The sequence below is a fragment of the Felis catus genome, chromosome D2 (assembly GCF_018350175.1).
Source record: "Felis catus isolate Fca126 chromosome D2, F.catus_Fca126_mat1.0, whole genome shotgun sequence".
Classification (NCBI taxonomy): domain Eukaryota; kingdom Metazoa; phylum Chordata; class Mammalia; order Carnivora; family Felidae; genus Felis; species Felis catus.
In genome coordinates this window covers 30,597,333-30,668,438 of record NC_058378.1, presented here as the reverse complement: position 1 = coordinate 30,668,438, position 71,106 = coordinate 30,597,333, and the positions used below count along the sequence as shown (strand labels likewise).

The 71,106-nt window shown below is 48.0% G+C and overlaps 2 protein-coding genes across 3 annotated transcripts; one reads left to right on the top strand and one right to left on the bottom strand.

Annotated features, from left to right (window-relative positions):
• Positions 1–5,349: 5,349 nt before the first annotated feature.
• FAM241B (family with sequence similarity 241 member B) lies at positions 5,350–8,405 on the bottom strand. 2 transcript variants are annotated; one of them, XM_011287360.3, is made up of 3 exons: positions 8,283–8,405; positions 6,840–6,979; positions 5,350–6,153 (listed from the first exon to the last, which is right to left on the bottom strand). In XM_011287360.3, the coding sequence occupies exons 2-3, from the start codon at positions 6,930–6,932 to the stop codon at positions 5,884–5,886; spliced, it is 363 nt and encodes a 120-aa protein (XP_011285662.1). In that variant the 5' UTR covers positions 6,933–6,979; positions 8,283–8,405; the 3' UTR covers positions 5,350–5,883. The 2 variants fall into 2 exon arrangements, with proteins under 2 accessions (XP_011285662.1, XP_006937898.1); XM_006937836.5 differs by lacking the exon at positions 8,283–8,405 and adding an exon at positions 7,880–8,079.
• A 40,558-nt stretch (positions 8,406–48,963) lies between these two features.
• NEUROG3 (neurogenin 3) lies at positions 48,964–50,419 on the top strand. Its single transcript, XM_004001305.2, has one exon. It carries the CDS (start codon positions 48,964–48,966, stop codon positions 49,609–49,611), a length of 648 nt encoding a protein of 215 aa, XP_004001354.1. The 3' UTR covers positions 49,612–50,419.
• The last annotated feature ends 20,687 nt before the right edge of the window (positions 50,420–71,106 follow it).

Genomic DNA, 71,106 nt, shown 5'->3' with positions numbered 1-71,106 from the left:
GAAGGAAGGAAGGAAGGAAGGAAGGAAGGAAGAGGAAGGAAGGAAGGATGGATGGTTGGAAGGGAGGAAAGTTGGAAGGAGAATGGGTGGATGGATAAATGGATGGATGGATGGAGGGAAGGAAAGATGGATAGAAGGAAGGAAGGAACGAACAAACAAAGGAACAAAGGAATGAAGGACTGATGGATGGACGGGGACAGGAGAGGGAGTTGAGACTTTCTTCTGTGTGCATGTCTACATCGCTTGATCTTTAAACTTGCAGATGTATTACCTTTCAAAGACTAACCTTTAAAAATAGCTTGCTCAAGATCATATAGTATTTCCCACAGTCATGGGATGCCTTTACCTGGCATGTGTGAAGTGATCTGGGGGGACTATGCAAGATGACAAAACAATTCACAAACACAGCACCAAATCGTAAAATGAGAAAGCCCTTTCCTCTTCATGTCTCTTCAGTCTTCTGACTCCATCAAGGAGAATGTCTCAGTGAGATGCTAATAGGTCTTTAACACTCTCTAAATCCTGGTAAATTGCCTTTTCAACAAGGAAAGCAGGCATCCGGCTCAGAGCCTTGGCCACAAGCAGCGGCTAGCTAAAATGGAATCATGTTATTGTCTCTACACTGAACTTACTTGTTTATAGTAGATATTTCTACTATGAATGGCAGGTAACGCTCACTCTCCATTTACAGTAGTCAGATGAGGCTTCCTTTTCAAAGAGATTTGAATAAAATGCAAGTTGTTCTCAACAAAAATGTTAAGTAAACCCTAATGCTGTTGTTTTGTGCTAACCTTGTGCCAGAATCTGCTAAGTGCTTGCCACGAATTAATACTTAATCCTCCTGCCCCTGTGAGGCGCACAGGACAGAGGGGCAGAGAGCATGTGGACTGTGTCCAAGGTCACCGGTTAACTGGGATGGAGCCGACAATGTGAACTTAGGCATTCAGCCTCCCGCGGGGACCCCCCACACCGGAGGGACCAAGGTTGGTGGTCCAGTGAATGCAGACCAGCCCTCTTGCCTCCAGCCCAGAGCCCAGCCCACCCAGCCCTTGACGAAATTGCCCTAAAGGCTCAGGCTTCACTCTGGACAGTTTCATCTTCCTCTTCCAAACTCTGGGTCCCAAAAGCCAAATGGTTTCAGCTCTTGCCCCACCCCCAAGCCTGAGGGTCTGGCTGTCTCTCTCTCCCTCTTCCTCTGTGACGCGCGCGCACACACACACACACACACACACACACACACACGCACACACGCACTGCAGTTCCACTGAAGTGCTCAATCTGCTTCTTGAACTTTCTCTTGCTGCTCTTTTGGGCCCTGGGCACAAGGAAGGGTAAGCTTTGCCTCTTCTCTCTCCATCACATTTTGGCAGCAAAGCCCTCTGCGCTCCCTCCCCCACCCTCACCACCCCTGCACAGCCCTTCAGGGACCCTGTGCGAGGTAATTGGATTTCTCCCCTTGTCAGTTTGCAATGAAAATGTCATGCGTTCAGGAATGCAGGGAAGAGGGCTACACCCCTATTCAGCGGCTGCAGCCCAGAGCTGGAATGCTACGGAGGCCACCCAGCTGGGCAGCTGCGGCCAACATCCTCGCACCCACCCTGCGTCCTCTGCCCTCGAAGAGCTGATCTGATGGCCACAGTGGGTCCCAGCAGGTAGTGAGGCCTGCCCCTGTCGGGTCTCCCTCCTCTCTGAGCAGGCGGAGGTGCCTCCCCCCCTCTCCCTGGGCCTCTGCACAGTCAGGGGTTCTACTGCCTCTCTCCTCCCAACCTTTGCATCAAAATCGCCCCCCTTTGAAAGAGGCAGGCTCTGGGCCGCATCCCTCAGCATGTCTGAGAAGGTCTGCGGTGAGGTCTGGGAATCTGCCTCTGTAACAAGTCCACGGGTGATTCTGACATCCGGCCAAAGGTGAAATCAAGGAATGGTTAAGAATGTGGCCTCAGTTGGATCCTCGCTCCACCCCCTGGCTCACGAGGGGTCCCAGGGCAACTTATAAGTGCTCCAGGATGTGCTCAGCAGGGAAATAAAAAGGACAGTAGTAGAGCGTGAGTCATAAAGCTGGGGGTGGGGGGCGATGTAAGTGAATGACGTTGAGTGCTCAGCACAGGTCAGGCACACAGCACACGGCAAATTCGTCCCGTCCTCATAGGAGATCTACAGCAAGCCCCTCAGGGTCCCGGCCCACACAGGAGCAGCTGTGGAGGGGGCAACACTAGTCTTCGAAGCCCAGCACTACCCCAGCTGGGGGTCCCAGGCGCCTGCTACCTTGTGGCCACCTTGGGCCAAAGCCCACAGCACGGGAGCTGGGGTCCAAGGCGCAGCGTCTGTGGAGGAGGTTTGGGGGTGGCCGCGGCCCCTCCTTTTTATGCCCCTCTCTCTCATCCACCATGCAAGGGTGAGCCTGAGGCTCCGAGAGGCAGGAGGGACCCTGATCATCATCCCTCTCCTTAGAGGTAAGGAACAAGGCTGTCGAGAGGCCAAGTGAACTGTCCAAGGTCACGGACCCACAAAGTAGAGCAGGGCCTGCAAACAGACAGGTCTCCTCCGGGGCCAGGTGGCCTGGGTGGGGGTAGCCTTCGCTGCCCGCAAGGTCAGGCACCCGAGGGCAGAGGCTCTGACCACCACACCAAGGCTTCTTCCTCAACTCAGAGCCAGAGCCCCCAGTCAGGGACCTTGGCCAAAGGGCCGGGTTCTGGTCCCAGTCCCAGAGGGCCGGGAGCCAACGGAGGGCTCCCTGGGGAAGCTGGCAAAACAGGAGGTGCCATTTGGCCCCATCTCAAGTTTGGTATCTCTTGTGGGAAGGCAGAAACATGGCCTCCACCTGTCGGCTAGCTAGACGGTGGGGAGAGGTAGGGTTTGGAAAATGAAGGCCTTGGAACTTACAGAAGGAGGACCCAGGCACCCGGGGAGTCTGGGAGATGGAGTGGGGACAGGCCGTCAGACCCCGCAGCTCCACTCATCAGGTAACCCCAACCAAGGAGTCAAAATAACTCCACAGGGGGAGGGGGAGCTCCCCTTTTCACAAAGGCAGCAAAGGCCTGCTGAGATCCAAGCTGCGGCTCATGTGGTGTGGGGGGCAGCTCTCGCCAAGGCAGCCAAGCCGAAAATCCAACCTGACACAGAGACACAGGGCTTCAAGGATTAGCCCTGGAGATTAGCAGAAACCTTCCCTGAAAACCTGCCCTCCAAGCAGCCCGGTCCGGGGGGTCCTGTCACACAGCAGGCAAGGCAGGGGGTGGGCAGAGGAAGAAAGCCCCTCCCTCCTCCTCAGACAGGAGGTCTAGGAACAAGATGCCCGCTAGGCGAGACGGCCTTCGGCCTCACCCCAAGCCTCATCAGGACCTGCATCCGGCCCCCGGGAGGAACAAGCCTCTGCCAGCTGAGAACCTGCTGGTACCACGCTTTCTCAGCGTGCGCAGGCGAGAGCCTCCCCGAAGGCCATTCTGAGGACGGGCAGGGAAAAGGCCCCGGATGCTACTGCTACACAGGTCGCGCAACCCTAGGGGGCACTCTGCCTCTGCCCACGGGCCACGCCGGCCCGGCCTACCTTCAGACCCCGGGGCTTTGAGAAGGGAAACAGCGCAATGGTTAGCAAACTGCCCAGGGCCCAAGGGGCACAGGGAAGGTGAGTTGAAATAAGAAGGGTCAAGAGGCAGGTTCCTGATCCCACCAGAGCAATTCTGTCAGGTCCGGGTTGTGCGTATTGGATGAGAAAACAGAACTTTTTTCTCAAACAACTCACCTCAGGCCCCCAACCCCTTCCCTTAGGCTCACAAGTCGCTGGAGGGGCCTTGGCCCCAGGGTAGGTGTGGCCACCGATGTCCGGGCTCCTCCTGCACCCCAGGGCCTGCCTGGACACGAGGACAGACCCCATGCCCAGCCCCCCCCCAGGCTCTTTCTAGTCAGGAGCGGGGAGGAAACCCCTGGGCTCCCCTGCCTTCCCTAAAGGACCTTCGCTTCTCCTCAGAAGGCTCGGGCCTTGGGAACCGACACCAAATTCTAGACAAGAAGACCGTTCTCAGACCTGAATTTGTGGACTCAGATTCATACCCCTTAAAGGGACTTTATATATTGGGGGTTCACTTAAGATTTCTTTTCTTCAGAGTCCCACAGCTTTGCAAAGCAAAAAGAAGGGGAAAGCCCGGCCCCAGAGGGTCATGCTGAGGGGGGAGTATGAGGGAGGGGGATGCTGTGCACGGTCATCCCTTCCCTGTGGCTGTGAGGCCACGGCCACATAAGCTTGGGGGCTGGCAGAAGATGCCATGGGGGACAGCAGGGACACCAGCCAGACCTGGGCACCACCTCCCCTTGCCCAGGCCCCACAGGAGCGGCTGGAGGCCAGGCCCTCCGTTCCCTCTCTGCAATGCCCCCAAGGGCCCAGCGCCCTCCCCTCCATCACAAAGGGAAACCGTGTGCCAACAGCTGCCCCCAAATAAAGACGCAGGAAACACTGAGAAAGGAGTCCTGTTCCAACACCACAAAGCTCCTTCGGGAATGTCTGTGATAAAGGCCACCAGCCCCCTCAAGGGCAGCAGTGGGCACAGGGGTGTTTTGGGGGGCAAGGTCCCGTTCCTAGGCAGCACAGCAGGCTCTCAGGAGGAGGGACAGAATTAATCTCAGTCTCAAACTGCCCCCCAACCATCCCACATACACCCCATGATGGTTTGTTCCACTAGCCCTGGCCTTCAAGAAGCACCTCCCCAGCCTGCCTTCCTCCCCCGGCCCCAGAAGAATCCTAAGAGGAGGTGAAAACTCTGGTCTCCAGGCAAGGGACGCCCTCAGGCTCACCCAGCCTCCCTCGGACCACCCGTGGGAGCTCGGTCGTCTGGTGTTACCCCCTCCCCGCCCGCAGGACCTCCACACAGACCCAGGGCTTACGGGCCCAAACTCAAGGCCTCCACTCAAGGAAAGCAGGGCACCCTTAGCCCACACGCACTGAGCAGTCGGCACCAAGACCTCCTGCTTTTTAAGGAGAGTGAGCCACAGGAGAGAAGCCGACCCCCTGGGCACGGAAGCCTCGCACCCCAGCAGTCCCATCGCCACAGCCTCATCGCCATTCTGGCCTCAGGACTCCACCCCCCACAAGGCCGACATCTCAGAGTCAGCCAGAAATCGTCCAAGCATCAGACAAGGGGCCCGGGTCTGCGCTTCACCTGGACCCCCACCCCGCCCCCCTGCCAGGCTCCCAGAGCCTATCAAGAAAAGCTTAGAAACCCCGGACCCCACCCCCCACCCCGGGGTCAAATGCCCACCTCCGCCCTGTTCCCAATCCCAGTCACTCCCAACCACCCTCCTCGTGTCTTCCAGATTTACAGGCAGCTGTACAATCATTTATGAATGTCATTACATGGATTCCATTTTAAATCTCTTTATTGAAAATGCCACCACACTAAGTAGATGCCAGCGAGACTTGTCAGAAACAAAAGTAGCCAATTAAAAATATACCATTAAAACCAAACAGGGCTATAAAAGTCTGGAAACTTTTCCCATCTGCCTTAAGCCCGAGGCCTCCTCGCTCGTAACAGGGGGAGTCACGCGTGAGTTCCAGAGGCGTGAGAACACGCTGGCACCAAGTTCAGGCTTTCTTCTTGGCGTGAAAGGATTGGAAGAGAACGGGAAAGGGAATCCCTTTCTTGCTCTGACTTTGTGCTTCACGCGGGCCCAATACTACCTAAAACCATCTCAAGGGACTGAGGGGATCCACCCAATCCTTTGGGAAGGCAGGACCGGAGGCTTCCTCTGCCTCCCGCCTCCCGCGGCCGGGAACGCGTGTTCTCTGAGCGCACCTTCAGGGCACCCTGAGACCCCTGCCCCTGCTGCGCCTGTTCTCACCCCCAGGCCCCAAAACTCCCTCTCCTCCACGCCTGCCCCACTAGCCGCCAGAGGTCACCGCTGACTCAGGTGGGACACCAGGTAGACGAGGCCCACGAGCAGGAGTCCACGCACGCCAAGCATCATGAGCAGAAAGAGAAGGAGGATGGAGGTCACCGGCTCCACGGCATGGTTGCCGAGATGCCACTGGGGGAAGCCCATGTTCACCAGCTGCCGGTTGAGGTCATTGAACGGGGACTGAGCAGCGCCCAGCCTAGCACCCGCCTGCTGCTGGCGAGGGCCGGAGCCCCCCAGGGGGGCACCATGGCCCCTGTTGAGAAAGCTCTGGAAGGTGAAGACAGAGAGACGAATGAATCTGGAGAAAGCTTCCCTGGCGCGAAGGACTAGGCAACAAGGGAATCTTCTGGGCTGGGCTCTGCCCTCCCCTCCAGCCCCCGGGGGCCACACCTTCCTTCCTCAGCGATCTCCAGATGCCACCCCCGGGGATGCCAATCACAGAGTCATAAGCTCTCAGAGCACAGAAAATGCCACTCTACTTTCCCCAAGTCCTGCCAGGGAGAAGGTGCCCAGGCCAGAGAAAAGAGAAGGGGTGAAGGAGGGCGCAGCTCCCGAGCAGGCCTTCATATCATCGCTCCTTCCTTTAACACCATCATGGTGTGGCCGTGGGCCCATCTTTGCCACCTTCCCCGGGTTCTCTGTCGGCCGGCAGGCTCTTAAACAAAGATGCCAGCTCCAGCAGGGTTAACCAAGTTAAGGGAGAGACAGCTGTTGGATTCAAAGTCTGAGAAGGCTTCCAGAAGAGCAAGAACTGGGGAGGAAGGGGCCTGGCTGGGATTAAATCTGCATTTTCCCCCCAGTCTTGACCCTGTGTTCCCCAGCCCGATGCTCTGCAAACAGGGCTTCAGGCTACAGAAGGTTAATGACTAGCAAGAGAGCTTCGGGGAGCTAAGGACTCACTGGCACAGAGGACAGGAGGCCAGCTGCTCCTGCCACGGGCGCTGGGCACCTACCTGTCGAGGGGTGCTGCCGCGCGAAGGGATAGTGTTCCTGACGCGAGGGTCGTCGTCCTGCACGATTTCCCCGTTAGCCAAGATCCGCACCATCCTCCCAGGAGCTATGGGTCCCTGCTGGGCTGCACCCTTCCCCAGACCTGAAAGAAATGATTTATCAGAGGTAAAGAGACGCTTGCCTTCGTGGGAAAAGCTGCGATTCACACCCGTCACCCGTGCCCGGCTGGCACTGCGTCTGATTAATTACAAGGAGAGAAATCAATGCAAGTTATTTGACAGACAAAAATCTTTCAGACATGGGAGTCCACTGGGAAAACTACCAAAACGATCCTTGGAGATGGATGTTCTAAGAACCACTTCCAGCAACCCCAGGGATGAGAGCCCACGCTGTGGCCCAGGGCCTTGTGGGAAGTCCACTGAGGCCCCCCCGCACTTACACCTCCCCACACGCTCCGGAGCAGGTACAGCTAGAGGTCCAGAGAGGTCTAACCGGCCTGCCCAGGACCACTCACGTAGAGGCAACAGAGAAAGAAGGGGAAGCCACAGGAACGCTGGCCCCAGGTCCTTCTCTCGGCTCTAAATATGGAGTCCAGGGCACCGAGATCCCCCGTGTCCCCATTTCCCATTCGTTACAAAATGGCCCGTTGGGAGTAAATGCCAAGGACCCGGGCCTGCTCCCCACAGAAGCTCTGGGCCCACTTTGGAGCCACTTCAGGTTCACTGCCTGGCAGCAGACCATACTGCTGGCCACAGGGCCGCCAGCGCTGGGGGAGGAGCAGACCTTTCCCGCAGAGGGCACGCCCTCACCTGGCCCTCACCTCTCGGATAACACCAGTCCCCCCCCCCCAACCCCTGCTCACGGGGGCGGCGCCAGCCTTCGCAAACTAGGGGACGGGGGATGCGGCTGGGGCTCTGGGCCGGGCCGCTTCGCAGACCCCCAAGGGTGTCCGTGGGCTGGAGGTGGGGGTGGGGTCCTTCCATGGCGCTCCCCGAGTCTGTGTAAAGGCCATTCTTTTCTAAGGAGATGAGCCAGTTTTCACCTAAATTCTGAAAAGCACTTGTGACACGCGCCCCAAAGGGGGTGAGGAGCCCCTGTTCTGTTGCCCTTGGCCCAGAGCGTGGGACAGGCGGGTCCCCCTTCCGAAGCCCGTCGGTTCCTGGAGAAGGCCAAGCGGGTCACGGAGCTCCGCAGTCCCTCGGCGCTTGGCCACGCCGAGCCCGCTGGGTGGGCGGAGGCCTCGGTGGGCCCTCGGGGCACCTGACTCGGGAGCTGGGGGGCGGGGGGAGCTCGGGGGGGGGGCGGGGGCGGCTGCCGCGGGGCGGGGGAGGGGACAGGGGGACGCGGGCTGCGGGGAGGGGGCGCCGCCCAGGCTGCCGAGCCCGGGCTCGGGGGAGGGGAGGGATGCGCGCCCGCTCGCCCGCGCCCCGGGCCCGGACACCCACCTTCGGGCGCGGCTCCCGGGCCTCGGCTGCGTCCACTCCCCGCGGCTCCCAGGCCGCTTCCTCCCACCTGACCTCACAGGAAGCTCGAGCCGCAGCGGCACGGCCAGCGGGCGGCGCCGCAGCCCCCTCTTTAGGCCGCCGGGGGCACTGCAGCTGCCGGGCCCGGGAGCGGCGCTGGGCAGGGAGGAGGGAGAGAAACTGGGAGCCACCGGGAAGAAGGAGGGAGAAAAGAGGGTGGGGAGGAAAGAGCGGAGGAAGTAGGAGAAGGAGGAGGGAGAAGAAGAGGAGGAAGAAAGGGAAGTGGAGCCCGTGGAGGAAAAGCCCAGAGGGTGGGAGACCCTCTGCCCTGGGAGAGGCACAGGCTCAACCCACCAGTAAGAGCTTGCTGAGCGGGCTCAGGGGAATGCCTCTTGAGTGGGACCCAGCCCGACCCTCAAGGAGCTCCAGCTTCCAGTGGGGAAGACGAGGCATGAACCACAAGGCAGGAGGTGCAAGTAACTGCAGCTTGTAGGAAGGCAGGCTTCCTGGAGGAGGCGATCTTTGAGGCGGGGCCAGAAGTGTAGGTAGGATAAATAGGGACGGGCACTCCTAGCAAAGGGTACCACCTGTCAAAGGAGTGAACAATCAACAATCAGTCTCTGCCTCTTTCCTGATGTCTTCATACCCGCCCCCCACCTACTTTCATAAGCTGTTCTCTGTGGACCCTTTCACCAGTGGGAGAGAATGAACCCTGCGGTCCCACAATTTGGGTTTCAGCCTCCAACACGGGGCCGGTCAGTCTCCTCATTTGCAACATGGAGGTAATCGTATCAGTTACTTCACAGGATTGTGGCAAAGATTACAAATGACAGTTCCTGGCACACGGCAACTGTCGATAAACATTGGTTATGATGATCAGTCAGTAGATGTTTCTGGGAGAAGGCAGATAGGTGTTTGTTGAGATGTAGCCAGGGGCCCACTGGCCCCTAGTGGGGGACAGGAACAAGAGTGAGATTCAGGCCTTGCCTTAAGGACTCAGCATCTGCCATCATGGTTTAATTACTTGATTATGAGATTTATCAGTAAGAAACGTTGAGCAGGTCCCCCTGGTATCTGTGTCTTATTTGTGTATCATTTGTTTGTGGATAAAAGGTGGCTGCCCGAGCCAACCTGGTTGGAATCCTGACATGGCTGCTTTCTAGCGGTGTGATGGGTCAGTTACTCAGCCCTTCCGGTGTGAGTTCCTTCATATGTCAAATGAGGATAATAACAGTACCTTTGCCGTCAGGTGTTCGTGGAGCACTATGCACGATCTGTACAATGTTCTCTTAGATGAGAGCCTGGCCCCAGCAAGTTCTCGGGCTGCTAACGGTTATTGTCATTACCACTGCTCCACTGCAGGAAGTCATTTGTAAAACATGGACTCTAAACAAGAAAAAGGTGTCAGATAGATGTAAAATTGAAGTCCCGATGCTTTCTTCCTGACCTCCGATGCAGGGCGTGGTGTGCCCCTGTGGAAGAGGTGATCCCAAGGCGGGATTCCTGGTTGTCAGAGATGGTCGGTGGATCACAAAACTGGCCGCATATTGGAGTTATCTGGAATGTTTAAACACAATGCCAGTGCCTGAGTCCTACCCCAGAGGCGACAATGCCATTGATCTGGATGCAACCTACGTGTGGAGACGTTTTATAAAACAAATTCTAGGCGATTCTAATGAACAGCCCGAGCAGAGGACCACTGCCTTCCATGAACAGAGCCCCACAGATCAGACTCACAACCTAAGATCCCCAAGGAGGGAGAGACCTCAGTGGGCTGGGGAAGCTGGGGAGGAAATGAGGGATGCTTCTAGGAAGTCTTGAGCTGCTACAACAGCTGCCAAAGAGGTACACAGTCCAGCCAGAGATAACCATGAGGGCCCAGAGGGGGACGTCTCTCTAGAAGGGTCAAGAACAGCTTTAGGAGGTAGGAATGTTTGACTAGATTTGGAAAAGACCTATCATTACCAACTAAAACAGCCTCAGGAGGCTGTGACTCACTTTTCCTCCCTCTCCCCTTCTTTCAGGTAGTTCCCCTGCTCAAGAACCTGCAATGGCTCCCTCCTGTCTGCTTCAACAAGATCCAACTCATTGGCAATCTCTGACAACCCTCTAAATCTGGCCCCAGCGCACTCTTACCACCCCCTTCCCTCAGGTCCAACCACCTGGTCTCCTTCACTGTCCCTGAAGGACATCACCCAAAGTGCTGCTTGGCTTGGGTCTATCTATCTGCCCGAAGGTCCTCTCCACCCAATCTAACCACCCTCCCCCAAACTTTTACGCCAACAGCACAAACTTTGATTCTGAGTAATAGTAACCCCTCTGTGTGCGGAGTCCTTACCATGCTTTTCCAGAGACCACATCATTCTTTTTTGGATTGCGACATAGGAAGGGTAGGTGTTATTGTTCCCTTTGGCTGATAAGACACGGAGACTCAGAGAGATGCTAGATGGCCAGCTCAAGGTCTGTGGCGGATTCAAATGCTTCACAGATTCCCCCTCCCCCTCGGGCTTGTCTCCTCTCTGCTGCCTCTCTACTTTGTGCCTCCCACACCCGATGCCATTAGCATGAGACTGGACCCCTGGCCGTGCCTTATTCCCAGCAGGTGCCCAGTAAAAATGTGCTTGCACAGTTACTCTTACACACGCTGAAGTTTGAGAAGCACTGCTTTAGACCCGTGCCTTTGCAAACAGTACCTTGAAAGCAGTACGTTTTACATCACAACCTAGGAGCCTCACGCATGTGAAACGCAAGTTTCAAAACAGTGCTTATCCTTTCTACATTAGATACACTGTGATATTTTCTGTGTTTTAAGGGAGGAAAAAGTGCGAATCAAGACCTCACTTTATTTCACTACCCATAATATAGGGTTTCACTAACCTAATTTGCACTGATCTAATATAGGGTTCTCACCCTGGTTCCACGTTAGACTCCCCAAAGGGGGATCGGTGCCCAAACCAATTGGATCAGAACCTCTAGGAGGGGAAGCCTGGACATCTCCTACGAACAAGGTTGCAGACACTAATATGCAGTTTTTAAAACATTGCAGTCGATGCTCCTCTGGGCCAGACGGCTGCCCCTGAACGTAGAGTCCTTCAGATACAAAGCAGCAAGCTCCATTTGCCAACAAAGATATAAGCTTGTGTCGCAAATTCCAAGCCCCAGACAGGAAACACTGCCCAGGGTACATCGTCACAATTACAGTCGCTTGCCTCCTTTGTATATCCGAACACCAGCAGCAAAGACCAACACTGAGCCTCCAATATGACACCAATCCTCAAGGAAACCCTCTGACCACTTGGCGGCAAGTTGACTTCATTGGGTCCCTTCCACCCTAGAAGGGCCAGAAATTCATTTGAGCAGAAAGAGACACACATTCCCGGGTGTATGCTTGCCTTTCCTGCCTGAAGGGCCTCACTTAGCACCACACATCTTACAAAGTGTTTAATTTACTGGTCCAGGATCCCACATAACATTGCATTAGACCCACGGTCCTCCTTTATAGCAAAGCAGGTGCAGGAGTGTGCCCATAACCATAGGATTCACTGGTTACGTCGCATACTAACTATACCAGCAAGAAGCTACTGGCCTAATAGAACATTAGAATGACCCACTGAAGGCACAGCCAGGGGCCCACTCAGAGACAACGCTCAGCAAGATTGGTGTCCCATCCTCAAGGATGCGTTGTACACCTTGAATCAAAGACCTGTGCAAGCTGTTGGGTCTCCGGTTGGAAAATATTTGGACCCCGGAAGAAGCAGCAGTGGCCTCACTTACCATCACACCCAATGACCCTCTTGGGGAATGTGTGCCTTCCATCCCCACAACTCTGGGCTCTGCAAAGTTAGAAGTCCTGCACCCCAAAGGGGAACACCAGTGCCAGAGACTATAGCAAGGGTGCCATTGAACTATGAGCTGAGGGTGCAGTCTGAGTACTTTGGGTCCGCATTTCTGGAAATTAGCAGGCAAGAAGAGGAGGCTTCGTCTTGGCAGAAGTAACTGGTCCTTGTCACTGAGAGGAGGTAGGGCTGCTCTTACATCATGGGGACAGGGCAACCATATTTGGCACCCACGTGGTCCACTTGGATGCCTCTTGATTGTCCTTTACCCGAGTGTAGTGGTAAAGGGCAATGCAGCAATTCTGTCCTGAGAAGGGCTGGAGACCAGAAGCTCGGAGCCCTCAGGAACGACGGTCTGGGTCACGCTTCCGGGTAAGTCACGGAAACCAATGGAGGTGCCAGCTGAGGCATAGCGGAGGAGGGAGATGATGATCGTTTGCAGCCACAGCGGTGGGGACTTTAGTTTGTCCCACTAATATTTCCCAGGAAGAGTGACCCACCAGAATCCTGAGATAGTGGATCTGAACCACGTGAAGGGTGGGCTGTAGGAAACATGAGGATGTGCGGGGCAGACGCCCTCCAGGGAAGGACTCGCTGCTCTAACCTCCGGGAGAACATCCATGAAGCCTTCAGCTATCAGCCCCTTCACAGATTGCTCGGCTGCAGAAAGACACTTCACCCAAAGTCAAGCCCTTCCAGAGGCTGCCCACATTCAACGACGGATGGCCACAGGAGACTTGCACGGGGCTGTTTCAGCTCCAGAGATCCTCTCGAGCTTGACGGAGTGTCAGGTTTTCATCATGAGTTTCCCCTCTGCCCAACCCCGTTTCCTCTGCCTCCCTAATAAATATACTGAACTCTAAATTCTGAGTTTGCTTCCTGGAGAACCCAAAATGGAACAGGACCCCATTGTGCTGGAGTAGGAGAAAATCAATGTCGTTTACTGTGAGATAGCCCCTTCCCCTGACATAGCAGGCACAACCAAATGTCCTTTAGATTCATAGGCCCCTTTGCCTTTTTTTTTTTAATGTTTACTTTTGAGAGAGAGAGAGAGATAGAGAGAGCAAATGGGGGAAGGGGAGGGGGGACAGAGGATCCGCGTTGACAGCAGAGAGCCCCATGCAGAGCTCCAGCTCACAAAGCGTGAGATCATGATCTGAACCCAAGTCAGATGCTTAACCAACTGAGCCACACCGGTGCCCCACCCTCTTTTGGCTTTTAATTACTGAGCCCTCCCCTCCACCAAGGTTTGACAGGTAACTAGACACCCACCATATGATTAGGTAGCTAGAAAATCCAAAATAAATGATCAGAATCAATAAGTCATTTTAGTAAGATTATTATCTGTAAATCAGTTGTCTTCCTAAATACAAGCAGCAAGGAGTTAGAAAATTAGATTATGAAAATAATACCAAATGAGATGAAACTTTAAAGAAATATGCAAAGCACCTAGGATTAATCTAACAAAAGATGTGCATAGGGTCCTCTATTCTGTTCCATTAATCTATGTGTTTATCCTTCTGCTAATAACACACAGTCTGGATTATGTAGTTATATTATAATTCTTGAAATCGGGTAGAATGATTCTTTCCCTTTTATTCTTCTTTCTCAAGATTGTTTTAATTTTTACAGTTCCTTCATCTTTCCATGTAAAATTTAGAACAAGCTTGTTTATATCTATGAAAAATCTTACTGGGATTTTGGTAAGAATTGTGTTCAACCTGTGTATCAACTTGGGGGAAATTGACATCTTTTTACTATGTGGAATCTCCCAATCTGTAACATAGTTTGTCCTTCTGCTTATTTACATCTTTTTCTGTTTCTTCCATCAGCATTGTGTAGTTTTCAGCACATAAGGGCTACACGTTTCATTAAACTCACACCTAAGTATTTCATTTTTAAATGATTGCAAGTGATATTATATTTTAGTTTTTACTGTCCGTATGTTAATTGCTAGTGTATAAAAATGCAATTAATTATTGTACATTTGTACAATATATATTGTATATTATTGTATATTAATTATTGTATTATTGTATATCTCCATGACCTAGCTGAACTCACTTACTAGTACTAGGTGTTTTTGTAGATTTATTGGAATTTTCTATGTAAACAATCATGTCATCTGCAAATACAGACCATTTTATTTCTTCCTTTCCAATCTTTATGTCTTTCCTTTCCTTTTCTTGCCTTAATACACTGGCTAGAACTTCCAATACTATGTTGAATAAGAAGGGTGAAAGCAGGGGCACTTGGATGGTTCAGTTAGTTAAGTGTCCGACTCCAGCTCAGACCACAATATCACAGTCCATGAGTTCAAGCCCCACATCAGGATCTGTGCTAACAGCTCAGAGCCTGGAGCCTGCTTCCGATTCTGTGTCTCCCTCTCTCTCTGCCCCTCCCCCACTCATGCTTTGTCTCTCTCTCTCCCTCAAAATATAAATAAACATAAAAAATTTTTTTAAAGAATGGTGAAAGTAAACATTCTTGCTTGTTGCAATCTTAAGGGAAAAATCAGTTTTCAACATGAAATACAATGTTAGCTGTAGGCCAATATTAGCTGTAGCTATATATATATAAATATATATATATATAAATATATATATATATATATATATATATATATATATAATTCTGTCAAATGCTTCTCCTGTATTGATTGATATGATCATGTCATTTGCCTTCTTTAACATCTCGATGTGGCAAATTATATTGAGTGATTTTCAAATATTTTCAAATATCTCCTGTATTGATTGATATGATCATGTCATTTGCCTTCTTTAACATCTCAATGTGGCAAATTATATTGAGTGATTTTCAAATATTGAATCAGACTTGCATGCTTAGAAGAGTCATGGTGTATAATTCTTTTTATAAATTGCTGAATTGTATTTGCCAATATTTTCTTTAGGATTTTTACATTCATTTCCATGAAGGATATTGGGGTTTTTGTTTGTTCATTTGTTTCTTTTGGTACTATCTCTGTCTAATCTTGTTATCAGGGTAATACCAGCTTTGTAAAATGAATTAGTAAGTGTCCCCTCCTATTTTCTGAAATAGGTTATACAGAATTAGTGTTAATTCTTTAAATGTTTGGTAGAATTCACCAGTGAAACCATCTGGGCATGAAGATTTATTTGAGTAGTTTTAAAATTCTGAATTCGATTTCTTTAATGGTTATAGAGCTGTTCAAATGATCTATTTCCTATTGAGTGAGTTGTAGTAGTGTGGTTTCTGAGGAATTGGTCTGTTTGTCTAAATTGTCAAATATACATTTGTAGAATTGTTTGTGATATTCCTGTATTATCTTTTTCATATCTGCAGGGTCGGCAGTGATATGCCATATTTCATTCCTGATATTGGTATTTGTGTCTTTGTTTTTCCTTTCACTCTTGCTAGAGATTTGTCTATTTTATTGTTCTTTTTTTTTTTTTAATTTTTTTTTTCAACGTTTATTTATTTTTGGGACAGAGAGAGACAGAGCATGAACGGGGGAGGGGCAGAGAGAGAGGGAGACACAGAATCGGAAACAGGCTCCAGGCTCTGAGCCATCAGCCCAGAGCCCAACGCAGGGCTCGAGCTCACGGACCGCGAGATCGTGACCTGGCTGAAGTCGGACGCTTAACCGACTGCGCCACCCAGGCGCCCCTATTGTTCTTTTTTTAAAAGTATTTTATTATTTTGGGGCGAGCACGAGTGGGGCACGGGCAGAGAGAGGGGGACAGAGGATCCTAACTGGCTCCTTGCTGACATTAGACAGTGAGCCTGATGTGGGGCTTGAATTCATGAACTGCGAGATGGTGACGTGAGCCGAAGTCTGACACTCAATTGACTGAGCCACCCAGGCACCCCCATTTTATTGTTCTTTTCAAAGAAACTGCTTTTATTTCGTTGATTCCTCTATGGGTTTTTTTGTTTTCAATTTCACTAATTTCTGCGCTTTGTTATTTTCTTCCTTCTGCTTGCTTTGGATGTATTTTGTTCTTCCTTTTCTAAGTTCTTAAGGTAAGAGCTTAGATGATTTGTTCAAGATTTTTCCTGTTTTCTAATGTAAACATTTGCTGGTATAAATTTCCCTCTCAGCTTTAGCTGTGCCCTATACATTTTGATATGTTGCATTTTCATTTTCATGTAGTTCAATGAAGTTTTAAATTCCTTTGTTATTTTCCCCTTGACCCGTGGATTATCCAAATAGAGTGTTTTTAATCTTCAGGTGTTTGGAAATTTTCCTTTTATCTTTCTGTTATTGATTTTTAGTTTAATTCCACTGTGGTCAGAGAACACTCTCTGTATGAGTTCAGTTCTTCACAATTTGTTGAGGTTTGTTTTATGGTCCAAAATAAATCTTTTTTTTTTCCCACCACTATTGTGGTTAGAAGTTGGCAGCATGAGAAAGGGGAGGACCAGGTAGAGATTTGGGGTGTCATTAAAAAATACATACCCCTAAAACTGGGGTGCCTGGGGAGAACTAGAACTGCCTCAATCCAAGAGGAATCAGAAGATCAAAAGTGGTTTGGGAAGACTAGAACTGTCAGGGATGGAGGAAAGAGGAAGGTTCGGGGGTGAAAGGGATGTTTAACCACTAGAGTGAAGAGATTGCTCTCTCCTTGCTGGGATCCCCGTTAGCCTTTCTGGTCTGGCAGGAAGGGGGAAGGCCAAAACTCCCATGGGCAGGTCTGGGGCTGTCAGATGGTTTAGGTAGGGGGTAAAGGGGGTTCACAAAGGCTTGCCCTCCAGGGAGATGATGATGCTCATCCCCAGCTTTTCTGCCAGAGAAGCTATCTTGGTGGATATTCCATAGGTGATTGAAAAGAATGTGTGTTCTGCTGCTCTCAGGTCTATCAGTCACTGAGAGAGAGGTGTTGAAGTTCCTAACTATAATTGTGGATTTGTCTACTTCTCCCTTCAGTTCTACCAGTTTTTGTTTCACGTATTTAGAAGCTCTGTTATTTGGTGCACACATTTTTAGGTGTGCTATATTTTTTTGGTAGATTGACTATTTTGTCATATATAAGGTCATTCTGGTAATATTCCTTGCTCTGACATCTACTTTATCCTGCTTTGTTTTCATTAATGTTTACATAATACATCTCTTTTACATAATTTGACTTTCAGCTTGCCCATATTGTTATATTTGAAGTGAGTTTCTTATAGATGGCATAATTTTAAACCTACTCTCCTGATCTTTTATATGGTATATTTAGACCACTTACATTTAATGTAATAATATGTTAGGGCTGCTGCCTGACAATTTTATTTTGTTTTCTGTTTGTTTTCTCTGTTTTTCATTTCTCCGTTTTTGTTTTCCTGCCTTCCTATAGGTTACTTGCACCTTGTTTAGAATTCCATTTTTATTTATTTATACTACTTTTTCTTATATCTCTTTATATAACTTACCTAGTGGTTACTGTAAGTATTACATTACACATACATAATTTATCACAGCCTACTATACTTATACTTCACTCACAGTTTTACTAATTTGAGTGGAGTATAAGAACCTACTTCCCTTCATGTTCCTTTAATCTCCCAATTGTGGTGTAATTGTCTTAAATATTCCCTCTACATATATTTAGAACCACATCAGACAACGTTATTATTTTAGTTTCAACTGTCAAACATAATTTAGAAAACTCAAGGGAAGAAGAAAAGTCTATTTTATTTACCCATATTTTTTCTTGCCATGTTATTTCTTCCTCTTGGTATTTCAAGTTTCTTTTACTTTTTCCTTTCTCTTTGGAGAACTTATAGTCATTCTTTTAGAGTCAGTTTCCTGGTGACAATTTATTTTAGTTTTCTTTCCAGAGAGTGTCTTTGTATCCTTTTGCTTCCTGAAGGAGATAGGATTCTGGGTTGACAGGTCTTTCTTTCAATGCTTAAAAAAAATATTGTGCCATTTCTTCCTGGCCTTACGGTTTTCTGGCAAGAAATCTGCTGTATTAGAGCTGTTGTGCTCTCAACTGTTGGCTGAGGTATTGTTTTACTTCTGGCTGCATTCAAGATTTTTTTTGCTTTATCTTTAGTTTTCAGAAGTTTAATTATGATGTGCCTTAGATGGACTTCTTTGGATTTATCTTCTTTGGAACTCATCTGCTTCTTTAATCTTTAGATTTACATCTCTTGCCAAATTTGGGGAATTTTCAGCCATTTTTTCTTCAAGTACTTTTGCAGCCCCACTTTCTTTCTTTTCTCCTTCTGGGACTTCATTGATATGTATAATATATCTTTTATTATAATTCCCAGAGTCCCTGAGGTTCTATTCTTTCCTCCCCCCCCCTCCCCCCCCCCCTCCATAGTTTCTCTCTATTGTTCAGATTGGGTAATTTCTATTTCTCTGCCTTCCAGGTTACTGATTCCATTCTTCTGTTAAACCCATCTAAATGTCTTTTCTTTCAGTTATTGTTTTCCTCGAGTCTAAAGTTTCCATTTGATTTTTCTTTACGTGTTCTATTTCTTTGTTGAGGCTTTCTATGTCGTCATTTGTCACAAGTGTGTTCATTATTTGCTCGCGGATGCGTTTTTTTCATGGTTGAGTTAAAAATTTTGTCAGGTAATTCTAGCATCTCTGACATCGCAGTGTTGGATTCTGTTAATAATCTTTTTGTTTTCATTCTTTGATCCCTTCCTGGTTTGGGGTTTTAATGAGTGATGTTCAAACGAAATCTGGACATTTTCCTATTATGCTAGGAGACTCTGCCTCTTATTTAAACCTTCTGTTTTAGCTGGCATTTTCTGACACTCCTTCAGTAAGGGATGGAAGGAAACTGCCTCATCAATGACAGGTGGGAAGTGGAAAGTGCCGGCTTCCCACTCATCCTCCAGTGGCACCCAAGGAGGGGCCTGAGGGTGGAAGAGAGACATTCTTCGTTACTGTTGAGTGGGGATGGGAGTTTCTATTCCCCAGTGGTCTCCACTGATATGATGGGTGGGAGCTAGGGAGACTCATTACGAGCTAGGGAGGATGAAAGTGATTCCCTACTTGGATTTCTCTTTTTTACAGCATCATGAGGGCAGAAGTCTAAGCTCCTTGCTTGGCCCTTGCAGGTATGGATGAGACCACAGTTTTTTTCTGTGGTGTTTGGCTAGAATAGTGCAGTTTTTGTCTAGAAGTTTCCTGTCTTGCTAGGTACCTTTCCTAGTACTTTGTTAGAGAGAGCAGGCTTCTTCAAGGCTTTTATGGTCTGTACCCTTGGCCGTTTCCAGCGTCTTCAGTTCCTAATCTGGGATACACAAGACTAATGAGAAATTCAGGGAATTTACTTCTGTGTTGTGTCATTCCTCAGATCCCCCAATCCCCAACGAGTCTGCCTGCTCGTCTCCACCTTTCAAAGTCTCCTTATGTTGATTTTATACATAAGAACCAAGGTCATTAGTTGTACTTAATAGGAGAATAGGGGGAAAACATATTTACCCCATAATCCCAATAGCAGGCATCCAAGACCGATTTTAAAGTTCTGGAAATGAAGACATTGTGATCTAGGTATAAGCGTAATAAAGTGACCAATGGATAAACAGAATCTAGGGACAAATCCATAAATTGGGATTTGTGGTAACATAGGGATTTGTGGTAACATTACTGCAGAACAGTAAGGAAAAGATAATCTTTTTAGTAAGTGATGGTGTGGTAATTGGGTATCCATAGCAGAATAAAATGAAATTGGACCCTTACCTCACATATTTATACATGTGCCACAAATAAATTCTAGGTGTATTATAGATCTAATTATGAAAGGTAAAACAATAAAGAATTAAGAATGTAAACCACGTTTTATATATATATATATATAGAGAGAGAGAGAGAGAGAGAGAGAGAGAGAGAGAGAGAGAGAGATCTAGATCTCAGTAGGGGAAATTTTCTTATTGTGTCATTAAAAGTAACAACAATGGGGGCGCCTGGGTGGCGCAGTCGGTTAAGCGTCCGACTTCAGCCAGGTCACGATCTCGCGGTCCGTGAGTTCGAGCCCCGCGTCGGGCTCTGGGCTGATGGCTCAGAGCCTGGAGCCTGTTTCCGATTCTGTGTCTCCCTCTCTCTCTGCCCCTCCCCCGTTCATGCTCTGTCTCTCTCTGTCCCAAAAAATAAATAAAACGTTGAAAAAAAAATTTAAAAAAAAAAAAAAAAAAAAAAAAGTAACAACAATAAAGGAAGTGATTGATAAATTTTACTACATTAGATTTGCATTAAAAGTAAGAACTCCTATTCCTCAAGATACTATTTAAAAAAAAAATAAATGTCAAGGGGGAGCCTGGGTGGCTCAGTCAGTTAAGTGTCTGACTCTTGATTTCAGTTCAGGTCATGATCTCATGGTTCTCGAGTTCAAGCCCTGTGTTGGGCTCTGTGCTGACAGCATGGAGCCTGCTTGGGATTCTCTCTCTCTCCCTCTATCTCTGTCCCTCCACCCACTCCCTCTCTCTCTCTCTTTCTCTCTCTCAAAAATAAACTTAAAAAACAAAATAAAACGTCAAGTATGCCAGAAAAGCTGTCTGCAATACATAGAGCCAACAAAGGACTCACTTCCAGAATATATAAAGAGCCTTTACAAATGAATAATAAGATAATCAATAAAAATGTGGGCCAAGGACTTGATTGACCGAATTACAAAAGAAGAAATCCAAATGGCCTATAAACTTTTGCAAGAGTTCTCAGTATCCTTAATACTCAGGGAAATATAAATGAAAACCATCAGGAGACGCTACCACAAACTCATCAAATAAACTGTGGTTGAAAAGTCTGACAAGTGTTGGTGATGATGCACAGCAGTGAAAGTTCCCACGCACGGTTTGGGATTTGCAAGGTGGTATAGCCACTTTGGGAAAACCACTTGGAGTTGCCTCGGAAAGGTGAATGTTTGTGTTCTTTATGATCCAGGGCACAAAATGCAAGCTCATACGCACCAGGACATGTGTACGAGCATCTTTCATGGTAGGACCTGGAAATCGTTCAAATGTCTACCAAACTAAAATGGATAAGTTAATTGTAATAGAGTCATGCAGTGGAATACAATGCAGTGGAATTAAATCTTAAAAATACCATACTGAAGCGGCGCCTGGGTGGATCGATCAGTTGAGCATCCAACTCTTGATTTCAGCTCAGGTCATGATCGCAGGGTCGCGGGATGGAGCCCGCACATCGGGCTCTGTACTGACGGCTGGGAGAGCCTGGAGCCTGCTTCCGATTCTGTGTCTCCCTCTCTCTGCCCCTCCACCCCACCCCCCCCCACTCTCTCTCTCTCAAACATAAATAAACATGACAAAAATAATACTACTACTGAACAAAAGAAGCCAGAGCAAAATAAATCTGACTGCCTAGTCCATTTCTATACAGATCAAAAGAAGGTAAAGTTGAATTATATTATTTAGAGATACCTACTTGTGTGGCAAAAATGTCAAGAGACACAAGGAAATTATTGCCGAAAGGTAGGGCTTAGCTCTAACAGAGAGCAAGGAATTGGGTCTGGCAGGGAGGAAGGCACGCAGTAGGCAGCAGAGGCTACGAGGTCCTGAATATATTCTATTTCTTGACGTGGTAGGTGGTTTCATGGAGGCTCACTTTATGATGATTTGTTAACCTGCACAGGGAAGAGGGAGAAGCAGAACAGAAGGAGTTTGCTTCTCCGGGCGGTGGTCAAATGGGTCTCTCCTTTCATTAGAGGCAGCCCAGGGGGATTACGTGTATGGCCTCTGGGGCCAGTCGCCTTTGATTTGAATTCTCTGGCCCTGCTACCTACTTGCTGTGTGACCTCGTGCAATTTACTTAACCTTTCTGTGCCTCGATGGTCTCATCTGTGAAGTAGATAATACTACCTAATGTGAATGAAGATTAATCGCTCCTAGGCATACAGTAAATGGTACGCGAGCTTTGTGCAATACGTGAAAACTCATAGATTCATTCAACACAAAAATTCTCCGAGGACCTGTACTGTGTCCGGTCCTTCGATATGCCTTCACAAGCCGGTGGACTCGGGTCCAAGGTGAACTACAGAGCTCTCAGAACCGGGGGTCCCCCTTAGGGTCAAAGCAGTCACCTCCCACTAAAATCCTGGCTGGGCTGCAAGCCTAGGCTAGGCTGAGCCCACAGGTGAACCAGGGGGACCCCCCCCCCAACCTTGCTGCAGCCCTGGGGGGACCAGAAGCCACGCAGGCTCTTGCTGGTCGCCTGCTTCTACAGCCGGACACGGGGCCTTCGGGCAGTTTGGTACCAGAACCGGGGCAGCCTCTTCTCCTCCAGGGCTCAGGAGAGTAGAGGGAGGTCAGATGATGAGAAAAGGGGAGCGGGAGAGAGCAGGAGCCACCGGCCTGGGACGCTTTTCATCCCTTCCACAGAGGGAGCAGCAGAAATGAGTGTGGGGGCGGGGTGAGCGGAAAAAGGAACCAAAAGCAGAGAATGGGGCCTGCCCCGCCGCGCTTTTTGTGGGGTCTTAATTAAGCCTGGAGGTCCTATTGTTCCTTTCATGGTGAAACATATGTTCAGGGCCTGGCTGAGGTTTGGGGATGAAATTTCAATGGTGCTGGGCCCTATGGCCTGCCGGGGAGGGAGTCTAGGAGAGGCAGCAGGGTTGGGGGTGGGGGGCGGTGCGGAACTGTCCCTAAGCCCTGCCAGAACTGATACCATCTCCCAGAGTCACCTTCCACCGGAGCAGGAGCTAAAACAACCAGAAAGCATAGGAGAGCCTCCCCGCAGCCCCACCAGCAGCTCTAGTGTAGGGAAATGCCCGCGGGGTGGGTCAGAGTTATCTTCACGTTAGCAGGCCGTGTGACTTTCGGTGAGCCTCAGTTTCCCTGACGTGTGCCATTCAGACGAGGCTAGCCAGGGCGGTGACTACCAGCATCTGCCGCTGCCGTGAGCAGGAGGAGCTCCCCAGCGGCCAGACAGCCCCGTGGTGAAGGACTTGAGCAGACGGCCTATCAAACTTCCATTTGAAGGCTCACTTTGTTGCTCACCAACTGGGTCCTCTCGGCCAAGTGACTCATCTCTGTCTCTGAAGCTATTCCTCTGGGAAACTGGGGTGATAACGCACATTCTCCATGTTTGCAACGGGAATTAACAAGGGTGATCTGCGTCCAGCCCTTAGCACATAGTGCCTGGCGGGTGCTTACTGTTTTCGACAGCCCGTCATCGGGCTGGTGAACCTTCCCCTCTCGGAGTCCTGACACAAGCCCATGAGCATGCTCAGTAGAGTGAAGAAACAGAGCGTGGCCGTACGGTCACAGAGGTGACCGTAACAGAGTCCACCCAGGCCGCAGGAGCTCAAGATGAAGAGTGAACTCTGTAGATGGGAGGGCTGAAGGTCTCGTAAAAACGCAGCAGGTAGAGGGCCGGGTGGCCTTGAGCAGGAGTGTGGCATTGCACAGGGGTCTGAGCACCTTGTTTAAGGACTGAGCAGGTTGACCTGGCTGGTTGGAGATCCTGTCGGGGAGTGGTGGGACAGAACGTTTTGAGTGCTGTTTGGGTCAGGATGTAAAACACAAGCCTGAAGACAAGCCAGGACTCGGGGCATCTCTACAACCTTATAATTAAGTCTCAGTCCATGAGTGGGCCTCAGTCCCAAGGGAACCCGTCAAGAGAAGGAAAGTAGAATGCGTACACACGAAGGGTCCGTGAGTTTCGCAGGGTCAGATGTAGCGCCTGAAAGAGGAAGCCAGGCTGAGTCACCTTAAGAGTGTGGAGAGACTAGGGGACTCCCTAGAAACTGAGGGGCAGGGAAGGAACTTACACAGAAACAGCAAAAGGAGACAACCTCTGTGCCAAGGTTAAGATAGGTGAGAAATCCTTAAGGATAGGGAGGGTGTCACAGAACCCATGAAGCTATTCTTAGAGAAGGATGATCTTTTGGAAAGAGCCACGCCCAGGAAGCATCAGCACCCAGTTACCACTACCGCAGTCAAGCCAGAACTACTCTGATTCTCCCCACCCGGGGATCCAAACTGACAGCGAGGCAGGTGGGCAGGAGAAGGGAAAGAAGAGAGAAGCTGATCATACCTCCCACAAGCCCACTTGTCCCATGGAGGGCTCCCGAGACTCAGGGGTCTGAGCTGCAGGAAGGGAGACACGCTAAACAAAGTTGGAGTCTTTATATTCCACTGGAAAAGGACGCGCTATTCCTTAGCTGTCAGTGATTGGGAAAGCCCCGAGAATGGCCAGAGATTTCACCCCGGGGAAATGGAGAATACGATGGGAGAGCCCGTGTGAAGGGGCAGTGGGGGAAAATGATACAGCTACATTCCGGTTGCATCGTAACACATGCAGCTCATTCAAAATCCGGTTACAGGGGCGCCTGGGTGGCTCAGTCAGCTAGGTGTCTGATTTCAGCTCAGGTCACGATCTCGTGGTTCGTGAGTTCAAGCCCCGCGTCAGGCTCTGTACTGATAGCTCAGAGCCTGGACTGCTTCAGATTCTGTGTCTCCCTCTCTCTCTGCCCCTCTCCCCCTTGTGCACCCCCCTCACCTCAAAAATGAATAAATGTTAAAAAAAATTAAAAAACAAAATCTTGTTTCAGGCACACTGCTATGGAATGATGATTGCCAGGTGCAAAAAGCAAAGTGCAAAACAATGCATAAGACGGTGTCTTCTATCTCAGAAAGGAAGAGTATTAATACAAACAAGTAAATAAATAAATTTGCTTATGTTTTAAGCAATGAAAGGATAAACCAAAAACTAATAAAAGCGATTTCCAATAAGGGAAAGGAGGAGAGACAGGATTGGAAAATAGACTTCACTAAAAGGACCTTGTTTTATAGTTCTCAGTCTGGAGCCATCTAAATGTCTTACATAATTATAAAACAAAATTAAATCAATACATTTAAAGGTAATGGCTAAAAATAACAGAATGAAGCATATGAACTTAACTATCTATCAAGGTTGTAGCGTAACCACAGAGAATTATTTCAAGCGGTTTTAAAGCACAGAAGTATGTAACAGGGACAAAAATGCAGGCCTTTGGAATGGAGAATCCTCTGGACTCCCCTAATCTTCAACTCCACCCCCAGCCGCCTGGAGTGCCTCACTGTCAAGCTAATCCATACACAGACAGCAGCAATCGGTCAAAATGACCACTTAAATGTAACTACCAGTTTGTAGTTCTAGAAGCTTCTATTCCAGGTAGCTGACTCTGACTGTGGTTCTTTCTATTCACCCGTGTCTCCAGATTCCAGGGTGACGGTGTGCCCTGGGACCTCAGTGCTCCCATGGGTCTAAGAAAAGTGGTTGATTTTCAGTTTGTCCACCTTTTTCTCATCATGTGTATGAAATGACTTCCAACCCCTTTATATGTTGAAACTGAAATGAGAAGTTCCATCCATAAATTCATGGGCTATTTAAAAAAAAAAAAACAAGTTATTGATTACTTTGGTGGTTGCTAGGTCTGTCTGTCAGAATTCAATCAGATAGGCAGAACCCATCAGGAGATATTTACAATAAAGGATTTATTACTTTCACCATGTTAAAAAATGTGCATGGGAGGAATTTGTAGTGATTTTACAATCTACCATAACTACCCTGCTAGATCTCCAGTAAATTCAAGCACACGTTGTGCTTTTTGAATTAAACCTTATATTTTAAAATAATAGTAGATTAACATTCTGTAGTAAGAAATAATGCAAAGAGAGCTCTTATATACTTCATCCGGTTTCCTCTGATGGTAACATATTTGCCGAACTCTGGTACAAGATAGCATCAGGATACTGACATTGACACAGTCAAGATACAAAACACTTACATCACCACAGAAATTGCTGATGTTGCCCTTTTAGAGCCACACCTCCCTCTTCATCCCTAGGAACCACCCATCTATTTTCCACGTCCATAATTTTGTCGTTGAAATATTATATTATTGGAATCGCACAGTACGTAATCTTTTTGTAATGGACATTTTTCGCTCCAGAGAATTATCTGTAGGTTCATCCAGGTTGTTGTGTCTATCAGTGGTTCATTCCTTTTCATTACTAAATAATATCCCATTGTATGGACATACCACCGTCCGTTTAACCATTCACCCATTGAAGGACAATTCTATTGTTTCCAGTTTGGGCTTTTAGGAATAAAGCTATTTGTGATATTGTGATTTACAATAAGAAACGTGTATTTAGTCTTCATATTCTTTTCTCATACAGAGCTCCTAAAACCCTTGGAATTTCCTCAGTGATAAGAGAGGTAAAGATGTCTTGTGTTACCCATACCAATTTCCTTTCAACCACATCTGAGTTTATGTTAATAGGTGACTTTTGAAAATCTCCTAAGGATCAGGGCTAGTTGCCAGTGGAACCCACCATGTGATTAGAGGATTGAAACATTGGCCCCAACCCCTTGACCTCCAGGGAGGGAAGAGGGAATGGAGGTTGAATCAATCAATCTCCAATGGCCAATGATTTGATCAATGGGTCTCATGTAATGAAGCTTTCTTAAAAATTCATAGGACAGGATTTGGAGAGCTCCTGGGTGGGTGAACACATGGAAATGCTGGAAGGGTGCAACACCCAGGAGGGGCGTGGAAGCTCCATGCCCCTTCCCATCTACCTTGCCCCATGTATCTTTTTCATCTGGCTGTTCCTAGGTCGTATTCTTTTATTATAAACCAGTAATCTACCAAGGAAACTATTTTTCCTGAGTTGTGGGGCCACTATAGCAAATTAATGGAACCAAGAACCAGTCAGTCAGAAGCACAGGTAACAGCCTGGATGCCTGATTGGCATCAGAAGTGTCAGGGGGCAGTCTGTGGGACAGAATCCTTAACCTGGGGCATCTGATGCTAACACTAGCTAGATAGTGTCAGGACTGAATTGAATTGTAGGACACTGAACTAGTGTCACTGAATTTCTTGGTGTGGGAAACCACCCCCCACCCCCACATTTGGTGACCAGAAGTATCAGATGTGGAGGAGGGTATTCTGTGGGTTGACAGAAAACAGAGAAATTTCCCCATACACTACGATAAGCATTCATGTACAGATTTTTGTGTAAACATAAGTCTTCATTTCTCTGGGAGAAATGCCAGGACAGCAACTGCTGAACTGCATTGTACTTGTATGTTAGCTTTTTAGGAAACTGCCAAACTGTTTTCCAAAGTAGAAATACCATTTTACACTCCCACCAGCAATGTAGGAGAGACTAGTTTCTCCACATGCTCACAGAATTTAGCCTTCTGACATGTGTGTAGGTATATTTCATTGTGGTTTTAATTTGCATTTCCTGATGGTCAACAATGTTGCATATCTTTTTTATATCTTGTGTGCCATCTACATATCTTCTTCAGTAAAATATCTGTTCATGTCTCCTGTCCATTTTCGAATTGGATTGTTTGCTTTTTTTTTTTTTTACTGTTTCTGAGTACTATATATATTCTAGATTCTAGTCTTTAGATGGATATGTGCTTTGTAAATATTTCCTCACTCTATAGCTTGTCTTTTCATCTTTTTAACAGAATCCTTTACAGAACAGAAGTTTTAAATTTTGATAAAGTCCAATTTATCCATTTTTTTTTCTCTTATATGAGTCTTGCTTTTAGTGGCAGCTTTTTGGTCTGGATCCTGAACCTAGATCCTGAGGAACTTTTTTCTGTAGGTCTTATAATTCAATGTTTACCCTTATGTCCAGAATTCACCTTGAATTAATTTCTGTATGAGACATGAGATTTAGGTGGAGAGCTTTTGTTTGTTTGCTTCTTTGTTTTGTTTTGCCTATGGATGTCTACTTGTACCAACACCCTTTGTTCAAAAGGCTATCTTTCCTCTCTTGAACTGTCTTTACACTTTATCAAAAATCAGCTCGGCGTATTTGTGTGGGTCTACTTCTCGGTTCTCTATTCTGTTCCATGTGTCTCTGATCTGTGTGTCTGTCCCTCCGCCAATACTGTACAGACTTGGTTACTGCAGCTATATAATAAATCTGGACATCAAGTAGACAATATCAATCTCCCTTTTCAAAACTGTTTCAGCAATTCTAGTTCCTTTGCCCTTTCATATAATTTTAGAATAATCTGGTCTATACCTGCAAAAAAATCTTTCTTTAAAAAAAAAAAGATTTTGGGGCACCTGGGTGGCTCAGTCGGTTAAGCGACCGACCTCGGCTCAGGTCATGATCTCACAGTTTGTGAGTTCGAGCCCCGCATCGGGCTCTGTGCTGACAGCTCAGAGCTTGGAGCCTACTTCAGATTCTGTGTTTCCCCCTCTCTCTACCCCTCCCCTGCTCACACTCTGTGTCTGTCTCTCAATAATAAATAAACGTTAAAAAAATTCTAATTAAAAAAATTTAAAAAAAAGATTTTATTTCTTTAAGTAATCTCTACACCTGACGTGGAGCTCAAACTTACAACACCAAGGTCAAAAGTTGCATGCTCTACCAACTAAGCCTGTCAGGCATCCCTTGCTGGGGTTTTGATAGGAATTGTGTTAAGCCTGTAAGTCAATTGGGGAAGACTTGCCATCTTTACTACGATGAATTTTGAGTCCATAAACATGGTATGTCTCTACATTTATTTAGATCTTCTTTGATTAATTTCATTGGCATTTTGCAGTTTTCAACATACAAGCCTTGCACACATTCAGTTGGATTTATTCCTAAGTATCTTATTTGTGTGGTGTGTGTCATTGTAAATGGTGTTGTTTTTTTAATTTCAGTACCCACGTGTTCATTGCTAGTATATAGAAATACAATTGACTTTGTATGTTTATCTTGCATCCTGCAACCTTGCTGAATTCACATATTAGCTCTAGGAGGTTTTTGTATATTTCTTAGGATTTTCTCTGCAGATAGTCATGTCATCTGCAAACAAGGACAGCTTTATTTTTCCTCTCCAATCTGTGTGCTTTTTCTCCCTTGCCTTATTGCATAACTTCCAGTACTATATAGAGTGGTGAAAACAGATATCCTTGCCTAGTTTCCAATATTAAAGGGAAAGCATTTAGTCTATCACCATTACATCTTTCATCATTTAATTTTTCACCATTATCTGGAGGTTTTTCATAGACGCCCTTTTTTAACTTAATGAAGTTCCCTTCCATCTTAGTTTGCTAAAAGTTATTATCATGATTGGGAATTAGATTTTGTCAAATGCTTTTTCTGCCTTGACTGATATCATATGATTTTTATCCTTCAGTCTGTTGGTATGGTGGATTATATTGATTGATTTACAAATGCTAAACCACTTTTACATAACTGGTCATGGTGCATACTTTTTTGTACATTGTTGGAATTAATTTGCCAATATTTTTGAGGATGTTTGACTCTAAGTCATGAGAGATATTGGTCTGTAGTTTTGTTTTGTTCTATAATCTTTGCCTGGCTCTGTTATCAGAGTAATGCTGACCTGTACATGAGTTGGGAAATATTCCCCTTTGTATCCTCAAGAAAAAATTGTGTTAAGTTGGTGTTAATTCTCAAAATGTTTGATGGAATTCTCTAGTGAAACTATTGAACTTAGAGATTTCATTTTCAGAAGGTTTTTATTTATGGATTCAGTTTTTAAAATTATTGGAGACCTATTCAGATTATGTATTCCTCTTGGCTGGGTTTTGGTAGCTTGTTTTTAAAGATTGATCTATTTCTTCTATTTGAGTACATAAGCATAACATTGTGATATTCCTTTATTAAATTTTAATGGATGTAGCATGGACAGTCACATCTTTTTAAATTTCTCACGTTGGTTATTATACTCTTCTCTCTTCTTACCTTTGTCAGTATTGCTAGATGTTTATCAGTTTTATTGATTTTTTCCAAAGAACCAGATTTTTGTTTTATTTTCCCTATTGTTTTCCTTTTTCAATTTTATTGTTTTCTGCTCTGATCTTTATTATTTCTTCTCTTCTTCTTGTTTTGGGTTTACTTTTATTTTCTTTTAATAGTTTATGAGGTAGGAGTTTAGATTATTGATTTGTGACCTTTTACTCTTTTCCAATATAAATATTTAATGTTATAAATTTGCCTCCAAGCATTGCTTTAGCTGTATCCCACATATTTTGATATGTAATATTTTCATTTTCATTCAGTTCTATGTACTTTTATTTCCTTTGCTACTTCCTCTTTAATCCATGGATTATTTAGAAGTGTGTTGTTAATTTCCACGTGCTGGACATTTTCTTATGGGTCTATGTTGCTTAGATCCTTGCTGAGTTTCTGTCTAGTAGTTATATCTGTTGCTCAGAGTGGAGCTTTGAAATTCCCAATTCTGAACACGGATTTGTCTGCTTCTCCTTTAAGCTTTATCAGTTTTTATTTTATGTTTTTTGAGGTTCTGTTGTTTGGTGAGTACACATTTAGAATCATTATGTCTTCTTGATAGATTGATCCTTTTATCATTGAGTAATGTCCATTTTTGTCTTGAGTAATTTTCATTGCTCTAAAGTCTCCTTTATCTGATATTAATATTCTCACTTCTACTTTGTAAAAATTAATTTTTGGATAGCATATCTCTTTTCATCACTTTACTTTTGACCCACCAATGTTGTTGAATAGTGAGGTCTTTGTAAACTACATGCGGTTGGGTCTTCTCTTTCTTGTCCACTTTCTGAACATCTGCCCAGTAGTATATCTAAACCATTTACACTTAAAGCATTAAATGTAAATGGTAATAGTATATGTAGGGCATTTATATTTAAGGGAATTATGGACATATTAGGTTTTACTCTGTCATTAAATTTTTTTCTGCTTGTTTCTTTCTTTTTTTAAAAAAAATGTTCATTTTTGAACCTCAATTTCTGTTCTAGGCAATTTTGGTACAAAATATATGATGTAGTACCAACCAGTTGCCTTTGGTGAACTGAGGGAAGAAACTCTTCTACTAGGCGGGCTGCTACAACTTCTCAAAGGAGGCTATGTTTCTCTTTCCTTGCCTTCCAAGGGGTTACTTGAACATTTTTTAGGATCCCACCTTAACTTACAGTGTTTGTGAGGACATCACTTTGTATAGTTTTCTTAGTGATTTCCCTTGATTTATAATATATATGTGACTCACCTCAGTCTACTAGTATCGACATTTTCCCACTTCAAGTGCAGTATAGAAACCTTACTTCCATTTAGATGTCTTTAACTTCCCCACTTTTAAATATAATTGCCTCAAATATCAGATGTTCTTATAATTTTTATTTCAATCCTTATATATGATTTATAAAACTCATAAGAGGGATATTCTATTGGAGGAACCCATATTTCTGCTTTCTTGGTTTTTTTTTCATATTTCCTGATGCTCTAAAGAACTTATATCATTTCCCTTCTGTTTGAGGAATTTATTTTACCCATTCTTTAAGAATAGGTCTGCAAGTGATGAATTGTTTTGGTTTCCCTTTATCTTTTATTCGTGAAAGATAGTTCTACTGGACACGGAAATTATATTTGAGTTTTTTCTTCAGCAGTTGAAAAATGTGCCACTTTTTTCTGGCCTCCACATTTCAAATAAGAAACCTGTTTTCATTAGAATTTCTGTTTCATATAGGTTAATTTGTTGTTTCTCCCTGGCTGTTTTCAAGATTTCTTCTTTGTCTTTAGTTTTCAGAAGTTTAGTCATGATGTGTCTTGGCAGAGATTTCCTTGCATTTATCCTATTTGGAGTTAGCCCAACTTCTTTAACCTGTGGGTTTATGTCTTCTACCAGATTTGGGGGATCTTCAGCCATTATTTCTTTGAATATTCTTTTAGTCCCACTCTCTTCCTCTTCTTACCTGTGAGTCGAATGTTATGAATGTTAGATCACTTGTTTTTGTCTCACAGGTTCCTGAGACTACTTTCTCTCTCTCTCTCTCTCTTTCTCTCTCTCTCTCTCTCTCTCTCTCTCTCTCTCTCTTTTTAATGCTATTTTGTACCTGTTGTTCATATTAGGTAGATTCTATTGAGCTGTTCTCAAGTTCACTGATTGTGTCCTCTTCACTATACTATTAAACCTATCCATTGAGTTTTTTATTTTCTGTTATTGTATTTTTTCAGTTCTATAATTTCTAGCTGTTTCCTCTGCTTCTTTTCTGAGGTTTTTCCAACTTGTTTCAAGATCGTTTACAATTGCTTGTTGAATCATGTTTATAGTGATTGCTTTAGAAATCATCAGATAACTCCAGCATCTCATTCGTTTTGGTGTTGTCATCAATTGATTGTCTTTTCTCATTGAAGTTATTGTTTTCCTTGCTCGTGGTGTGGTTTGTAGTTTTCTTTTTTTACTTATTTAATGTCCTGGGACATGCAAAAATGTGACTATAATTACATGCAGGTGACAACTTTTGCCAAGAGTGGCCAAATATTTCCTCTGTTTGAGGATATTGTGCCACACCAGCAGCAGCCAAGAAGGAAAGATAAATGAGTGAAAGTGGACCTGTGACAAGCCACGGAAAGCAAGTCTATAAAGGGCTCCAGCCAATTGTGACATGTAAGAATAGCAGCCCAGCATTGCTATCACTATTAATTCTTCAAAAGAAACTTAAAATTTATATTTTTAAGAGAGATCTCCTATTGTTTAAGTATTAGAAATCCATTCTTTTATTTTTTTTTCCCCAAGAATTTTCTGGCCAAAGAAAAACAAGATTGGATTAGGCTTTTAAGAAGTCCTTTTATCCCTAGATTCTACAAGGGAAAAAGGATAGCAACTAGTAGGTATGCAATCAATCGAACCGGAAGTGTCACTCACTGAGTACACTGACATAGCCAGTTCACTAAAGGTACAATGCAGCTTTCAAGGATGCTGCTATGGACCGATTGTTTTTGCACCCCCACTTCCATCCCCAATTCACGTGTTAATTCCCTCAACCCCAAAGTGAGGGCATTTCCACATCCACCAAAAACATCCTTCAAGTTGAATGTGAAATAAAGATATTCAATAAGTGAAATTTCAGATAATTTGTCTCCGGTGAACCTGGGCTCTAAGAAATGTTAATGGAGGCTCTTCAAGCTAAAGGAAAATGATACTTAATACTCAAATCTACGGGAAGAAATGAAGAACACCAAAAGTTGTAAATAAATAGGCACATATAAAAAGCCATGTTATTTTTTATTCTTGTGATTTCCTTAAAAGAGAATAGACTGTTTAAAACAAAAACAATAATAATGTAAGAAAAGCAAAAATGATTCTAATGCAAGATAGGTTTATAACACATGTCACAAACATAGCACAAAGAATGGAGTGGGCAGGTAACTGACTTCATATTATTGGGAGGAAATAATAAAAATAATAAAAAGGTGTAGAATTAAGAAGCAAAGAGAAGAAATTAAGTGGAATACTAAAAATATGTGACCCAAAAGAAGGCAGAAAAAGAGAAATGGAGTGACAAAAACTTGAAAGAAAAAATGAAAAATACATAGCAAAATGGTAAACTTACACCCAACTATATCATTAATTACACTAGAGGTAAATGTATTACACACTCCAATGAAAAGGCAGAGATTGTCAGAAGAGATTAGATTATTTTTTAAGCCCAACTATATACTGTCTATAAGGCAGACAATTTAAATTTAAAAACACAGTTATATGGAAATTAAATTGATGGAGAAATATACAATGCAAACACTAAACACAGAAAACCCGGTGTAGCTGTACATTAAAACCTCGGTTTGTGAGCATAATTTGTTCTGGAAACATGCTTGTAATCCAAAACACTTGTATATCAAGGCAAATTTCCCCATAAGAAATAATGGAAACTCAGATGATTCATTCCACCACCCAAAAATATCCATATAGAAATGATTACGATACTGTAATATAACAAAACAATAAAGAAAACACAAAATATAAAGAAAAATAAACAAATTAACCTGCGCTTACCTTTGAAAACCTTCCTGGCTGGTGTGAGGGAGACAAGAGAGAGGAAGGTTATTGTGTAGGACCATTTTCACTATCACTAACAGAATCCACTGCATAATGGAATCTTTTCACTTTTGTGCAAGCTAAATGAGGAAACTAGTCAATGACCTAGAATGAAGCAAAGCATTCCTAAGCTTATTCTTGCATGGAAAATCAAAGACTGTCCCTAGGTGCTTTGAAGTGACAAAAAATACACTAATGCCAGTTGGGGGCACCTGCCAACATTCTGAAAAATTGCTGATTTCTGCCAAATGTCACAGCCTGAGATGGAGCATTGGAGCACGGGAGATGATAACCCACAATCCCACAACAAGAAAGAGAGATAGAGAGAGAGAGAGAAGAACCATTGGCTCAGTTGTGATCATGTGACGTCTGGTATCATATTCTACTCGAATTGCAAGACAGCGTTCATTTATCAAGTTAAAATTTATTAGAATTCTTTTTTCATCTTGTGGAACGCTCGCAGAACAAGTTACTCGCAATCCAAGGTTTTAATGTATTAATGTCAGACAATATAGACTTCAGGACAGAGCTTATTACAGGAGATACAGAAGGCCATTTCATAATATAAAAAAGGACAATTACTTAAAAAGAAACAACAATTCCTAAAATGTATGAACTTAATAACAGCATTTCAACAGTTGTGAAGTCAAACTGGCAGAACAAAGAAAGAAATAGCCAAGTCCACAATCATACCTGGATATTTAACACCCTCTCTCATTCATGGACTGAAGAAGTAAGCCAAACAAAAGGTAAGACTATGGAAGATCTGAACAACACTATTACCCAATTTGGCCAAACTGACATTTGTAGACTGTTACATCCAACAATCACAAAATACAAATTAATTTCAAGTCCTGTGGAACATTCAAGAAAGATCATATTTTAGACCATAAAATAAGTTTTAATAGATTTCAAAAAGTTGAAAATTTATGGACTATTTCTCTGGTCATGAAAGAATTAAATTAGAAATCAATAAATAATAAGATACCAGGAGGGAGTTAAATAGATTTAAATAGTTTAGATAATATCTACTAATAAGATATTAGTAAAAACTAAATAGCATACTTCCATGTAACTCATGAGCCAAAAGAAAAAAATTATCATAAAATAATTATCTAGATTCTCACTTTAAAAAGCTAGAAAAAGTAAATGGAAGAAACGGAACCCTGTGCTAATAGAGAAAAAAATAATAATTAAGAGCAGAATTCAATGAAATGGAAAAAGATGAAGAAGAAAATGAATAAAGACAAAAGTCTGTTCTTTGAAAAGATTAATAAAGTTGGTAAATCTCTAGCTGGACTCATCAAGAAGAAAGAGAGAACACAAAATACCAGTATCAGAAATGACATGGGTGGTATCACTGGAGATCCTGCAGACTTTGAAAGAATATTAAGGAGAGGCTCCTGGGGGGCTCAGTCAGTTAAGTGTCTGACTTCGGCTCAGGTCATGATCTCACTGGTTCGTGAGTTCAAGCCCCGTGTCGGGCTCTGCGCTGACAGCTCAGAGCCTGGAGCCTGCTTTGGATTCTGTGTCTCCCTCTCTCTCTGCCTCTCTCTCTCTCTCTCTCTCTCAAAAATAAATAAACATTAAAAGTTAAAAAAAAAAAAAGAACATTAAAGAAATTCTGTGAACAACTGTTAAAGATTAAGTAGTTTCCAGGTGCCTCAGTGGCTCAGTCAGTTAACCATCTGCCTGGGGCTCAGGTCATGATCTCATGGTTCATGAGTTCGAGTCCCCCATTGGGCTCCTTACTGTCATCACAGAGCCTGTTTCAGATCTTCTATCCCCCTCTCTCTCTGTCCCTTCCCCACTTATGCTCTCTCTTTCTCAAAAATAGAAATACATAAAACTAAAGAAAAAAAAAAGATGTAATAGTATCAATCTTAAATCCTCCTTCAGAAAATAGAAGGGGAGGAAGCACTTCTGTTATCATTCAGAGTCCAATCAGGAGACAGAAACTACCCAGTAATTCAAATGGTAACTTGAAGTTTAGGATAAAGAAGTATTGACAGGAGATTGGAAAAAAAGGGAATTGTCTAGTAACAGTCAACAAGAGCCCTGAAGAATATAGTACAAGTAGCAAACAGATGGAGAAACGGCAACCCTCTTGCACTGTTGGTGGGAACGCAAACTGGTGCAGCCGCTCTGGAAAGCAGTGTGGATGTTCCTCAGAAAATTAAAAATAGACCTACCCTATGACCCAGCAGTAGCACTGCTAGGAATTTACCCAAGGGATACAGGAGTACTGATGCATAGGGGCACTTGTACCCCAATGTTTATAGCAGCACTCTCAACAATAGCCAAACTATGGAAAGAGCCTAAATGTCCATCAACTGATGAATGGATAAAGAGATTGTGGTTTATATACACAATGGAGTACTACAGGGTAATGAGAAAGAACGAAATATGGCCCTTTGTAGCAACATGGGTGGAACTGGAGAGTGTGATGCTAAGTGAAATAAGCCATGAGAAAGACAGATACCGTATGTTTTCACTCTTATGTGGATCCTGAGAAACTGAACAGAAACCCATGGGAGAGGGGAAGGGAAAAAAAAAAAAAGAGGTTAGAGTGGGAGAGAGCCAAAGCATAAGAGACTCTTAAAAACTGAGAAAAAACTGAGGATTGATAGGGGGTGGGAGGGAGGGGAGGGTGGGTGATGGGTATTGAGGAGGGCACCTTTTGGGATGAGCACTGGGTGTTGTATGGAAACCAATTTGACAATAAATTTCATATATTGAAAAAAAATTACAGTATATTCACCACAAAAAAAAAGTAGCAAACAGAAGTGATCATAAAGATACCCCTCCTTGGGTGGAGATCCAGACCTCACTGAAGAAGACAGGACATGATTCATTGGATGGTGGAGAGATTACTGAGGTACGTGAGGTGCCATGCTAGCATGACTTGAGAGAAACGTGCCCTCTGAGATGCAGAGGGAAGTCCTCCACAGTGAGGTGGGATGCCATAGAACCTGCCACATGGCTGGGGTGGCCATTCATGGGGCGGTGCCTCACCAGCAGCATTGTATGGCCCACTGGTCCACCTGAGGAGGGACCCAGGAGAGCTGCTGACAGCCACATGCTGCAGGAACAGGAACTGGAGGAGCCACCATGCTGATCTAGCTAAGCACTAGAGAAAGCTCACGATGCAGGAAAAGAAAATCCTCTGCTCCTCCAGTGTCCCTCCAGCACCCTCTACTGTCAAGGCTTAACATGGTGCCCACGGATAAAGGGAAACACGCCGCCATGTCCTTTATCACAGAGCAGGCGAAGAATGGTTTTAGAGTGGAGAAGCAATACATTGATAACAGGCACAGCCTCCCCATTCATTTCATGTGACCAGAAAGACTCTGATAAAACCTGACAAAGACCACGCAAGAAAATTACAGACCAATATCCTTCCCGGACATAGATATAAAAAAGTCCTTAACAAAACATTAGCAAACCAACGACAGCCGTGTATTAAAATGACGACACATCAGAGTACATGGAGCTTATCCCAACAAGGCAAAGTTGGTTTAACGCTTAAAAATTGATCAGTGTAATTCACCACATTAAAGAATACAAGAGGAATATTACACAGCTGCATAAGCATTTAACAAAATTTAACACTCATGATTTAAACTCTAAGTGAACCAAACACAGAAGACGATTACACAGAAGAGGCCATCAACGACATTATGCACGGTGGCGAAACTAGAGCCATGGAAGAGAAGTGAAAAAACTTAACTGGTAAATTTGCTGCTGGAGACGCCACCTTAGATAGACAGGAAAGGTGCGAAATAGACTAATTTCTCTTCCTCCCACCCTTTCATCTCCCGCCAGTGTGTCCTATTGGCTGATCCCAAGCAGAAACAAGTTCTGAGAGCCCCAGAAACAACCCATGGGAATTAGTTCCCTGCAACTCAGAGCAGAGCCAGGGAAAGGCAAAGAGGAGATCTGAGGGGAAACAGGAACAGCATCCAGAGACACTGCTGCCTGTTGGGAAATCTCCCATATCTCTTGGCAGAAGACGGAGGACTTGGCCCATCACAGCCAGGGCAGTTCATGGTGGTCCAGCAACATCTTCTTGCTATCTCAACTCCGGAGGGCCTCTTGCTGCAAGTCTGGACTCTCTTCCTCATCCTATAATCCCTCTTCACACAACAAACTGTTGAGTCTCCAAGCATACCTAAGTCTGATATACTCGGCGACCTAGCCCACCCTCCATCTTGCCTGATGTTGAGATCACCGAATCAGCCACTCTGCCATGTGAGTCTGTCTGAACTCTGGGTGCCTTTGGGCTCATAGGGTCTCCAAACCCAACAGGGTAAGGACAGAAAGCTACATTCCTCAAGTGGGTCATTGAGAGCGATAGAAAATGGGGCTACTCTTGCTTCCTCTCTCTCGATTCCTGGACTCTACCCTACTGAGTACACAGCACCATGTGGAGTGTTGATTTTAGTATGTATACAATGGTCCAGAAGATGGTGTCCCATCCTTGCTGATTTTGCGGTGCCTTCAGCTGGCTCTTCCAAGGCTCTCTTAAGCCAGCAGCTAATGTCCTTGCAGCATCGCTGGAGTGTAAAATATGGAACATCAGGGAGAGCTGAAAAATAAGATCAGTGATGAATTCCATAGGGTTTCCCTGCCCTGCACTCTGAGTTCCCACCAACCACTCCAGGTGGGGAGTAAAATCTAAGTCTCATTTACAGAACCCTCTGCTGTTCGTAGACCACTTTCACCCATATGCTACCTTAGAAATGACACTGCTTTCTTACATCTGTATAATCCAACTCTCCCCATCAACCTACTTCACACATGATGTCCTACTACAGCAGAATTGAGAGATCTTTCCCTTGGCCTTCAGAATAGGACACCTCCTGGTGGTCCCTGTCCCTTTCTGGCCACCGCCCTCCCCGCAATGTCCTTACTCTGGCTTCGGATCAAAAGCACCTGAGGGATTTGTTAAATGTACAGACTCCTAGGCTACCAGAGGGCCTACTCTGGAACAGCGGGCTCAGAAGGGTTCTGTAATTCCTGTAAACATCACTGTACCTGTCTCACCACCAGACTCTGAACTCTTGAGGCAAGGACTGGATTTAATCCCAGTGCTGACTACGGTGCTTGGCCCACTTCAGACGTCAGGAAATACATGCTAAATGGCTGAAAGGCCTTCATTGTGTTTTGTCACAACGTTTACTCAGAATTTTGCTTTCACTCAAAGCCTCCGCACATCTCTATAGAAAAGAAAAGAATTCTCCAGGGAAAAAAAAAACAAACAAACCAGAAGATTGTTATGACTGGCTCCAAATGGCTCAGCAACCTTCAGACCACTAATTCTCAGTATTTAGGGAAGGGCGCCACGAACCCCTTAGATGCCCTAATGAAACTGAATCTTCTCCTCAGAAAGATGTATGCTCACATAGAATGTTGCCTACCACCCTCTGGGGTTCACAATCCAGCCCCTAAACTGGAGTGATGGGGGTGGGGATGGACACTACATTGCAGTCCAAGTAGGAAAAGTTTATATTTTCTAATAAGTAAGCATGACAAGGACCATTGATAATAGATTTTTCCAATTGATAACTGGGCATATGGCCATACAGACTTCAGACTCCATTTCCCAGCCTCCTTTGCAGCTAAATGAAGCCATGTGGCGCTTACACTGGTCAATGTGCTGATGTATGTATACAACTTCCGGGTTGTGTCCCCAAAGGGAAGGATGTGCTTCCCCTTTTCTGCTCCCATTATCCCTAAGGTCTTGACTCCATCACCCGCATCAGAGTTTACAGCATATGGGTCTTATCGGTCCCTTCCACTTGTTCCCCATCCTGCCAACATCCCTCTGGCTGCCCAGATACCCAGGTCTCACATAACCTTCACCTTCCTGGGACCATTAAGCCAATCCCTATCAGAGACCCATCGGGTACAATATCCCTGCTAAATTCTCAAAACGACACAGCTGCTGATCTGAAGGACTTCATCCTCTTCTGAGGGACACACAAGACAAAGGGCCTCCCCATACAAGGCAGAGAAAGATGGGTGCCGAATGAGAGCAACTCCGAGCAAGGGCTCTGGGGCTCCATCATGGACTAATGGAAAGAGACGTGGGTTCTTCTGACTTGGCCGCCCTTGCAACGTGGCCTCGAACAAGGCACATTTCCTTTCTGAGCCTCAGTTCCCAATCATGTGTTAACTTAGTGTTAGGGACGGCATGCCAGGGAAGGTCTTACTCAGCCCTAAACCCCGGTTCTTGGTATTTCTCACAACACCTAGCATAACATGGGTTTGTGCTACTGTGCTATAATTCTTTAGAAGGGGACTGGTGTTAATTTCAATTCACTCGGGTTAAGAATTGGAGCAATGAATTCTACCCATGGTCCTGAAGGGCTTCTGGGGCAGGTGACTCCCCAAGTGTGTTCTATACGACTGAACAGCCATCCTAAACCCTAAAGAGCCTAAATCCCTGCTTTTTCAATTCAAACCACTTCCCCCAGTCTAATCTCTGCGACTATGGGGAACAGCTTGTCACCACCTTCTCATAATGACCCTTCATAAACATTTACGAGACAGAGGTAAGGTGTGCCCAACTGACCCCACACCATCTTGGTATCTGGGCAAACGCATTGACAGGAATTTGATTTGTAGTTTCCTGTGCAGACCTGAACTCTGCGTAAAAGTGCCGTCTTCCACACTTGCATCTACAATGTGGACCCCGCCCATCAAATAAGGTTACCTGGCAGGTTGCCTCCAAGCCCGCTACGGTTTCTGGTGGACAAGAGTAAATGAGCCATATGCACACACCACCAGCTGGCTTCATGGATCAGCCCACATCCCCTTTTTGGGTAGTTGCTCAACAAGACTCCGACTGGATGGGTGTGACAATCAGTTCACAAGTTGTAGGAGCCACGACATAACAGAGAGCGAGGGTGGATGAGGCACAGACTCGGGGTCAGAAGACCTAGATTCTTACTCCCACTCCCCCATACAAGCTGGGGGAGTCACATCAGCTCTCTAAAGCCTCGGTTTCCTCGTAGGTAAATTGGAACGCTGGTCTCTGACCATGCTGCCTCACTGGTTTGATGAGAAATTTTAACGGGTGAGAATGTGCTCAACAAGCACAAACCTGCGTCTTAACTGTTAATGGTACTGTCCTAGCAGTTGCTTACGACAGCAGGATTCAAATCAGGTTGCCTGGAGAGGACAGTACAAGAAGAGTCACGTATTCGAACGTCTAGTTATATCTTATTTTCATGTCCTGGGTGCAAATTTATTTGGAGGTATGTTTTATGATGTAGATGTCATCAATGATTGTATTCATAAATGAGTGAACATCCATTACAAGGTAATGGTGATCACGTTACATGAATTAAAATCGTTTAAGCCCCATGAGGTAGATACTCCATCGTTCTCCCCATTTTATAGGTGAGAAAACAGAGGTGCTTCAGAGAGGTTGCGTCAATAGGCCGAGGTTGCAGAGCTGTTAGGTGCAAAAGTCCAAATTGGAACCCAGGGTGTCTGGGTCTGTGATTGGAAAATCACATTTCCATCTCCACTACTCTTGCTGCCTGGTACAGAAAGGCGTCTATAATGTATAACAAATCCTATTTTGCATATGTTTTATATTGCATATAATATATGAACCATAATGAATGGCTATAATAACATACTATTATATATAATAACATATCATTCTATCTTTGAAGGGTGTGCCTAAAAGAATTTTCGGATAATGCCACAGGAAAAAAAAAATTAGGACCACCTGGCTTTGAGGTCTCAGCAAGGGGGAATATGAAGCTCATTGCCTTCAAAGGAGAGCTAGGGCTGGAGTGAGGCAGGTGGAGTGCCTCGGGCACCAAATTTAAGAAGGTACTCACCCTCAGTACTCCATAAATCTGGCCCTGCCTCGATAGCATTAGTGGGGAGCTAGGAGAAGCTTGTGGAAGCGATAGGAAGAGAAAACTGAGAGAGAAGGGGCCATCTCCATTGTTTATTGCTTCCAAATCCTTCAGCTTCTGGACCCCCAAAACTCTGACAGACCTGCCCACCTCCAAAGGGTTCCTGGAGCGTGGGCAGTGGGTAGGGCGCCAGGAAGGTGACAGAAGGTGCCAGCACCGGGGTGGACACAAGGGAAGAGGGGCTCCAGAACTCAGCTCTGTGACCTTGAGTCCCAGAATGCTCAGGAGTAAATTGGGAACAGTAAATCAGGAACCGCCGCCCCTGCCAGTGATATGAGAGGGTGATCTGCCTCCTCAAAGTTCTACGTGGATATTAAAGTACTGGGACGGCTGAGTGGCTCAGTCGGTTAAGCATCCGACTTGGTCTCAGGACATGATCGTGGGTTCGAGCCCCTCGTTGGGCTCTGTGCTGACGGCTCAGAGCCTGGAGCCTGCTTCGGATTCTGCGTCTCCCTCTCTCTCTCTCTGCACCTCCCCCATTTGCACTCTGTCTCTCTCTCTCAAATAAATAACAAAAAAAACATTTTAAAAAAAGTTACTAAGTACTGTGTGGGAAAGTACACTGCATGACCTTCTGTTGCTTCTGCACTCACTTAGTCTAGAATTAATTCTTGACCCTCCTCGCCTTCCACCCCTGTCCCCTTCCTGCCTTCCCAAACTGACAAGTGGAGGCGGGGTGAGTATTGTATCCAGGGTGACCTAAAAAAAGGTGAGGAGGATAGATTTCTCCTGCTCTCACCCCCCAACTCACAGCAATCCCGACACCCTTTGGTTCTTCCCGCTGTTGCCTCGGCACAATCCCCGTGGCACCGGGAATGGGTGGGAAGGGGGCATCAGGGCTAGGGAACAGAGGCACCCCCCCCCCCCCGGCAGAGGGCTCCCCTGACTTGTAGGGAGAAAGACTTCTCCCAAAGGAGGATGTCCTCTGCCCTGGGCCAGTGCATCTCAGAAATGTCAGGATCACGTTCTGTCAAAACCAAAAACCACAGGGAAAGTCAAAACAACTTGTGCAAGGACGGCAGAAGGAGCACAGCTCACCCAAAGTCACGCCGAGGGTAGGAGGAACATGGTTTTCTCCAAAATCAGGCCTGGAAAGAGGAAGAGGCTTCAGAGCCACACACCCACCCCCCAGCTTCCCAGTTCCACCCCAGCACTGGAAGAAATGAAGGGCTGGAAGCCTGGTAGCATGCTGCCACTGAGGGTCACCGTGGCCCAATCGTTGCCTGTGCTCCAGGAGTCGAAAGACAGAGGGGACAGAGGACAGCTTCCTACACCCCCCAGTGCCTGTCTTTCCCCCAGAAACTGTCTTTCTTGGCCAGAAACTGTCTGTCTTTCTTGGCCAGAAACTCAGATCTGGCAAACTGAGTGTGGGTATTGGAGGAGGGGACTGCCCTCCCTCTCTCCCTCTCTCTGTCTCTCTCTTTCTCTCTCTCTCTCTCTGGGTTTCCTCCTCTCTCCCCTAAAACCTGTTGATATCCAAGGTTTCCAAGTTTTGCAAATTTGAAATTTTGAAAGTGTATTTCCTTTACAGCTTTTTCCCTTAATAGATGGGAAGGGGGGCCAGGTGAAATAATTTTCTCAGGGCAGCACAAGGACAGTGGCAGAGCCAGCCCCCCACCCCCACCCCCAGTGCCCTTCTCATCACCGTTGTGTTAGGAAAGCCCAGACAAGGAGGTAAGTGGGCAGAGGAGCGTCAAAAAAGAGGGGTCCGGGCCTGCCCCTAGCGGGCCTCAGGTGGATGTCCACTCCTGGGAATCCTGGGAAGACTGGGGCAACTTCACCACTCAGGAACTGAGAAGTCCAGAGGTCAAGCAAGGACCAGAGAGGTCAGCCAGTGACCCGCACCTCCAGAGCTACTGGCCCTCAATGCTCCTGCCAGGGGCCCCTTAGCCGCCGCCTCACCGTCGGCGCTCTGCGTCCACAGCCGTGCGCTCTCCTGGCTCTAGCGCTGCGCCCAGAGGTGCCGTGCGCCCTCGCGCCAAAGGGCAAGCGCTAAGCGAGAGGCGCCTGGAGGTGGCCTCCCCGCCCGCGGCAGTTTCCGTTTATTCTGGGCTGGGGAGAGAAAATCACACAGTCCTGTTTGTTTCCCCAGCCCTGGCGGGCGCGGAGCCGGGCATATGGACATCTTGCGCTCCGCATCTGTGTCATCGGTCGCGTTTTCTGTGGATGCCTGCGTGTGTGTGCGTGCGTGTGTGTGTGTGTGTGTGTTTGAGACCAGGCGCTGGGAACAAACGTGCATCTGTTAAATTTGACAATAACGTCCTACAACGAAGCTGCCAAGATTGGGACGGCAGGTGGGGGCGGAAAGCAGAGAGGGTGGGGGAGAGATGGAGTCTCAAAAGGCGACGCCAAGGCGCCTGGCCCAGGTATTATGTCGGGAGAAGGTGAGGACAGCAGCTGCTCTTTCTCGCGGGGTGTGTATGGGAGCGAGGGTGCGTGTGGCCCTGTGAAGAGTACACACCAATCTGCTCAACATATGTCGCCACAAATCACAGTATCTCTCCCTCCTCCCACCCCCCACTCGCTGCTGACCGAGGGCAGAACCGAGAGGCGCTGAGAAGAGGCGCCTCTTCAACAGGTGTCTTGGTGCGCAATGCACCTTTTCACGCATTCACTGTCTCGGCTGGCGGCTGGGATAATGTGGACACTTTGTTTCCAGGCGCTGCGCGCCAGCTACGGACATCCGGGGGGAGGTGGCCCTGGACAGGGAGGGGGATCTGGAAATAAAGACCCCGGGCGCTCCTGAGGTCCCGGGCCCTCTCTTCCCTTTGTTCGAGGACTCCCTGGGCTGGAGTTCCCTCCTACGCCCTGGGGGGTGGCATATGGCGCCCTCTCACCTACCCAAGAAAAAGAACCAGCCACCCACTCGAGAGCGCACGAGGTCTCTGCGCCTGGGGAGGGGGAGTCTCTGAGGGAATGGTTTCTCTCCCAAAGCGAATGAGGAGCCCGCCTTATCTCTCCCCACCCCACCTCCGCCATCCCCTCAGCTGGCGCAGCAGCCGTTGAGTGGGGAGCCGTGCGCCGGGCAGCACCGGCCTGCGGAAGCGCCCCAGCTCCCGGCAGATGAAATATGGGGCTGGTGAGCCCCTGGAGACCATATGCTTTCAATAAAAGAAGACAAATAGGACCGAGATAGGCCTTGCAGTCAACCTGTTATAAATGGGTGGCAATTGGGCCAATGTACACGGAGGCAGGGCCCCCGGGGGGAGGCCTGCTCCTTGCCAAATCCATGTGTCAGTTTCTGGGACAGGTGTGCCCAGGGGCCAGGGGCCACGTCTCCCCCCTTCTGGGTTTATCACGGCAAAGGTAATATTGTGCTAACTATGAGTAAACAGTCATTGTGAAAACGAGGGAGAGTTTATCAGAGGCAAACTAGTTGGGGGGTGGCTTAACAATAAAGTTGTCCGCCTTGGGAGCAGGTGACGGCTGGCTGCGGGACTCCCGCGGTAGATGTTTTCCAAAGCACTCCACTTTACAATCTCTTGTAATTATTTATTAAACGAAATCTATTTATTATTATTTTAGCAAACACTGGAGACAGGTGGGGCTTTCTTTTCATCGTCTCCTTTTGTTTGAAGGGCTGTTTGAAGTGGCCAGTCTCGGCCCAGGCAGCTCGCTCGCCAGATTTTTGTCTTCCCCTCTTTCAGGGCCGAGGCGAAGGCGAGAGAAAGAAGCCCCCTCCTCCGGCAAGCCATTAGCTATTCAGCTTCCTACGGCCCCCCTCCCTCCCGCTTGTTTCTCAAAGAGCCCCCAGGCACTGCTAAGATCCCCCCGCCGACAGGAAGGCGGCCGGGCGGACCGCTGCCTTCCTTCTTTTCCAATCTGCCCGCGGTCTCCGGGCGTCAGGCTGTCGCCCGTCTCCTGGGCCCCCTCAGCCTCCAGACGTGCGTAGGCCTCAGAGAGCAGAGGCGCGCGCGTCTCGGAGGCCTTAGAGGCGGTGGCTGGCCGGGGGCTTCAGCAACAGGCTCTGCTCCCCGCTGGAAGAGCCGTTTCACAAAAACCGCCGGCGCGCGCCGAGTTACCACTGCTTTGCGCCTCCGCCACCAAAAGCACAGGGATTAACTTTGGAGAGAGGTCTGTGCGTCCCCTACAGCGGAAAGGGAGGACGTGGACCCTGGATCTCCAATCCCCCAGGACTCTTTGACCTCGGACCCCGCCCTCCTGGCCAGAAGAAGGGCTGCGGAGAGTTGTGGGCGCTCCTCAAGGCGACCGCTACTCCTGGCCGCTGCGCGCTCCTCGCCCGATGTTTTGCGCAAAGCCGTGGTGGTGGCGGCCTGGAATCCCCGAAGAGCCCTGGGCCAGAGCTGCTCTGGGGGATCTGGATAAGAATCCCACGTGGGTCCCAGAATTCTCTCCCGGTTAAGAAGGTTCCCAAGAATGCCCAGAATCTTGCCTGGTGCAGGAAACTCGCCCTGCGGCTCTTACCAGTATCTATCAGCCGCTTGAGGCAAAACTGAGCCAAGCGAGTCCCTCCTTTGCCCTTTATCTGAGAGCCACTGCCGGGTGAGAGTCCTGGTTTGGAGCTGCTCTTCAGGCCTCCCGGGACCCACAGGGATGTTTGGATCCCTTATCGCCAGGGCAGGCTCCCCCGAGTGGGGCTGGGTCCCAGAGCCCTAGGGAAGCATGCTTTGGATTTCCTGTCTGTTCATAATTTGCAGGATGATAGAAACCAAGCAAGGTTCGGGTATAGGGCAGGAAAGTAGCCAGATGAAGCCTCGGTCCGTTTCCACTCTGACCCTGTCTCCCGCACGGATACAGGACTTCTCCTACCTTCTACACTTTGGGGTGTCTGGTTTTGCCTTGAGGAAAAAAAAATATTTTCCCCCAATCAGGGAGAGGCAGCAGGTGCGAGGGGAGAACCTAGAAGTCCGAGTCTTAGGACCTGAGTTCTACGTGGTTCTGACAGAACTTGCTGTGTGACCTTAGGTGAATCACTTCCCCTTCTGGGCCTTGACGTCTCCATCTGTAAAACGGGCCTCTGGTTCTCATTCTTATGACTAGGAAACACATTTGGAGCAATCCTGACGTGAGGGAGGAGCAGCAGCAAAATGCAATCCAGGAGTCTCTTCCCTTTGCTCCTCGGGAGCAAAAGCAGAAAGGGAAGGAACCTCTGCTAACGGCGCACCGGCTGAGATCGGAAGGACAGCGCCCCCACCCCCGTCCAGTCCTAGAGCCCTCTCTCCCTGGCGCCCAAGCATATCCATCCTCTTCTGCCTTGGGAGGTAACTGCGCCCCCGAAGCAGCCTGGGCGGGTGTGGAGAGACGGTCACTGGGGCAGATACGCAGACCTACCTCCTCCCTTCACCCCATCCCCCCGGTTTCCCAGCCGGGTCCAGCCCCCCTCCTCCAGCTTCCGGGAGGCACTGGACCTGCTAGGAAGCACAGCTTTCTCAGCCTGCGGAGACGTAACCGGGGCCCCAGTCTTCCCACCCTCGGCTTCCCCCCCCCCCCCGCCTCTGCCCCCACCGGACACGTCGCGGTCAAGAGAGAGGAGCGGAAGCCGCGACCCCTCACCCAGAGTGACCGGAAGCAGAAGACCACGGGGTGTCCGAGGCGGGGACAAAAGGGAAGGGCAGGGAAGAAAAGAGGGATGATGTGTTCGGGCTGACTTTGGAAAGATTTCCAGCCGGCGCTAACAGGGGCCCGCGGAGTCCCTGAGCGGTGCTCAGGGCAGGACGCCCCCGCCTCACACCCGGCTGGATAGTGCTGGCAGCCCCTGGCTGTGATTGGACAGGGGGACGAAGGGAAGAAAGAAGTCGTCTGTGTCTCGAAGCGCCAGCGCACCACGGGCATTTAAAAGACAAAGCCTTGCTGCAAACTCCCGGCCCTCTCCGGACCCCTTCTCACCTGAGCTCTTCCCCAGAGCCCCTGGCCCGAATGCTAGGGGACTGTCCGCGATTGGTAGTGGTCGAATGTCCCCTGGAGGTCCCACCATAACCACCCTCCGCCTCTGGGACAAGATGGAAACGTCTTAGGTTCCTGATGGGGGATGGATGGGGAGGAGAGGTTCTAAGCGCCTCCCTCTGAGGAGTGTGGAGCCTCGTCTCAGAGCACTGTGGTGGGAGGTAGGGGGGCTCCTCACCTCCAGGGAAGGTCTCTACGTGGCAGGGACCTAGGCAGGATCTGTCTCTGTGGTCGCCCCGCCCCTCCTTCCAGAATGGAGAGGGTCCCTGAAACATCGCTCCATGTGTGTTTCCTAGCCTGACCCGGAGCGCAGAAGAGCAAGGTGGCTTCGGGAGTTCGTGGACGCTCCTCCAAGCTGGTAGTCAGGGCACCTTGCACCTGGTCCCATGTCTCGCCGCGTGATTTGGGGCAAGCCACCTCCTTCTCTGAGCCTAAATGTCCCCGTGGGCTTCCCAAAGCCCTCTTCGAGGTACCAAAGGAGGGGCTGGACAGATGCCAAGGAAAAACTGAATACGAGCAAAGCGGTCTGGGGCGGCCAGACGCGAGCCAGACGAGGCTCCTCTCCCCGGGCGAGGCTCTTTGAGGAACCGAGAGTTGCTGGGACCGAGCCCGCGGGGAGAAAGCAAACAGAGCGGCGCTCCCCTCCCCCGACCCGGGCCCTTTGTCCGGAATCCAGCTGTGCCCCGCGGGGGAGGAGCGGGCTCGCGTGGCGCGGCCCCCTGGCCCCGGCGCTGATTGGCCGGCGGCTCGGGCAGCAACGGGGCAGGCACGCTCCTGGCCCGGGCCGAGCAGATAAAGCGTGCCAAGGGGCACACGACTTGAGGCTCAGAAAAAAATCCGAATGGTCTCGCAGCCGCGCCAAAGACAGCAACAGTGGCCCGGGACCCCCTTGGCTCTTCGCTTCTCTTGGGCTGGGGAAACTTCCAGGCTGCGGCTCCTGCATCCTGGCTGGACTTAACAGACGAAAAGGCCAGCGAAGCTCCCCATTGCCCTCGTTGCTCGCCGCTTCTACCCTTTTGCGCGCGGGAACAAGGTAACACCTGGAGGTCACAGAGCGACGGGTGGAGGGGGGAAAGGGGTCCTGTGATCCGGCGGGAGCGGAGGGGTGGCTCTTTCTCGTCATTCCCCCCCCCCCCCTCACTTGACCCGGGGGCCGGGAATTGCGCGCGGGTGGCCCACCCACGCTCACCCGGACCTCTCACCCCAGCCTCAGGATGGCGCCTCATCCCTCGGGTGTGCCAGCTGTCCAAGCGACCCACGAGACAGAACAGCCCTTCCAGGGCGCCTCGGACGCCGAAGTGACCTGCGTTGCGTCCGCTCCGCCCAGCCCGGCTCGCGTGCAGGGGGGCTGCGCGGAGGAGGAAGGGGGCGGCTGCCGAGGCGCCTCGAGGAAGCTCCGGCCGAGGCGCGGGGGGCGCAGCCGGCCCAAGAGCGAGTTGGCTCTGAGCAAGCAGCGGCGGAGCCGGCGCAAGAAGGCCAACGACCGCGAGCGCAATCGGATGCACAACCTCAACTCCGCGCTGGACGCGCTTCGCGGCGTCCTGCCCACCTTTCCCGACGATGCCAAGCTCACCAAGATCGAGACGCTACGCTTCGCGCACAACTACATCTGGGCGCTGACGCAGGCGCTGCGCATAGCAGACCACAACCTCTACGGGCTGGAGCCGCCCGCGCCGCCCTGCGAAGAGCTGGGCAGCCAGGACGGCGGCTCCCCGGGAGAATGGGGCTCCCTCTACTCTCCGGTCTCCCAGGCGGGCAGCCTGAGCCCCGCCGCCTCGCTGGAGGAGCGTCCGGGGCTGCAGATGCCTGCCTCCCCTACCGGTCTGCGCCCCGGCGCCCTAGCTTTCTCAGACTTTCTATGAAGGGGCCCGCGGGTCTCTGGGCGGTGCGTGCTCGGGAGAGAGGGAGGGGGCGGTTACGGGGGCCCTCATGCGAACTTGCCCTTCCGGTCTCTGGCTCGCTGACACCCGATGAGCCCAGGCGCCTACGAGGGTGACAGGCTGGATTCAATCCCCCGTCCTCTGCGTCGCGCTAACTTCAGACCACCGCACTCAGGTTGCTGCGCAAGCAGGTGGGCGTTGCAGGCTTCGAGCGTTCCCCTCCCTGCGACCACCCCAAGTCTCCCGCAAAGACGACGACAATGGTAGCACTGCGCAGCCGGAGACACTGTCTCCAGCCATCCTACCCTCCCTCAAGTGTGCCAGTCTGTCTCTTACCAACCTTCCAACCAAGGTGACTTAATCCAGTATTTGATCTCCTCCGGTTTGCTCTCCTCGCCCAGCGTCTCTTCTGGAAAGACGCCGCTGACCCTCTCCGTATTAAGCCCTGGTTTCTGGCCGGTCCGCTGCCTTAATCCACGAAGGCGATCCTCCGCCTTCTCTCGGTGCACTTTTCAGAGCCATTGGCCTCCCGGGGGAGGGAGACCAGGCTGTGAACTGCGGCAGAGACCGCCTGGCTCAGGAATGTCTCTCCCGCTTCCCTGCGACTGAAGCTCCCCTGTCTTAAAAAAAAGAAAGGAAGGAAGGAAGGAAGGAAGGAAGGAAGGAAGGAAGGAAGAAAGAAAGAAAGAAAGAAAAAAGAAAAGAAAAGAAAAAGAAGAAGAGAGAAGAAAAAATCAGTTTGTAAATTATATGATACCTTTTGAAATGAATTTTGGTATGGTAAATTATATACCCCCCTCCCCTCCTTTACACGTTTGTATTTATTGATAAGATTTCACAGCAGGGGGGGAAGTCTATATTTTGTACATGAGATTATTTAGAGACTGGTGAATGAGATTTGAGCCAATAAAAAAAAAAAGTACCCTCAAAAAGCCTCAGCTAAGTAACTGGATTGTGCAGAAGGGAGGACCACAGCCTCTGGGGTGCGGCTGGGGTGGGGGGGAGGCTCACTCCAAGGAAAGGGATGATACTTTCTGGGGATCTGGGCCTCTCCTCTAGTTTGGGCTGAAAGATTGTGACACTGTGCTCAAAGGCAGAGAAGACTGAGTCCTGAGGGCAAGTCAGGTAAACCCACTTGGAAAGTAAGAGCTGGAAAGCTCTTAAGAAATCATTGGTCCAGTTCCCTATTTTATTTATGGGGCAGTGACTTGTCTTATTCTAGACAGTGGTTTAGATCAAAGACTCCAACTAGGGCCTCTTGCTGACCCTTTCCCCAACACCGCTAACCTGGATTTAGAGCGACTGCTGCATTTGGTGAGGACAAGTAATAGCCTGGCCACAAGGTCAGAGCCCTTGGAGACACGGAACCCGGACTGGGCATCCCAGGAATGTTCCCAAAGTGCTTAGAGATCTCGCACATCTCTGAGCTCATTTCACAGAGCCGGCTCAGGGGCGGCGGCGTCGCGGCTCAGAACTGAGCAGCGAGGAGCAGAGAGGGTGGAGGTTCCTGCTGAAATCTCTGACACCCTGGACACCCAGCAGTCTTGATTGAAAACTTACCAAGAAACTGTTCAAGGTCTCCAGCCATGCATTCTCTGTTACTCCCAAGGTAGAGTTGGGCTGGTGAGCAGCGGGACCGAAGATTATCCGGGGGGCACTATTGGAGCACCTCTACGTGCCTTGTGGGACCCCCAGGCCTCCGGAAGCAGGTTGAGCTGTAAGAATCCGGGGAGTCTGCCTGCTGCTCAGGAATGGGAAAATGGAGGGCGGGCACCCTACCCTGTGAATTGAACCCCAGAGGCCTCCTTGGATTGGCCAGGGGAAGAAGCCGGCCAACCCCAGAGAGGCGAGGCACCCGTTAGGGGCTGACAGCCAGAAGGCAGGTAGGTAGCTTTGCCGTTAGAGTGCAAAAGTGGCAGCTTCATCGGAGTCAACGCCTCTTTTGTTTCTCTTTTGCCATCCCCACTTCCAGATGAATTTTTCCTCTAATCCCAGTAAAGGTAGCTTTGAGGAGATAGGTCTCAGTTACCAGGGACCGGAATTGGGGGCGGGAAGAAGGGCCCCAAACAAAAGAATGAATGAAGGTGTTGTTTCATTTCACGGCTTTAATCTGGGAGAAGATTAATGGGTTATTGGTGACTTTTGCAGCAGCCAACTTTCCACCTGGGGCACCACCCAGGGACAGGTGTCTGCAGCTCCTAGTTGCAGGGACCAACCCAGTGCCTGCTACTTGCTGGGCACTTTGGGGGAAGAGCGTGGACAGACAAAAAGCAGGAAGGTCCATCTCTGTCTTTGCAGGAAAGCAGCAAGTATACAGACAATATTATTCAAGGCCAAAAATATTGGGTGCTGGGTAAAGTACAAGGCACAGGATGGAGGTAGGATAGCTGGTGCCTGGGGCTGGATTGGGAGACTTTCGAGAGAGGTGGTGTTTGGGCCCAGGACTACAGATTTAGAGAAGTCCTGAAGCAGGAAGATCATTCTTCTTGTGAAAGGCTCTGGAAACTAGTGTTCAAATAGGCGGGGGACTCCCTCAGGTGCAAACGACTCCCTGAGACAGCAAAAGTGTTGACTCCATGTTCTAGGTGGATGGACGCACTGCCCAATCCCCCTCCTGCTTTTGAGGGTGCTCATTAAGGAGCCATTAGTCACTAAATGCACACAGACTGGTCCTCCGCCCCATGAATTACAAAGAAAAAAAAAAAAAGGATGGTTTAACCAACTTGACTGCTGGGTGGCCACCTTGGGTCCGGGTGGGGGTGGGGTGGGGGATTTGGCCCCAGAGCTGTCTGTCAACTCTACATTCCAAGTCAGGAGGAAGCAAAGAAAGGTTTAGGGTTTGCCAGCATCACTGCAAAGTTTAGGGCTCCCTTGGCCGGGGTGAGCTCCATCACCCTGTATGGAGTTGCTCTGAGGTAAGAAACCTCGTCCACACCTCTTTCCAAGGAGCCACTCATCCAGAAGAGCTTGGAAACATCTCTGTGAGTGGCAGATACAACTAACTAGCCCAGCCTCACCATCACCACACCTCCCACCCACCACGGGCATATTGCTTTCAGAGGCTTTGAAAATCACTCAGGCTGCTCTCAGTCTCGGCTGGAAGGCCGCGCCGGCGGACTAAGCCTCAGCTCCTACCGCAGCAGGGCCTCCCGCAGTCTGAAGTCGTCGCCTGTGCCCCAGCTCTCTGAAATCCGGACAGGGTCCCAAGCGGGGCCAGGAAAGACCCTCGGGTCGAAAGACTCTTCCCCCTCTTCTGCCTTTGTCTGAGCCCAAGCTTGACTTCCAGAAAAACAGCACATGGATCTTGCGCCACCACCCCACCCCCATCGGCTCACACTAGCAGGTAGATTTATGGTGCCCTGCCCCCATCCCACTCCATTCCCAAGCCGGCCTTGGTCGAAAGACAAAGCGTCCCGGGGCCATTGGAATGCTAATGTCTGGGAGCCTGGCTGCTGGGCTGGCACAAAGGCTGGCGGGGCGGGGGCGCACTCTGCCCCTCCTCTCCCCCAAGGGCCACTCTACCTGGCTGTGTGACCTTGGACAAGTCCCTGAACCTCAGCTAATTCACTGGAGAATATGGAGGAAGTCCTTAAGACCCTTTCACTAGATTTCTGGGTGCCTACGAGAAGGCCATGCTTGCCGTGGACCCAGTTATAGCCCCCCCCCCCCAACCAGAAGCAGTGGAGAAGACCCTCAGGCCTTAGTAGTGGGGACAGTGTCGGGAGGGTATAAGGGGATTTGGATGAGAATGTGGCACAGAGTAAGTGCTGAGTATATTATAACTACAATTTTACATATATGTAATTGATACTCTCTGTTGAGTTTATTTCTCCCTCCTCCTCCTTTTTAAATATCTGCAGGCTGTGCTCAAGAAAAGGAAGGGGGCATTCACTAACCATCCCTGTCTGCTCTGCCTCCAAGGGGCCAAGATTACAGACAGTGGGACACTTGAGACTGGACACTTTTTTAAAAAAAGTTTATTTATTTTGAGAGAGAGAAAAAGCATGAGCAGGGGAGGGGCAGAGAGAGGACCCCAAGTAAGATCCACACTGTCAGCGCATAGCCCAGTGGGGGGCTCGATCCCACAAACTGGGAGATCGTGACCTGAGTCGAAATCAAGAATTGGACACGTAAACCAGCCGAGCCTCCAGGTACTCTGAGGCTGGCACTTCTTGTCTTCGGTCCCTTCCTACAGCAGCCAACAAGGGCAATGATGTTCACACTCATGGAAACTGAGACCCAAAGTCTTGGAAGTAGGTGACTTACACAAGGGCCTCTGTCACTTGGTGAATTACTGGAGCAAACAAGCTAGGATTGTGACCTGGTGCTGGACTCACAGGTTAGATAGAGCTCTTTGCTCTGTGCTGGGACAGTTTGTAGTTGTTCCCGCTTTGGCTGTAGCTGGGTCTTCTGTGTCTCGCGAGGCCAAACACTGCCTAGCGCCATTGCCTTTGGCCGCCCCACCCCCTCCTCTGAAGAGGTCCCAGGCTGCTCTCTGCCCGCTCTGCTTCAGAGATCTTGAGGGCCAAGGCTGAAGCTGAGGGCGGCTGCCTGGGCTCAGACGACCTGAAAGCGCCGGCGCGCCCCTGACCATGGTGCTGAAAGTACCGTGTTGGTTCAGAGCGAGAGACGTTCCTGGGAATTTAGTGTTCTCAACACGGAAAACCAACATCCATCTGCTCTGCCCACGTTTCTAGAGCGTAGTCCCTAGGAAGACCCCCTGTGGATGTGTAGATCCAGAAGAATGTCAGGTTTCCCTGGTGTAGTGGGGAAAGCATGGACTCTGTTGCTATTTACTGACCGTGTGACCTCAGAAAGGCCATATTTTGTCTAGGCCAAAAGACTATCCTTTGTAAATGATGGAGCTAGAATTGAGTGACCACGTTAGGAACTTCGGACAGCATCTGAGAAGTCTGAAGAGGAGCAACATTGGAAGTTTAGGCTGCAGCACCCCTAACTGGGGAAACTGGTTTGGAACTTGGCCATAAATACGAGTCTTGTTTTCTTTGGGTTACAAAGAACTTTTAGTTATTGCAAGAACAAATGCTTAAGGAAACCCTCAAAATGCATACACAGGATGGCAGAATGGTTGAGAACAGTTACTTCAGAACTACACAGACATTGGTTTGCAGCCTGGCACTTCCATTAGCTAGTGGTTTTCAGTAACTGTGAAGTTGGGACAATAAATAGTAGTACCTAATTGGACTGATTAATGTGCTTGCTTTTAGTACAGTCTAGGCTGCTTTAAATGGCAAGTATTAGTATTATCGGTAGCATCTTCAACTGTCTCAAAACCTTCTTATTCTCCCAGGACTTTTTATGAGGAGGTGCTTTTGTAGGAGGTTGAATTTCCTCTCCACCCCTGTACAGTGCAAATTGGTACAAAGGCCAGAGGCCACTTACCCCTTCCTGGTGACCCTCCTCAGCTTTCTGAGTTCCTTTCTGAGTTCCAGGATTATATATCTGAATGTCCCTTGGGCACCCCAAATGAGACATGTCCAAAATAGAATTCCTCTCCCCTAACTCCAAACGAACGCTGCCTTCTGTTACTGATCTCATTAAGTATCACCACCTAGGCATCCACACTGGAAATCTAGGTTTCATCTTGACTTTTTTCTTTCACCCTGCTGATTTGTCCTTCTCACTATTTCTTGAATCTGGCCTTGCCTTTACTTCCTTATGACCACTGCTTTGTTTAGGCTTTCATCCTTCCCATGGAGAGACTGCCTAACTGATCTCCATATCTCTATTTTTAAAAGTTTATTTATTTATTTTGAGAGACAGTGTGCGTGCATGTGCACAAACAGGAGGAGGGGCAGAGAGGAGGGAGAAAACCCCAAGGGCAGAGCCTAATAGGAGGCCCCAGTGGGGCTCAACTTGGGGCTCGATCCCATGAACCATGAGATCATGACCCGAGCTGAAATCGAGAGTCAAATGCTCAATTGACTGAGTCGCCCAGGCACCCCTCATCTCCCTATCTCTAATCTCAACACTTGTCACTCTATCATCCATGCTACGGCCAGAGTAACATGCAAATACAACATTGTCACTCTCCTATTTAAAATCTTCAAGTGGTTTTCAATCATCCCTGGGATAAAACTCATTTCCAATAAGGAATGATGGTATAATGTGAGTTGTAAAGTGATATGAATCTGTGTTAGTTCTCAGCTGGTTTACTAACTATCAGTATGACCATGAACATATTCCTTAACATTTCTCTCAATTTCTTCATCTGTAAAGTGAAGACAACATTGCTTTATAGGGTTTAAGTTAAAGTCAGTCACCAGTAGTTCAAACTGAGGCGAGTACTCCAGGTGGGTAGAAGCTCTGCTCCATAACATCATTTGGGGACCTACGTTCCTTCCATCTTCTTCCTCCACCGGTTCCTAAGTCTTTTCCATCCACATGGTTGAGGCTGCATTGTCATGGAAGGGGAAATATGGCATGGAGAAACCTCGCCCACAGTCTTAAAGCTGAGACTCAGAAGTAGCACATTGCACTTCTACTCATATTCCACAGGGAGAAGATGGTCATATCATTGCACCCAACTGAAAGAGTAGTTGTATGCCTAGGAAGAAGTGAAGAATGGATTCTGGTGGTTAATTAGCATTCTGCACCACAGGGTTGTTGTCAGGATTCATTTGGATTATATATGCTATTATTATTTGTTTGTAATCATCAAAAATCGCTTACGCTTATGGCCAGGGTACTGCTCCACCAGCCTCTTTTTCACAATGTTTTATCTGCCTTGACATTTACCATCTAGAGATACTGCCCTACTTGAAGGTTTCCCTTTCACATACTCAGATATCCCTTCCATGCCTCTCCCACCCCACACTGCTCTCGCTGCCCAAACTCTCCAGCCCCCGCCAAATCTCCAACACAGACATCACCTTCTCCAAGAAATTTTCTCTGGACTATTCCTCTGTCTTTGGTCCTGCTCCCATAATACCCTGTGCATATGAATATCCTTGTAATTACCTGTTTGTTCATCTATGCCTTCCACTGGTTTGTGGGATCTTCACAAGGGCAGGAACTGTCCTTCATGGCTCCGATAAGTGCCCACTCTCAACCATATGCCGCATGTTTTTAGAATGAATTCATGAGTTAGAACTCATTAATGAGTAAGTGAATTGACTATTGAATGAAAGGCATTTCAATTATTTGTTTAGAAATTCCTACCCTTCCCCAGACTAGCTATCACATAAGGCCAATGAATATTTGAGTAAATAAATAGATTATATGGAGACCCATTATTCTTCCTGTGTCATACTCTCCTCAGCACCAAAATAACCTGTCCTTCATTGCTTCTGGGTCTATTTTAGAAGATGCCCCATCGGATTAGGTGAGACTGGGTTATCACAATGGTGTGATTATTTCTGAGCTCACTAGTAACAATGCCATTGGTCAGGTGTGGGAGATCCCTCCTGAGAGAGTCCATTAGAGCATAGGGCTTGATATCTATCGCAACCTCAGTACTTCCTAATTCTATCGCCTTGAGCAAGTTTCTTAGCTTCTCCAATCCTCAGTTTCTCCATCTGTAAAAATGGAGAAAAGCACACCTATCACAGACGGCTTTATGAGGATTCAAATGAGATGACAATGTGTCCATACCCTTCATGTGCCTGCCAGCAATTTGAAGAAGAACTCGTTATAGTACCCACTCCATCTTTTTCTTATTCCTACAGATGATTAGCCAAGAAGGCATTGATTTTCCCACATTGACTAGGGAAAGGTTATATGACATGCTCAAGCCCTGTTAATTATGGAGACAAACTGAGGCTCCTGCTATCCTAACATTATCACCAGCTATGCTACCTCTATTATACTACTTAGCTATTGCTCATACGAATCACACAAAAAATTTAACTACTTAAAAAAGAAACATTCATTATGCAGGTCTTCTGTGGGTAAGGAATGCAGGCATGGTTTGACTGGGTGCCCCTGGCTCAAAGTGTCTCATGACCATAGTCATGGTGTGTCAACCAGGAATATGGTCTCACTTCACTTCCAAGCTCACTCATTTGGGCTGTTGGCAGGACTCAATTCCTTCAAGGCCATTGGACTAAGGGCCTCAGTTCTTCAGTGGCTCTGGACCAGAGCCTTCCTCAGTTCCTTGTCATGTGGGCTCTCCATAGGGCAGCTTACAACATGGCAACTGGCTGTCTTCAATGTAAGTAAGCAAGAATATACCAAGACCAAAGCCACAATCTGTTGTAATCTAATCTCAAAAGTGACATCCCATTACCTCTGTCACATTTTATTTACTAGAAAGAAACGATTCAATCCAGCCCAAAGCCAAGGGGAAGAGATTACACAGGACATAGATACCAGAAGGCAGGAGTCATTGGGGGCCCTCTCAGAGGCTGCCCATCATACTGACAGTAGCAAAATTTTGCTGCCCACTTTTCACACCCCAGAGTCAGACAGACACATGTGCATGTCACACACACACACACACACACACACACACACACACACTCACCTCCTCAGGGCCAAATACACCAGGATTCAAAAGAAGAAAGCCCAGGTGATTTAACTCCTGGAGCTAAAGCAGATGTCTCTAGTGCTAGGTTGGCTTCCAAGGGCCGAGGGATGGGGGGGGGGGCACTAATGCACATTTGAGCCACCCCAGCTGATCTCTGACATCCATTTACTTTCACAGGCCTCCCCACCCCCTACTCCTGCAGGCAGAGATTTAGGACGTCTGGGGCCTGGACATCGTACCCACTGAAGGGAAATTTACTGCCTCTAGAGAACCAGGGCCTGACTTGGGGTCTTGAATGCATCTTTTTCCCCTTTGCCTCTGCTTTATTAGGTTAATCATTGCTTGAATCGGTTGCCATGGTTTGGGCAAACCCATGGCGACTCTATAATGAAGCCTGAAAGACTCGGACCCCATTTATCATCCCCAGTGTTTGGGAGGCCCAAAGCCTCATTTGCCTCCCCCAGGGTCTGGGCACCACCCTTCTGCCTGGGGCCCCCAGGCCCCTTTTGAATGAGGAATGAACAGGTGGCGACTTGGAAAAGAAGAGGAGACCCACACAGGTGGAGTTAGCGGTACACTGCACGTCCCTCCCACACACACTTCTGTTTTCCACACCAGGAGTCCAGACACAGACCAAACACACAGGCAGCCCTGCCAGGCGTTTTTCTTCCTGGAGAGTGGGAGGCAAAAAGTGATCTTGAGTGAGAAGGGGTCCATGGCTGTCCTCAGAAAGGGAACTTGTGTCTCAGCAGATCCAGGTGTTATTACACTCTTTATTTCCTGGGCACAGAGTGAGCAGCGTTGTGATCCTGAAACAGATGGGGCAAGGCCCAGTGGGGAAACCGAGGCAGACAGAGGTTCAGCAAGTTCAAGGTCACCCAGTGATGGGATAGCCAGGGTCGAACCCAGAGCTAAGAAAACTGATGATGGAAAATTTCAAAACTAGAAAGAAGAGTGTAACGAATTCTCATCTTATCTATCACCCAGACTCAACAATTTCCAACTCAGAGCCCAAGTACGTTTTACCCATATATTTACCCACTCCCCCCAGCACTGCCTCTGTAGATTATTTTGAAGCAAATTGTAAACATCACACAACTTTAACCACAAATCCTTCCCCGGTATCCTTTTTGCTCGGCATAAATTGCATACTAGAGTATAGCAGCTGAGGGCGTTGATTCTGAAAACAAAAACCCTGGGTTCAAATCCAAGCTCTGTCCCTTCCCAGCTGCGTGAACTTCAACCAGTGAACAAATATCTCTGAGCCTCCGTTGTCTCAACTGTAAAATGAAGCACCGTTACCTTTCTCAGAGGACAATTGTCAGGATTGGACGAAAGAAATCAAGACAAGTGCTCAGCACCTGGGCCAGATGCAGAGAAAGTGGTGGCTTTTATTGTTTCCATTCTTGTTACTACTGTAACAGCAGCAGTGGCCGTCACTGGGCAGAAGTTTGGCTTTTGGCCTCCAAAATCCAGGTCTCTTGGTAAAATCTCCTGGCATGGAGGCAAGTGCCTTGTCATTACTCTCTGCCTGACGCTGGACTCAGAGAACAGGTCTCAACAGTGAGCCTGGCTCCAGGTGCTGATGGGCCCCAGACTCTGCTGCTCACAGCCCTGCTCAACCCTGCAGCATGAACCTCTGCCCCTGACCAGCAAGGCCAGCGACCCCCCCTTCCCTTCTCCTTGCATCTTTAGGCCTTCTTTTTTTGCACATTTTAAAATATTTATTTAAAATATTTATTTATTTTGAGAGAGAGAGAGAGAGAGTGTGCAGGGGAGGGGTAGAGACAGAATCCCAGGCAGGCTCCGTGCTGTCAGTGCAGAGTCCGACTAGGGGCTCCATCTCACGACTGTGAGAATATGACTTGAGCCGAAATAGAGAGTTAGGCGCTTAACCAATGGAGTCACCCAGGGGCTTCTGACCTCTTTGCTGCTGGTCCCACTTGTGAGCAGATGCTAATATACCAGCCTAAAGTTTCCATGTGTGTGCACACATGTGCACATGCTTCTGCGTATGTGTGTGCATGTGTGACTGAGTGTGTGTGCTGTCCCCACATGTGAACTACCATATTCTCACACTTTCTGGGGCTCAGCCTGTGAGGGAGACCCCAGAAAGAGAGTAAGACCTGCCCTCTTGCAGTTCACGGTTGACTGACAAGAGAAACTATCCACACAAAGGCATGAAGACACAAGCATAGACACTGAGACCTGGAGGAGGTGAGGAAAAAAACCAATCTCTGCCAAACACATAAGGTTGAAAATGGAAGAGAGGGGTAGGCAGGGGGCTCCACGGAGGCTGAGGGCATGGGAAAGGAGGCAGCCCATCTGGGTTCATTGCTTAGGTAAGGCCTAGCCCCAGTAGTGGACTTCTCCAGGGAAGGTTGATTCCGGGAAATCACACACACACCCCCAGGGAATCAAAGCTCTGAAGCATGAAAGGATGTGTCCCCCCGCCCATAGCTCCCTTTTTTAATGGCAATTAACTTCTGTTGAGTGTCTACACAGTTGAATCACAGTCCTAGCGCTTTCTGTTAGTTAGCCTACGGGAGCAGAATTGATATTTCCATTTTACAGATGATGAAATTGAGGCTGAGGGCAACTCAGTGACATGTTACACGTTAAGAAGTGGAGTTGGACTGAACCCAGGCTCTTCTGACCTAGAGCTGGAGGTCTTGACCGCTGCTGCGTTGCATCACTGATGTGCTCTCCCTTTCCTTTCTTTAAATTGTGACTTTAGATGTTTTCAACCATGTACAAAGTGAAGAGAGAGAATATGCGTGCAGTCACTCAGCTTCCATAGCCACCAATTCAGAGCCAACCTTGTTTCATCTACTTGCCCCAACCTTATCAACCCCAACCCTGCAAACTCATTTGTATTTCGTGTGTGGAATGTGGAGTATTTCTAAACACATCCCAGATAGCTATCATCCCACGTGTAAATTCTTCAATATCCATTGCTAAATGATAGAACTTTTTTAAAAGTTTGTATTTTTATTTTATTTTGAGAGAGAAAGAGAGCACGGGGGGGGGGGGAGGTGGTTTCAGGAGAGAGAGAGAGAGAGGGAAAGAGAGAGAATCCCAAGCAGGCTCCATGCTATCAGTGCAGAGCCCCACCTGGGTCTCAAACCCACGAATCATGAGATCATGACCTGAGCCGAATCAAGAGCCAGAGGTTTAATCGACTGAGCCACCCAGGTGCCCTATGATAGGACATTAAAAAAAAAAATAGAACCACTGAGCCATTTTTATACTGGATGAAATTAACAATTCTGTAATATGATCTAATATCCAGTCATATTCAAATACTTCCAATCGGCTCTTTCACAAATGTACAAAGAACCTCCCATTTTTAAAAATGTTTATTTATTTAGAGAGAAAGATAGAGCATGAGCAGGGAAGGGGCAGAGAGAGAGGGAAAGAGAGAACCCCAAGCAGGCTCTGCACTGTCAGCGTGGAGTCAGACACGGGGCTCAAACCCACAAACCGTGAGATCATGACCTGAGCTGAAATCAAGAGTCAGATGCCCAACCGACTGAGCCACCCAGGTGCCCTAAGAACCTCCCATTTTGGATTCTCCTCTCTGCCAGCTTGAGCAAATGAGCCGGGTGGCCCGCTGGAGGCCAGGACCAGGGCCAAGGCCAAGACCAGGACAGCCCTACTCCCCTACTCCATGGCTTGGTAGGACTGGCCCTGGGTAGGTCGATTCCTTCCCCCCTCCTCCCAAGCAGCCCCACCTGAAAGTTTGGTGACCAGCCATCCTGGTTTGACCAGGACTTTCCCAGTCTGTGCACTGCGAGTCCCTGGCAAACCCAGATGGTTGGTCACCCCCTAAGGAGCTGGAAACCTGGTGCCCACCCCAACCCTCCCTCCCACTCCTAGCTCCAGCGTGGTGTTACCACCGAGAGCAGGGGGAGCCTGCCACTGAATTTCAAGGGCCCTCAAAATAGCAAATAATTTACCGAAACCTTTGAGGAGAGGGCCCCAAGCCCCCCTGTCGCCAGCAGAGAATCAGGATCTTTTCATACCCAGGGGGCCAAATTCAGCAGTCTCCTCCCTCCGTCTTTTTCCCCTCTCCAGATCTAATGACAATCCAAAGAGTTCCTGATAGGGTTTTAAAAGATGCTCTTCATTCACCGTCCACCAAGCATGAAAATCCAGCTCGTTTGTCTCCATTCTTCACCCTAAAGGCCTGGCCGGCCTCAAGCCTGCAGCCTCAAACTTGTCACTCACTTTCCACGTCCTTTTGTGAGTTCGCCTTTATTTCATTCTCCTGTCTCCTCCTACGCCCTCCTCTCCCCCTCCTCACTCCATCCTGGTCCTTCCCCTCCACCCTCCCCCGGCGTTCCCCAGTTCCTCTGTCCACACAAAAAAGGCAACAGACCAGTCTGAGAATTTCTTTACAGTCCCCGTGCCCCCACCCCCACCCCAGCCTCTCCTCCCTCCCTGCTTTTAAAAAGTGGGAGCCAAAAGCCAGCAGTAGCTCAAAGGGTTCAGGATCCAGGAACAGAATTGCCTCATGCTCTGGCTGGAAATGGCCTCAAGGACCCCTGAGTGCTGACCTTTGGCTTCACAGCTGTGAAAACCAAAGCTCAGGGAGGGGAATAGACTGGCCCAAGGTCACATCCAGAGCTAATGGCAAAGCAGGGCCCAGAGCCAAGGGTCCCAGCTTCTCCACCTGGACTCCTCCGTGCAGAATTGATGGCTACTCCTCTGTCCCCATGGCTCTGAATTTATTCCCCTTTTATTTTATGACTCTTAGCTGTCTGGGCCTAGGGGCATAGCTTGAAGGCCAGGGCCATGTCCAGGGCATCACCGTGCCCCTTGAATGCCTAGCATGTGATAGGTGTTTGGTGGTGGCAGTGGTGTATGTGTGTGTGTTTTTATGTTTATTTATTTATTTTGAGAGAGAGAAAGAGAGGGAGAAAGAGAATCCCATGCAGGCAGCCTCTGTGCCATGCATCTCCCAAACCGTGAGATCATGACCCCAGCCAAAACCAAGAATCTTGACGCTTAACCTACCGAACCACCCAAGCACTCTGCCCCAGCCGTGATGTTTCTGATGAAATTGAACTGAAAGAATGTGAGTGCCAGGCTGCTTCCTGTGCTTTGGATCTCTTATCAGCCACCTTCTGGGCTGTGGCTTTGTTGCCAGGCTCAGGGTGTCCCCCTGGGCCCAGGGGAGACCAGAGGGTGAGAACACCCAAGAAAACGGTGCATGTTTCCCAGCCATTTCCCCTCCTAAGAGCAATCTGACAGTGGGTTATGTACTGACAGCAGTTAAGAGAGGGTCTGGCTCTGCCAGTCTCCATGAGTGTCATCTACGTGCCAGACCCCGTGAGCGATAAGAAAAGAGGCTGGCTGTGGAGCCACATGGGCCTTCGAAGGAGGGGAAGGTCAGGCTTGAAAGCTCATCATCGGTAGAGCACGGCCTCTTCTCTGTGACCTTGCCCACTCCTCTTCCTTGAGCCTCCACTGCAACAGCTCTGCTTAGCCACCCATCTGCCCAAGCTGGAAACCTAGGCGCCAGCCTCACTTCGGCCCTGTGGAACCCACCCTGGCCTGTCCCTCCCAGCTCTCGTCTCTGGCTCTTGACTGCACTGTTGCCCTAGACACACAGAGGCACCTTCCTGGAGCCTCCCTGTCACCTCTCCTGGTCCAGCCCACCACAGCCTCATCTCACTGCAGATCAGGTCTCTCCTCCACACAGAACTTTCCATGGAGGCGAGAGAGCTGCTCACATCTTCAGTAGGTTGTGGTGGTCAAGGGCATGGCATAGGGGTGAGTCTCCCTGGGTTCAGATTACAGATCTGCCATCTGCCAGCTTGGTGACCTTAAGCAACCTCTTTAAGCCCCAATGTCATTTGTGAAATAGAGCTAAGTATAGTACCTCTCCCATAGGGTGGTTATAAACGTTAAATATAGGATCTACAGTATAATATATTAAGTATACACTATATACAATATAATAATCTATAAAAGTAGGAGACTACATGAGACCATCAATGAGTATCAGTTGTTGCTATTATCATGATTATTGTCCTTCTGGACTTAAACAATTTTTATTATGCCCATATATTACTTCAATTATTTAAAAAATTGACCCATCCTGGGGCACCAGGGTGGCTCAGTTCGTAAGCATCCGACTTCAGCTCAGGTCATGATCTCACAGTTTGTGAGTTCGAGCCCCGCATCGAGCTCTGTGCTGACAGCTCAGAGCCCGGAGCCTGCTTCAGATTCTGTGCCTCCCTCTCTCTCTGCTCTGCCCCCACTCACACTCTGTCTCTCTCTCAAAAATAAATAAACGTTAAAAAAATTTTTTTTTAATTGACCCATCCTTTCTTCTTGGCTGTATTATTAAATGCCTTAAAATAGCCAACTTCTTGGCCCAGAAATTCTTCCTAGAGAAATCATCAGAAATTACATCAGAATGTGTAAACAGAGGTATTCATAACAGCATCTTTCATAACAGTAAAAATAAGATACAAAAGAAATGTCCAACCATAGAAGACAGAGTCGATTATTATATGTTAGTTGTATTAAATATATATTATATATTTATATTAGATTATTATATATTAGATTAGTAGATTAATATTTATATCTAAAATTACATTATATATATATATATCTCAAAAAATGAGATATAAAAGAAATGTCCAACCATAGAGGGCAGATTAGATCATTATGTATATCCAGTGGGTCTGTGCCCCATTGAAAACTGTGCTGAACTGCTAGGAATTTACCCAAGGGATGCAGGAGTACTGATGCATAGGGGCACTTGTACCCCAATGTTTATAGCAGCACTCTCAACAATAGCCAAATTATGGAAAGAGTCTAAATGTCCATCAACTGATGAATGGATAAAAAAAATTGTGGTTTATATACACAATGGAGTACTACGTGGCAATGAGAAAGAACAAAATATGGCCTTTTGTAGCAATGTGGATGGAACTGGAGAGTGTGATGCTAAGTGAAATAAGCCATACAGAGAAAGACAGATACCATATGGTTTCACTCTTATGTGGATCCTGAGAAACTTAACAGAAACCCATGGGGGAGGGGAAGGAAAAAAAAAAAAAGAGGTGAGAGTGGAAGAGAGCCAAAGCATAAAAGACTCTTAAAAACTGAGGGTTGATGGGGGGTGGGAGGGGGGAGAGGGTGGGTGATGGGTATTGAGGAGGGCACCTTTTGGGATGAGCACTGGGTGTTGTATGGAAACCAATTTGACAATAAACTTCATATATTGAAAAAAAAAGAAAACCGTGCTGAAAAAAATAACACTTGTTAACATGAGGAAGTGTTCACAACATATTGCCAAGTGGAAAACACAAACTGGCTTTTAAGCAAGATGGCAGGCGGGGCAACTTGCAAACTTCTCCATGACAAAGTATCTAGAAACTCTGGAGAAGAGCTAATAAGCATTGTTTCAGGGGCATAGTATAGAGCTGTTCACACAAAAGGTACATGCATGTTTATGCTTAGGAAAGAATCTGGGAAGACATCCACTGATTTCTTGACTAGACAATGACATTATAGGACTTGCTTTCATTCCCAAATTTTGGTAGTTTTTTGCACGGAGCTTGTGTTATTTTCTAATGAGAGGGGAACATTATCGATAATTTTAAAGCTTGAATTAATGAATGCAGTGGTACTTTGATTTAAAAAAAAAAAAAGCCTTTGGTGGGATAGCAAAAATGGCTTTTTTTTTTTTAATTTTTTTTTTCAACGTTTATTTATTTTTGGGACAGAGAGAGACAGAGCATGAACGGGGGAGGGGCAGAGAGAGAGGGAGACACAGAATCGGAAACAGGCTCCAGGCTCTGAGCCATCAGCCCAGAGTCTGACGTGGGGCTCAAACTCATGGACCGCGAGATCGTGACCTGGCTGAAGTCGGACGCTTAACCGACTGCGCCACCCAGGCGCCCCCCCCTTTTTTTTTTTTTTTAATTTTTTTTTTCAACGTTTATTTATTTTTGGGACAGAGAGAGACAGAGCATGAACGGGGGAGGGGCAGAGAGAGAGGGAGACACACAATCGGAAACAGGCTCCAGGCTCTGAGCCATCAGCCCAGAGCCCGACGCGGGGCTCGAACTCCCGGACCGCGAGATCGTGACCTGGCTGAAGTCGGACGCTTAACCGACTGCGCCACCCAGGCGCCCCCCCCCCTTTTTTTTTAAGTGTATTTATTTTTGAGAGAGAATCTCCAGAACTGTGGGAGAATAAATTTCTGTTGTTTTAAGCCACCCCGTGTGTGGTCATTTGTTACGGCAGCCCCGGGGAACTAATAGTTATTTTTTTTTAATTGCATCTTTCTGTACCTCTTTACTCAGAGCTCACACCCCACGCCAAGTGTGTGGAAAAGTTCAGCAAGTGTTGGCTTCCACCTCACCTGTCGTGATGGTCAGGGAGCTGCGGTCCAGCTCTGGGCACTCCTGGAGCTCCTCAAATGTGCCCAGCCTCTGTCACGCGGCCCCAGGCTGCTGGGAGGACTGAGCTCTTCTCTCCGCTTCCTGGTTTCTACTGTTTTCGGTTGCCTGGCTCTGGCAGCTGGCCACCCATTTTCTAGCTTGCTGTTCCTGTCACCTATGGCTGGGGAGCCAGTTATCCTAGCTTAGTGGGACCGCATGAAAAGAAGGATAAATGGTATCCAAGTGCAGAGCCATGGAACTTTCCTTTGAATGGCATGCATGAGCTTTGGGTTTTGGACTTGACGTCATCGGGATGATGCCACAGGATGGCATCATCTAGTGGGTGGGGCAAAGACCCCAGGGTACCAGCTGGGGGCTCTCAGAAGTGTAGCTAATTGGTACGAATGCACACTTGCTAAGGTGGGCACGGCACCGGCCTTAAGGGCTTGTCAGAGGGCAGCGTTTCTAGAATGACTGAGACGGCACAAGACAGATTTGGAGAGGAGTCCCAGAAGGCCACCTAGAGGTGGTGGGAATTTGAAGGAGGAAAGGACCTCAGGACAGAGAGGCGAAGACAGACAGTGAAATAAGCATGGGATTTGAGCCCAAAGCCCTGGATCGAATCCCAGCCCAGTCAGTGTTAGCAGTTGGTGGATATTTTACCTATATGTGAAGAATAGAGAGAAAGTAGTCTATAATAGATTATAATTAGTAGAGAGTAGTATATAAGAGCATATAAATACTGCATTTACTCTACTGTTGTCATACTGTGCTTAGTATATTACGAACACCTCTCAGTCTTGATGAAATACAGATCTACCTTGTCAGTTGAATTGCTTCCATTTTCTCATCTATTAAATGGTGATTACCCGCCTTGCTATGTTCTCGGGCTTAAGGGAGGTTTGAACAAGAAAACTTGCGGTACCGCAGATGTGCGTTGGAAGAGGGGTCTGTGTGTGGTTCCTGGACATTTGTCAGGCTGCTCCGAGGAACTGCACGGGCCAGGGGAGGTGAGGCGTCAATGGCAGGACAGCAGCCTTCCTGCAGCTCGTCCATCAGCACTGACAAACCTGGCCCCCTGAGGGCTCCGGCCTCAGCTGCTGGGCAACGGCAGGTATGGAGCCCGAGCCCCTCCCTGGGCCCTTGGCACCCTCCTCTTAGGTCAACAGACAGAGTGGGCTCTGTCGGCCAGGTGAGGACAGGGAAGATTAATGGAGCAGGTGCAGGCTGGGGCGGGACAATCACCTGGCCAGACAAGGTCCCCCCTGGAGATTGAGTGCCTGACACAGGCCAAGAACCAAAGCCAATGTCATTCCGTCTGGCTTGAGTTTGCGGGGAGGTGGGCTGGAGCCAGCTACGCTGCCGCCCATCCCTTCCCCCCCCACCCCTCCCCACCTACATCTCGGCTGACCTCAGGTGGCCTCATTCAGTCTCCAACATGGGGGCCTGGAGAGGCGCCTGGAGCCCACCCTGTGGCCCTCGGCTTTAAAATACATGTTTTTCTTATTTCTTTAATTTCCCAAGTAACTCACTGCAAAAAAAAAAAGTGTAGATTAGCAAAATGCTATAAATCACCCATTAATCTCACCACCCAGAGATAACCCTGTTAGCATTTAGTTGATATTATATCTCTATCTCTACACACGCGCGTACACACACACACACACACACACAAAGAGAGACACAGAGAATGCACTCCAGCTTTTGTCCTTGAATCTTCTTTTTACACTTAACATATTATGCACATCTTTTGGTGCCAAGGAAATATAAGTCTATTTCATTGTTTTAATGGCTAAACTCTATTTGATTGCTACCTGAGTGTTCAGGTAACGTATCACAATATATTCAATCAAAAATCCCCAGCTGGATATTTAGGTCATGTCCAATTTTTCCCCTTTATAAATAACATTGAGATGAACATTTTTATTATTTCTTTAGGAAAATGTCCCAGAAGTACAACTGTTATGCCAGAGGGTATGTGCTTTCTAATGCTTTTGGTGGGTACGGCTAACGGGTTGTGCCTGTGTTTACTGGAGCTTGTGGATGGTGCCTCCCGCATCGGGTTGAGGGGGAAATGCAGGAGGAAGGCAGCCTGTTAGGCAGAGGTTGGAAATGAGGCCAATCTAGCATGCACCCCACTGTCCAGACGTTTCTGGTCCAGCCTCCCGCACCGGGGAGAGAAGTCCTTGAAGGAGCAGGTAAGGAGCTTCGTAGGCTTGGGAGTGAGCCCCTGGGTGCAGCCCAGAAATCAGATTGGAGAAGGAGGAAATCTTAAGGGGACACGAAGTCAGAGAAGGCTTCCCGGAGTAGGCAAAATTTCTGACAGGTGAAAAAACCGAGGCTCAGACTATCCAGTAAGTGACCTTGGTGGACACAGCTGGTGGGCAGCCAGGACTCAACTCCAGGTCTGTCTGGCCCTGTGGCTCATGAGCCTTCCCTGGGCCAGGTTGCCACCAGAGCTGAGATTACTTTTCAGCATCAGGATAGGAGCCCTTTGGAATACGACTGGGGTCGCCGGGGGCTGGGGAGTGTGGGATCTGAGGCTGTGGAGATAGAAGGCAGGGCCTCCTACAGGCTCCCCCACCCGCTAACACCACCACCACTGGCCTCCTCTGCAGGGGGCAGCCAGCTGGTGCCCTGACCTTGTGCCTCTGACAATGATTTAACCACATTAGTGGGGGTTGGGGGGAGATCTGTAAAGCCGTCAACAAGGGAGGGGCTTGAACCCCAGCCTCTTGGCTCAGCTGCAAGTTGGGGGTGGGAGAACGAGGACCCAGGGAGAGGCCAGGGGACCTGGTGTTCTGCCTGCATTTCCTCCATGGGTCCACCAGGGAGCCACTGAGCCTGTGCAGTTCTCTGTCTCTTCCCCCACCCTAAGTCCAGCTTTCCTTAGTGTAACCCCAGACAGCTCTGAAATATTGTCACTCTCCTCTCCTTCCCACGTACAGAGAGCCTGACTGGCTATAGAAAATAGCAGAAATCACATTGGCAAGGGAATCCAGAGACATGGGTTCATATCACAGCTTCCCTACTGTCTGTGCAGCGGCCCCAGGGCAAGTGCGCTTAGGACAGGCAGGCAACATGCATGAATGGTAGTGACCAAGTGGAGACTGTGGTCACCTGGAGAGGCCACATACCCCTAAAGGGGCCAGCTGGTACCTAAGTCCAGCTTATTATTTCTATACAACAGTGAAGACTTAGAATTTTTCAAGAGAGCTGGAAATTCAGATTTGTGTTGTGGAATCTTTCCAATGTTGTCAACCAACTGGAAAAATATTCAAACACAGTAGAGGACAAACCAAAAAAAAATTCCCAGTGTAGCCTGAGGCTAAAAATCTTTGGCCTAGACACAGAAACAATAAAGGCCAGAGGAGCCATCATTAGATATTGTCTAGCATAACCCTCTTGTTTTAGATGGAGAAACTGAGGCCAGATTGGCCAAGAGAGGCATAACTTGATTAAAGTCACATAGTGAATTAGTGGCCCTGCTGGGCAAGGAATCCAGGCCGTCTGCCCCTGGTTTGTGCCTTTGCCATCACTTGCCTGACTGAGGGGCCAGTGGGGAGACACTGGGGGTTCTGAGCGGGGAGTGAAGGGAGGAAAGCTGAGCTCCTCCTTCTGTGCCAGGCTCACTTCAGTCCACTATGAGCCCAGGGATCCGGCACCCAGATCCACCATCCCTCCCTCCCTGTTCCAGAACTCTGTGTTCAAGTCCCTGTGGTCAAATACACAAGGCAGGTAGGGGAAGGGTCTAGCACCCTTGCCCTGTCAGGGACTTGACTGACAAGCTACCCACTGTGGTATATGGTGGGGGCCAGGGGCACGGGGGGGCGGGGTGGTGACCACTTAAGGACTTACAATAGGCTTGCTTCATAGCACTTATCACAGTCGGCCATCAATGATATGATACCATCTCATGGATAATCTAAGAACTTTACAACAGTACACTTCTCTTCTCCCCTGGTATCCTTTAGGCCATTGTTGTCATACGTTTTCTGATAGTCTAACCCTCCAAATATAGCATATTTTTGTTTTATACAGCCAACTATCTTCTTCAGAATATTTTATACTTATCCACGTGTTTATCAACCCTTGTTTCCTTCATTTCTTTGTGTAGATCCAAGTTTCTACCTGGTATCATTTTCCTAATCCTAAGGAGTTTCCTGTAACCTTTCTTTTTCTTTCTTTCTTTCTTTCTTTCTTTCTTTCTTTCTGAGAGAGGGAGAGAGCATGAGTGAGGGAGAGGAGGAGGGAGAGAGTGAGAGAGAAAGAGAGAGAGAGACAGAGACAGAGAGAGACAGAGAGAGAGAATCTTAAGCAGGTTCTATGCTCAATGTGGAGCTTGACATGGGGCTCAATCCCATGACCCTGGGATCATTGACCTGAGCCAAAATCAAGAGGTGGACACTCAACTGACTGAGTCACCCAGGTGCCCCCTATAACATTTCTTATAGAGCAGATCTGGCAACAAATTCTGTCACCTTTAATTTGTATGAAAAAAAAAATAATTTCATCTTCATTTTTTGAAAGTATTTTCCCTGGGAGTAGAATTCTAAATAAACAGGCTTTCCCCCCCGCACC

What these genes read in the sequence shown, in the direction of transcription:
- FAM241B (XM_011287360.3), bottom strand. Translation starts at nt 6,932, where the DNA reads ATGGTGCGGATCTTGGCTAACGGGGAAATCGTGCAGGACGACGACCCT. An exon ending in GCGGCAGCACCCCTCGACAG is followed by an intron (nt 6,154 to 6,839) that starts GTAGGTGCCCAG and finishes TTCACCTTCCAG; the next exon opens with AGCTTTCTCAACAGGGGCCA.
- NEUROG3 (XM_004001305.2), top strand. Translation starts at nt 48,964, where the DNA reads ATGGCGCCTCATCCCTCGGGTGTGCCAGCTGTCCAAGCGACCCACGAG.